A 72089-nucleotide genomic window follows, 5' to 3' on the forward strand; every position below is an offset into this window, starting at 1 on the left:
AAGTTGGTAACCAAAATAATTTAATTAAAATCGAAGTTTAAGTATCAATTCAGTTTTCAACTAAGCAAAATTTAGATAAACTGATTTAAATACAATCGGTTTTAATATTTAAAATTTGTAATATTTTGATTAATTTGTCAAAATTTATCAAGAATTTCTCAGGAAAAAAACTCTTAAGTTGACACATACAAGTTGATTTGTGTTAAACTAATTCTAATTGTTAGCTCTAAGAATGATTTTGAAACTTAATTCATACAACACCTCAAAACAAGTGTTTTATCAAATGATGTGGTTTTACTTCAGATAACAAAGGAATAAAATATAATTTCTTATCAGTATTCATTCATATACAGTACATATAAGCATATAAGAATTCAATATATCATATAATCTTTTCTCAATAGGTTAGAGTTTATTCTTATTGCTATTAGGAATAAAAATTAGGGTAAATTACACAATGATCATAATTAACAAATTATTTATAACTGTGTCAGACTCTTAAACAAATTTATTTAAATGTCATATTTGGTGGTTTTTTTAAAACTGTTTTTATTTCCTGCAACTGAATAACTGAAAATTTGACAAAAATAGAAATAAAATTATGATATTCTGATATTTTAAAATTTAAAATCATATAATGATAAAATACATAAAAGCGATTTTCATAATTGTAAATAGTTTTTAAAATATGAATTTCTGTGTAATTTTCCCTAAAAATTACTCAACAAAATTTACAACAAATTCAAGTGATCAAAGAAATATATAAAAATAAAAAATCTATGCACCTTTAATAATCCAAAAGTAGCAAGAAAAATCATGTTTAAATAATTTATTTATATTATTATTGGTTTTTTTTATAAATTATTTATTTTACACATAACATATATATAGTTGCCCCCACTAATTAAAATTTATGGATCCATCCCTAGTTGTTCTCATGAAGAGTTGACTACAAAATAATAAGAGAATTGACCTAAAATCTTAAAATAAGCTAAGATAGTAGTTGCAGTTGTTTATGCTGTGAGTTTGTGTTATCTGCATATCTTTTCATTTCATGTTTTAAGATTCTACACTGTATAAATTGCTGCAATTTTCAATATGGTTATTAGTTTTCAAAATATGTTATATACTGCAACATGTTTTTGTATAATCATAGAGTCTAATCGTTATTCTACTGGAGGTACTACCATCTTATAATTGTATACATACAATTGTTATAAATGATAAATCTTGTGTTTATGTTCAATCTTTTGTTGTAGTATCACAACATTAGTTGGTATGCTTTTCAATCATATATATATATATGTTTTATTTATTTTTACTTTTCATAGTTTTCACTGATTGTGTTTGTTGGTGAACATACCAAGTTATGACTATTGAAAAGGATTGGATAAGAATTGATAATAGGAGAGATCCATAATATATTAAAGGGGTTGAAAATTTTTTAAACTATGCCTTCAGGAATGACTCGATACAAGATATGATTCGTTGTCCTTGCATGAAAGTAGAAATATTGATAACCAAGACGAATCAAATGTTAAATATCACTTGTTAATACATGGTATTATGAAATCTTATACGATTTGGTATTTGCACGGAGAGTCTTCATATGAATAAATTAGCATCAATGATGATCTATCGGAGACTGATGATCTCTTAGATGATTATATGGTCAGACTTATCAATGACATCCATGGTGGTGATACTAAAAGAAGACAATAAAAAAGTTACATGCCAATTGCGACCTATTGAAATTGGCTACCATTGTGAAACTACTTCACATGAAGAGTTTTTATAGATGGACTAATGATCATTTAATGATTTGCTAAGTTTATTATGGGATGTTATCCTAGATGGGAAGCATAAGTTTATAGAGACATTTAGTGGTGCAAAGAAATATATTGGTGCTTTAGGCCTTCTTTATGAAAAATATGATGTTTGTGAGAATCTTTGCACACTATATCAGGGGCTATTTTCAGATGTAACATCATGTCTAGTTTGCGAAGCATCTAGGTGGAAATTTATTGACAAACCAGACAATAATAAGAAGATTTTACACAAAGTGTTGTGATATTTTCCTTTAAAACCAAGGTTACAAAGGTTGTTCATGTCCAGCAAGATGACATTAAACATACGATGGCAGGGTTGATAACAGAATTATGAGACATCCTACTGATAGTATTGCATGGAAGTCATTCGATCATCAATATGAATCATTTACAACTAATGCTCGTAATGTTAGAATGGGTCTGACAATTGACGGATTTCAACCATTTGGAAATATGAGCTCTCAACATAACATTTGGCATGTAATTCTTATACTTTATAATTTGTCTCTTTGGTTATGCATGAAACAATCCAACTTCATAATATCAATAATTATACCTAGTGAGCATAGTCTAGGAATGGGTATAGATGTTTTTTTGCAGCCACTAATAGCAGAACTAAAAGAGTTATGAGATATTGGCACAGAGACATATGATGCACACAGTAAACAAAATTTTGTATTGTGTGCATCCATCATTTGGACTATCAATAATTTCCCTGCATATGTAGACTTATCGGGTTAGTCTACAAAAGGCTATAGGCTTGCCATGTTTGCCATAAGCACACTAGTTCGCAATACCTTGTTGGTTCAAGGAAAATACGTTACATGGATCATAGTCGATTTTTGCCTCCTAATAATGAATGGCGTAAGGACACTAGGTCTTTTAATGGTTTAAGAGAGACCAGTCCAATGCCAACACCTTTATCAGGTGATAATATGTTGATGGAACTTGGAACTTTTACCCAGTTGCCTTTTAATAGAAGCATTAAAAGAAATCTGATGCTTCAAATAGTTTCAAAACATGGAGAAAGAATAGTATATTTTTTGAGTTGCCTTATTGGAAGACTTTATTTATTCGCCATAATTTGGATGTGATGCATATCGAGAAGAATGTGCATGATAATGTGTTGGAAACTTTGATGGACATTAAAGAGAAAACCAAAGATACACTAAAGAGTCGATATGATTTGGTTAATATAAGTATAAGACATGAGCTTCACCTGGTTATGATGGGAAATAAAGTACATGTCCCGATGACCCAATATGTTATTTTTGACAAGGATAAGGAAGCTCTATGTAAAATGTTGGTTGATTTAAAAACACCATATGGTTATTTATCAAAGATATCTAGGTGTGTTAATGTGAAGGATTGTAAGATATCTGGAATGAAATGTCATGACTGTCATGTTTTCCTGCAACACCTTCTACCTATTGTCATTCAAAGGTTCCTACCCAAAGATGTTGTTGAGCCTCTTATTGAAATGAGTGCATTCTTTCGTGATATATGTAATAAGTGTTTGGATATTACTGAATTAGACCGGCTTGAGAAACAAATCCCTTTGATTTATGTAAGTTGGAGACAATATTTCCACCTACTTTTTTTATTTGAATGTGCATTTAGTTGTTTACTTAGCATATAAGGCAAAAATAGCAGGATTTGTGCAGTATATGTGGATGTATTTTATTCATACAAAGAAACTGAATGTTCAGAATAAGGCAAAACCAGAGGGATCAATTGCTGAAGCATATATTGCCTGCGAGTATTTGACTTTTTGCTCAAGATATTTGGTAGGAAATTAAATAGTATTCAGTCAACGTCCTAAAAATGACGATGAGATGTATGAAAATAATTCGGATGCAACATTGGCAATATTTAGGAAAGCTGGATGATCATTGGGTAAAGGTGATGTACAATTGCTTACTAATGATCTTTGACATAAGTTACACCTTTATATCCTAAATAAATGTGAAGAAGTTTGGTCATACACTGAGCAAGTTAACTCTTTGTTCTTTGAATACATGACTATCATAATAGGTTCTATTGTGAATATATTTATTTACAACTGCTGATTTTATTAGGAAATATAAGAGTTCATTATCATATGCAAATACCAGAGAGCTAAGGAATCATTATAATTCAGAATTTCCAAATTGGTTCCATGAACATGTATGTGAGTACAAACACAATTATATTTTGCTATATAATATCAGGTGTCTGAATTAAACAAGCGTGGTGTTGTTTCTAAGGATCTATTTCACTTAGCTTGCGGTCTGTACACACGTTACAAGCATTACAATTGTCACATTGTGAATGAATTTCACTTTATACTCTAAATCGCCAAATGAATCGAACGAGTAAAATTTCTGGTATCTTATTAAGGGGTGACAATAATTCTACTGATAAAGAATACTATGGGCTTCTAAGTGATGTTTGGGAGATCTAGTACTCGGGGAGTAAATGTATATATTTAGTTAAATGAGAATGGTTTGATGTGCGTAATAAAGGGAATGGATATACAATTGACAATTACTTGATTAATAGTGTCAAAGCCAATGGTCGATTAAAGACAGACAACCCATTTATTTTAGCCAGTCAAACCGAACAAGTCTTTTATGTTCAGGATAAAAAATAAAAACCAATCTGACTTACAATGATGAGGTATCATCCACGAGATATTTATAAATTGCCTATAGAAGAGGATATTCTTGAAATTGATGGGAACGATGAGGTTTTCCAAGATGATGAGATAGTTGTTGATGGTCATGCAACAAGATCGTTTGATGATGATGATGATGCCATGGCGGATGTGAATATTCTTGGATTTGAAGAAGTGACTATAGAAATGGCTAATGGATTACAAGAGTCAAGTGTACCTAATATTGAGGATGATGATGATGTACATAACCTATGTGATGATGACGATATTAACGAAACAAATGAGTATGAAGATGATTGCGACAGCTAAAGGTAATATAAATTTGGTACTATTTGAAGTTAAGAAAAATAGATTGATCAACTATATTAATGCAATGTTGTTTTTTTAGGTCCTATATGAAGATAAATCTAGTTATACTTGTAAATGATTACAAGAAATTCTGTAATGTGCATGACCAATGTGTTATTTTTCATTTTTAAATTCGGTTCATTCATTTTGGGATATTATACATGTAATGTCCGTGTCTAAAATTCTAATCTTCAATATATTATAATTTTTATAGTATCAATTAATTACGAATTTAATTATACTATCGGGTTTAATTTATCGGGTTTAATTTAATGTTTTTATGTGTCAATTAAAAGGTAAGGATAAGTTTAAAGAAATTATAAATTAGAAGGATCTAAATTGATATTTTTGAAATCACGTGTATTTAATCCTCCACTAATTATGAATTTATGATGAAGTTTAAAATAATAATAATATTATTTTTAGTGGACATAATAATAATAATAATTAATTGGTTATATGATCATATTAGGATGGAACAAGATGTGGTTTAATTATAATAATAATAATAATAATAATAATAATAATAATATATAATTGAATTGATGTGTCATGTATCTAATAACTAGTAAAAAAACGTGTCATTATATGATGAAAATAAAATCAAACGTGTCAAGTATTATATTAAGTGTAAAAGATAATAAAATGTGATATGATTTAGTGGAGGGGAGGTATAAATATAAATCATTTAGGCTTGGGAAGGGGAGATATATGTATATATGTATATAAGATGGGCATCACGGTTTTGATAACAAACGATGAAATCCGTGTTTAAGCAAAGTGTCTCTTTCGATGCCGGTGATATCCGCCGAGACCTCTCGGTGACTAGAAGCAGCATTTCGGCGATGGTATTTCGGTAACTGTATTTTATACTCAAATTAGTTTTAAAATGTTATAGGTATGATTTTGAATAAGTTTTTGATAGTTTCGTCAAATTAGCGTCTATCAATTACTAATAAAATATAATTGTAGACTAGTTGTCCTTTAGATTTATCGAAGTGAAATTCCGTATTAAGACTTTTAGCCGTGTAACGAGTTTAAAAATATAATCGGTTCAAAATAATTTAAGTCGGTTTAAAAGTACTATCTCAACGACCGAAAATAATCCAATAAGAATATTTTGCTTATGTTATATTTTATTAATAAAATAGTTTGAGCAACCTTAATTTGTCGCAAAGGATTAATACTGATATTCCTTACATTAGAAGATTAATACTGATATTTGTCAAATTAGAAGGTCTAATGGTATTAATATTTACCAATTAGAGTCGGTATTTATATTTGCCAAGTAGAGTCGGTATAAAGTCGAATATAAAATTAGTACTAATAAGATTTATGACAGTGAAGCGAGTCCAATAGTATCAATGGTTCGAATTAACTATGTCGGTTTAGGATCTTTATTTTGGTGACGGAAAATAGTATGATAAACGTATTTAACTTTAAACGATATTAAATTTTATCGATATAATAGTTTGAGCTATTAAATTCTTGGAATTCGATTAAATTACGAATCGATGATTTTATACGATATTTTAACTATTTTAGTTATATTATTAAATGATTATTTGATTTTAAATATTGGGATTATTTTTGCAAAAATAGTTAATTGAGGTCAGATGATTTTGTTGTTATTGAATGAATTGGAAGTTTGATTGTGAAAGGAAATTTGAGCACGTTATGATTTTCTGAATTTTTATATCCATCTAGAGTAATCTGGACCGGTGGTTTTGATAGTTGAAGACCATGTTCAGTGAGGGACATGGCCTGTGTACATAATGTAAAGACCTAGTCGGGTATTGGCAGCGAAGTGTGGGGTAAGACCAATACGGGATTAGGTAAAGTTAAAGAGACGTCTCGATTATGTGATATATGTGGTTATGGATTGATACATAAGGGAGAAACTCTAGAATGGATATAAGGTTTTATGTTTTCGGATATGAGCTGATTTTGATATAAGGTTTTATGTCTTCGGTTATGAGTTGATTTTGATATAAGGTTTTACGTTTGATTAATTACGAGTTTGATTGATTACGAATTTGATTTGATAAAACGTTGTTCGATTTGATTCGTTTTGATAAACCGTTATTCGATTTGATTCGTTTTGAAAAGACATTTGATTTGATTTGTTTTGATAAAATGTTATTCGATTTGATTCGTTTTGATAAAACGTTATTCGATTTGATTCGTTTAGATAAAATGATTTATATATATAAAATTTTTTATAAAGTAATAAAGTGAAATGTTTAGTTAAATCATTAGTGTGTCAATCAACGTTGAATAAGTTAAAACGTCTCAATAAGTTAAGTGAACTACCGAAGTTGACAGAACTACCTAAGTTAAGAGAACTACCTAAAATAGGTAGAACTACGTGGCTTTGATTCCCGATTTAAATATTAAAAGATGTTCGGGATACGTAGGAAGCTTGATAGAATTATCAAGTTCAAGCCAAATAAATAAATAAAACTTTAGGTAGTCTAAATAAATTTTTATCTAATAGAAAATAGGTTCGACTTTCAGGCTATTAGGCGTTTGTTATCCTATTTTCTTTTCATGCCCGATGTAGTTTTGGGTCGGGTGTGACAATACAACTTAACAAAGTATTATATATTTGATGCAATATGTTCTAAAAAATACCAATCTTTGAACTTCATTTCTGGATTATTAATCAAATTTCATTACTTGTTCATATTATATTATGCATGTATTCTGTCAGGACCCAACCTAGGCCATGACCGGCGCATAAATTAAGTTAACTTTAATCTATGCTATCCTTAGTTCTGAACTATAAAAACTTCAAAATCAACTAATAAAATATTTTAAAGCGTCTCAATTACTTCAATAGTCCTTAAAAGGATCAATTGCGAAAGTCTAAACCTCAATAAACAAAAGTCTCCAACATATAAAACAAAACTAAGTAATTAAGTAGTCTCCTTCAACATCAATCCAAGGGTTACCTCACGAACAAGGACCTTAATCTGAAAAAGAAATATTCAACGTGGTTTGAGATTTTCGTCTATACGAGCGAAAACCTCAGTGAGCAGTAGCTATAGCACACAACAGAAAAGGAACAGGCAGGCAGGCTGATACTCTTAAATCATGACAATTATAGTTCAAAATATAGTATTTCAAAACCAGTTAAACTAAATGGTCAATATAAGATGATCAATTCAAATACTAGTAATCAATTGTCAAACATAATAGTGAAGCCTTTCAAAATATTTCAAATATTAGAATAATCAGAAAATAAGGCAAAAGCTTTAAAACACATTGTACAGTGCAACAGAGTGGTGACTGCACACCACCAGGGCCTGATAAATGGTAAGCACGCTACCAATAACAGATACAGATAACAGATAATTGCCTTCACCGATCTTATGCATGATTCTAATGTTGACACAACCAACGACAAATTGACAACTGACAACCTGACACCAAGGACATATGCAAAGTCTTAATGTTATGAAGATCGGTGAGAGGCCAGATAACAGATACAGATATACTGAGTACTTATACCAGTTTGAAAACATATAGTATACATATATAAATCAGAAAATCATAACTGATTGAACAAAAAATCAGATTTCTAAAATAAAATAATAACTACGATAAATCGTGTATCAGAAAGTACAAATCATATCAAATCAAATTTTAATAACTTCATTGTAACTGATAATAAAACAAATCAAACATAAAGTCATGTTCCCAGAATATATGCTCTAATACTAAGGACATTTAGTAAACCTAAAGTTCAAAATATATGATTTTATGAAAGAAAATGTACAGTTAAATGTCAATTTTTGATAAACAGTTTTTCACTCTGGCATTTCAAATCAATAGAGTCATGTACTATAATTACCACTCACCTTATGTTTAGGAAAATGCTAAGTCTAAGATATCTCGGCTGCTCACAACGCTCTATCACCCCGAGGAATATTATTATCTCCTAATATTTTAAGTAGAATAAAAATTAATAAATTAATCTAAGGTTAGAACCAAAATTTAGTTAATCTAGATTAACAAATGGTCATGGAAATATTAAAGCATCAACAAAAAGTAGTAAATATAAAAATTCGAAGTTCCAATTACTTAAAATACTCATTACAAAAAAAAAAAAAAAACAAAATCAAAGAAGGTTTAGATGAACAGCACCAAAATAATATGAACACAAATTTTTGAATTCCATTTGTTCCCACCTTATTCTAATAATAATGAAATCAAAATCAACTTTTGAAACTCAATGTAAAATCCATTAACATATGGGACAAAACAAGGAAAAAGAAGGAAACAACAAGATAAAATATGAATTACAGATGGCTCTCCATAAGGAGACCGATTCGGTACAGCTCAACTTAATTTTTTTTTATAACAAAAGAAAGATGTCCACTATTAATAGCATATGTGTATAAAAGAAAGGAAAAGTATGGTCACTTACATGTATATCAAAATCGAAATTATATATGAAAGATAGATGTGCCAAAAGCTTTTGTTTCCAAACATGGTTGAAGAATAAGGAGGAGGTTGCAACGGCTCCCTCTAAAACGGTTTTATTATATCTTAGGTTTTCTAAAATAATTAAGTTATTTGTAAAAAAATAATTTAAAAATAATTAAGATAGTATTTTCGTAATATTATTTATAAAAAATAATAATGTTTTCAAAAGTACCTTAAAAACAGGATATTACATATTCGAAACTTAAAAGGTTGTTTATTATTGGAAAGCATTAATCTCACACAATTCACTGGGAATTCAATATTAGAGCTCGAGGGGGTGTGTAAACTTAACAAATATGGAAGGTTACTTTAACTCTAAACCATTAGAAGTTGAAATTGCTAAAAACTTGTTGGAATCTCAGTCTTTGACTGGATTAGTAATTTTTTTTATTGGTAAGATATATAATCTTGTAAAGGCGAATAAGAAGTGTACTCCACATGTATTGATTGATCCTTTTGTTGTTATTTTTCTATTTGTTTAACTTGTGCTTCTTATAATTTCTTTCACTACATTTGCTTAATTAAAAATGATAAATATGCTATATTTTTTATTAGCATGTGGTTCTTACAATTTTATAGTTGAATTTGATTGATTTAGAATGAAATATACAATTGCTTTGCAGATGTGTTTTACTGAGACCTGTTTTTCTACCTAATTGTTGTATGGTTCTTATATCGTTCTTGTGATCAGAATCTAATTATAGAACCAACTGTTATTTGTGTCTGGTAATTGGTTAATGTTAATGAGATATTATATTTATATATTATTCTCCCCTTTGAGGATTTGTCTGTTGTTCTTTGCTTTTTAAGGTATTTAAGCATGGTTTTCACTACAAGAAATTTGGACTTTCATGACGCATAATAATTGTCATGAAAATATCATTTTTCGTCACAATACATAAAAGGTGACGAAAATTTGTCGTCACAACGATCGTCATGGTAGGAGAGTGGTATTATGTATATATGACAAAAATTTCTTTTGTCGTCAATGATTTACTCTTATGTGACAAAAAAAAAACATGTGTGACTATACTGTTTTGTTTTCGGGATGCTTATTTTGTGACTATTATTGTAAATATTTTGTCATTTAAGACTTCATTTCGTCATGAAAAGTAAACATTTAGGTGACGATAATCAAATTTTGTCATCTACAATCATAGCTATAGTGACAAATATTAATATAAGATTGAAATGATAGGATTTTAGTGACGTTGTAACTGACACACGTTTTGTGACATAAGATTAATATTCGTCATGAAATGTAAAGTTAAAGTGACAAAAGTCATATTTTGTTATCAAAAAATTATAGTTAAGGTAACGAATCTATAACTCAAACCGAGATTTTAAATTTTTTATTGCACTATATAATTATCATATTTATTGGCACTTTAACATTTAATTTGTCATTAAAGCATATTAATTAGTGGCCGCTATCTTGTCATTAAGGTGCACCTTTATTAAAGATAGAAATAGTCATAAAAAATTATTGTATAGTAACATAAATTTTATTGTCATTTATTCAATATATTTTCATTACAATGCATCATTAAACAAATAATTTCTTCACAAGCACAAAAAGTTTGTAAATGTAATTTCCATACATAATATTCACTTGTGAGGTAAATCATAACTAATGAAAATTAGTAAATTGGTATTCGTAGCAATAAAAAAGAAAAGTAAAAGCATGATCTTCTGCATTTTGCGCTTGGGTTGAGCCGCTTGCCTAGATAACATATCCTTCAAGGCATGGAGTTGTGAATCGCTCATGCTTTGCTTTGCCTCACTTGGGAGCCCCGGTGACAAATGCTATAAAAACAAATGCAAAATATAATTTAGAACAATAATGAAAGCTAGAAAACATAATCAGAAAAAAACTAAGCATTTAAACCATGAACACTATGAAGCATCCCTCAAATCTTCATGTCCATTTTTAAATGTAAGCATTCCTGGTACACTCTGAAATCAAATAACAGCAAAAATTAGCAATCTCTCAACCTCATATGGCAATGACAAAAATTGCAATTTCTCAACCTAATAAGATAATAAAAGGCGGTTGCAACAGAAAACTTGGGTAGGACTATGAATGCTTCATTTCCAGTCCACATCAATCTAGAATATCACTTTGCATCTTCAATTGTAAAAAAATCAAATATAAATGTAAAATTTTACTACAGCATCTTGTATGTAAATATCAACAAGAAATGTACAAATTTCACCTGAAGCTCATATAATTCTTGGAGATACTTGGGAAGGAAGATATTAAGCCTAGTATAGACAAGCCCCGTCCTATTTTGAACAAAGTTGTCCCTCACTGGGCAAAAATCCTCTTGAGCTCAATAGGTGAATTTTGCTTGTGTTGATCGGACATCCATTTCCAATTGTCGAACACTAGTTTCAAACAAAATGAACCTAGTCCAATCAGAATATCAAAAGTCCTTTCAACACCTAAATAGCAAATTTTCAAATTTAGTTTTGATGAGATTCATATGAATAAGCAGACAGAGAGCAACCTTGATAGGCCTGGACCCATAATTACCGGCAAGAAGCTCGTAGCTGTTCGCGGAGGAATTGGCAGCATAAGCCATGGTCCTCCATTCAATCCCCTCATACCTATCACTTGTGCTCTTGTACACCGGCGACTTTAAACGCGGCCCTAAAGCAAACACTGGCGACCGAAAAAATCAAAATAGAGAGGAGGAGTGTAATGCGATTGAAAACTTAGAAAAGAGAATGGAGTGGTTATCGATGGATCATTCTCTGAAGATGGTGGCAGCATCGTTGAAATCGTTGCCATCGTGAGAGAGGTGGGCAATAGATGATAGATCAGAGAAACGTGATAACCCTAACAAAAGAAGAACAAAAAGGAGTTTATTATTAAATATAAAAAGTAAAATCAGTTTTTATAAATAAAGAATTGAATATATATGTATATAGATATATTAAAAATAAAATATGAATCTGAAAAATAAAAACAAGTAATTAAATTTAAGGGATAACGATTAAAAATACCTCTAATGTTTACGGTCATGAGAAATTTTATCCTTAAAGTCTAAAATGTATGATGCGATTTTGCCTTTAAAATTTGACAACTAAGAGCAATTTTATCCTTAACGTTGGTAGCCAAAAACAATTTTACCCCTGACGTTGGCAAGTTGGGTCAATTTCAGACATACTATAGAACACAAATATTTTGTTCTTTATTTAGTAACAATGGCATATCAGTTGTTTCTAAAAAAATAAAAAAAAGATTTCATATTTTTTGCAATTTAATAATAGAAATGGAGATTAATATTTATAAATTCAATGGATTTTTTTTTATTTTGTCCAGCTCATAAAAATATAGTATATTTTTTAATTTCTTTCACGTCTAATCACAAGTTTATGAATTATTACTAATGAATGATAAAATGACGCACATGTGAAGTGTAGATGGCAAGATTCATGACCGAAAAGAGAGTTTGGTGAATTATTTCTCAAATTGACTCAATCTGTCAACTTTAGGGGTAAAATTGCTCTTAGTTGCCAATTTTAGGGGTAAAATAGCACCATTTTAGACTATAAAAATAAAATTGGTCTTGACTAAAAACGTTAAGGTATTTTTACGCTTTATCCCTAAATTCAAATATTAATTATTATTAATATAACAAAAATAAAATTTATTAAATATTTTTATTGGATAAAATTATATAAAACTTATTTCATAAATTTCTCTATAATTAAAAAAAAATAAAAATAAACGAATTAAATCAAAGTAGTATGATTTTTTTATTTAAAATTGTAAAAATGTACTACTATTAGGTATAAACGAAATGTTTAACGAAAATTTATTTCGTTGAGTTTGCAAAAATTAGTGAAAGAATTCAATTATGTTATACATTGCATTATAGATTTTGTGACATAAAAAATTTCTACAAAAATTCTGTCACATGAACTATCCCATTATTGTTTTTTGAAGGAATATTTTTTTTTCAATGATCATTGTTTTATAGCAGTGTTATTTTTATATATAATTTTATGACAAAGATAATTAATCATAAAAAAATAGTATACATGACATTACATTTTTTTTTATAATTAAACATAATTATCACATACCCAAATATTATATATGAAAAATATAAATAACGTGTATGACACAATTCAATTAGTATTTCGTCAAAAAAAAAAAAATATTGTTTTAAGTGATTAATTTATGATGAGTAAGAATTATCGTACAAATATTATATTTTATGACGATATAAAACATCAATTAACATTATTTTATGACTATTTACTTTATTATCATACAAATATTATAATAGATCAATGTATAAATATGGTTACACTAATATAATAATCATGACAATATATATTTAATCACATTTTTCCAATTTATTTATGACATATTAACAATCGTCATTAATATATTATCTCGATAATAAAAAATAAATTAGCATATATTTAAATTCTTTTTTCAAAAAAATATATTGTTTTTTCCAATTTTAAATTATTAAAAAAAAATACTATAATATTACAATGATGATAAACATAAACGTCACAATAATATCAAAATATAGGATGATATTTAAATAATATCACAAAAAAATTACAATATATGATGAAATTTAATTTGTCACCATTTGTTCAAATTATGTAATCATAAATGTAAAGTGTCATAAAAAGAATATTTCTTATTATGACAATAATTTTGTCACTGATTATCATTATTTGGTCAAGAAAAAAGTTTCCCTCCAAATTTATTCTAATAAATTTTTCTCTGAAAGTACAAGTTACGATTTTTCACTTATCGTCACCAAATGTATCAAATAGTGACAAATTTATAAATCAATAGAGACGTCTTTTAAAATTGTCATGAAAAATTTATAAATAATGACAAAAGTTAAAATTCGTCATGGTTAAGTGGTTATCGGTGACAAAATTATATTCGTAGAAAAAATAATCATCATAAAAGACCAAATTTCTTGTAGTGTTTTACCCCAGAAAAATTGCATTTTTGCATGAAATTAATAACCATAGACAAAAAAACACATCAAGTTAGTGTAGCATATTTTGATCCATGTACTTCTGAATCAGCATGTAAATATGTTAGCTAATGCCTCTGTATGATTGAGTTTAACTGGCTGTTGAGCACTATTAGTTTTCTACTTGTAATTTTTCAATTATTGATTCATTCATAGTCAGATAATGGTACTTTGTTTTTTTTTTTGCATAAGTGTTCTGCATAAGTGGTTAATTGCCAGCTCAAAAGGAGGGTAGGCTTAAATTCTTAAGAGATGTAGCTATAGTTGTCTTATCTCCTATCAGGTTCTACTTATAGATGGTTGAGTCTCACTTAAATATAGGGTGAAGAGGTGGATTATAGAGGAGCCCTGCACCGTGATGGCTCATTTCTTATGTCAGTTTTCTTATACCAGTTAAAGGTAGGATCAACCTTCTTCTTATACAGTTGTTTTAAATAAAAAAAATTTGGGGCTTGCACTATGAAGTTGGATTTAGCATTCTTTTCTCTTTTTTCAGGCACTCGAACCTCTATATAGGTATCTTGTAGCGAAGCTTGCTACTGGAATGCCTTTTAAGGTATGCTATTCATTTTATTATAGGCAAAGTCAGATTTACATTGCAATTGATTCTTACTATCATATTATTGACTTAAATATCTTTGGTAGGATCTGGCAACTGTTGACTCAATCTTATTGAGAGAGCTCCCATCAGTGGATAATGTTGATGTTGTAAGAAACCAACTTTTTTGATTGATTTTCTTAGAGAAAAATTCTCTCTTATTTGGTTATGCCTTGTTCTTGTCATAAACAAAATTAATATATTTATATTAATAAGTGCAATGACTTGTTCTTTATATTGTGACCATCATCTAACTCTTAAAAGGCTGATAGACATAAGTATGGGAATCATTGCCCCTCTGTCAGAGTAGCTAACAAAGCCATTACCCCATGTCATGGTTCTTGTAAATCTTAAAGAGTTGACAAGTGGTGCTCACAAGCTTTTACTAGAAGGTGCCACTTTTTGACTTTGCTTCATTTTGGCTTATTGTTTAATGTTTCCTTTTATTGTTCCATTCAAGTAGACTATATTGATAGAACTTCATCTTGAAATTAACTATTAGGTACATGTTTGGCTGTATATTTGCATGGTGATGAGTCCTATGAAGAACTGGCAAAAACTTGTTGAGGAATTTTTGCAAGTGTATGGTTTCCTTGTAGTAATAAAAGATATCGATCCCACGAGGAAAAGTTATTACTCACTATTATTTTTATCTGTTTCTTTTGTTTGCAGTAAATCTAAATGTTGTTGGTTTAAGTTATCTAATTCTAAAAATCTAAACTAATCTAAAGTAAACTAGGAACAACTTTTGTGAATAAATAAATTTGATGGAAATGAAATGGAATGACTGTACTTAAAGTATGTTTATATAAATATTTATTTTGATATTACAGGCTAAGTTAATTATAGTTTCCAACTTACTCTATCGACATAAATCAGAGTCCTTTATAAGTTCATATGAAGCATTAATTCATAGTTCTCATTTAAAGAATTAATTTTACCGTCATATGAAATTACAAGTATATAAGTTAACATACGACAATCATTCAATAAACCCGATATCTCTAACAAATACCGAATGATCAATTACTTATAATCTTAGTTAGGATCAATCTCTAATCTGTTTCCTAACTTAAGAATATAAATACATGAAAAGATTGAAAACATTCCTATAAGGAAACTCTGTAATAGAATTTACTGTAGTAAATGAAGAACATTTGAATATTGATTTGATTGTAAAAATATAATTCATAAACATAAACATAACATTAAAACATAAGTGTATGTAGAGATTCAAGTAAGAAAGAATGAAGTTTAAAGGGAATGATGATCTCTCCATCCTTTATAGGTAGTCTTCTTCTTCTTTCTTGATCTCTATGTCCAAAATTCACTTGTAATTGATTAGTTGCTCTTAATTCTTCTATATCAATTCTCAGATATCAATCTGTCTCTGATTCTATATTTGACTTTTGTAAATAAGGAAATGAAAAGAATTCCTCCGTTAGGTTATGTCTTTTCAAGACACCTTTCTAGAAGGACATGTCTTTTGGGATGATAAGATAAGATGCAATTTTTGGGAGAAGATAAGTTTTCTTGAATGTTTCTAGAATAATATGATATGTAAATCTGGGAAGGAAAATGTTTGTTGCAGTATCTATAAAAAATCTGGAAATTACGCGCTCACGCATTTTGGAATTTCAACTTTCTTCATAAGTCTGGCTCCTTTACAATTTTAGGGGCAATTTATCCTAAATCATCTTTAAGTATCTGAAAGTTAAAATAAAACACGTAATGAAGATTTAATATTTGAATTTATCAATGAACACTTGGATTATTTAATAAAATACGATATTAAGGTACTTAAAATATGAACTTTTTAGATTCAAGAAGGTAATCAGTGACTCTGGATTTTAACATACCAAGTGATATAAAATTAATCATAATATTTTCAATCAATGTCAGTGTTAGTCATGCGTTAGCGAAACTTTAAAAAAACTAGTCTCATAATTATTTAATTGTGATATCAGACATTTCACTATTATGTTTAAATTATTTATTGTGTTACTATAGCACAAATAATAATTAAAACTGACTTGAGTGGTTAAAGACTTCAAGTTGCTTAAGGTAGATCTCGAGTTTGAATAATAACGTAGATTTAATTGGGAGAAGATCCACCTAAAAAATGTCTAACGAGTCTCAAACCGAAAAATCGGACAAACTATAAAAAACGGTTAAAATGCTAACAACTCAAACCTTAGAGTCAAATTTAAACTTTATACTTTCATTTATATTTCATCAATAATTTCTGAAAGAAATATTTGTTTTCTACAAGAAGAAGAAATAAGAAATAGGTCTCTGAAATTGGGGAAAAAAACTTATAGACCCCATACTATTTATAAATATTATATGAATGATGTTATTTAGTTAAAATTAGGTTAGATAATGCACAGATGATGTTTTTAATTTACTTTTAAATGTAAAAATATTCAATTATTTATTCGAACCAATGAATATTTGTACTAGATTATACTGAATCTCTGAATTTGATTTAACTAAAATTTTGAGATAAGTTAACTTTAAAATATAGTTTTTCCAATCACCACTTTTATTTAATACAATGCTTGAAATATTTAAAGTTGGATTTTGACCTCATTTTCTAGCAGGTTCGGACCAGGTGTGGCCAGCATTTCCCTCCCGGTACCGGCGGCGAATATAAATTTTACATTTGCTGTCTTATTAAGAAGTGGAGTTGGAAACTCAAAACCCATCAAAAACCCCAGCCTCTCTTTCTCTTCCCCAAGCCGCACATGGCTTCACTGTCAGTGGATCTAGCAAGAGCCACCTCCTTCATTTCCTTCTCTTCTCGCCAACAAACCCCTCTTTCCACTATTCGCACCTCACTCCTCCCTCTTTTCTTCAAACCTCAACCTACCTTATCCATTCAAGCTACCCGCTCCTTTCATTCTACAATCCTCGCTCTCGGTTTCTCCAAACCATCTTTCAAAAACCCCCGTAGATTTTCTTTTGCCGCCGCATCCCCCCAGACCGAGGATTGTGATGTCACCACCAAGATTCCTCCCGATGATCGAATTCCTGCTACCATTATTACCGGCTTTTTGGGTTCTGGAAAGGTATTGTAATCTTTCTATTTTAGGTGTTACCTTTTCCCTTTGTATTAATTCGTACTAAAATTAAGAAGATATGCTACTTGAAATGTAATTGCTGACTAAAGCTTTCTAAATGGTCAATGCAAATGCTAGTTGTTAAAAATTTCCATTTTCTTGAATTTCTTCTCAACTTGACTTAATTGGGCTGACATTTTTCCTTGCGTTGATGAACAGACAACATTACTGAACCATATATTGACTGCAGACCATGGGAAGCGCATAGCAGTTATTGAGAATGAGGTATTAGTTTGCATTGTTTTTGGCTGTTCGCTTATTAGTTAAACCACCATTTTTGTTATAATCACGGGAGTCTATGTATATTGTTGTATCATTATGACCATGGTACAAAATCTCAAAGTTTTTTAAGTTTATTATTATAGCCTGCTTGTGAGAATAGTTTATAGTGCGCTGATGAATAATTTCCTCTCCTAATGTTGAATTGCAGTACGGTGAAGTTGACATTGATGGTTCTCTAGTTGCTGCAAAAACTACTGGAGCTGAAGACATTATTATGTTGAACAATGGTTGTTTGTGCTGTACAGTGAGGGGTGATCTTGTGAGAATGATAGCTGAACTAGTGGCTAAAAAGAGAGGAAATTTTGACCATATTGTAATTGAAACTACAGGTTAGATATTACTGTATTAGTCACAATGTACTGTTCTGAAATCACTATACAGTAGTGACTTGTTATCTAAATGATTTCTTGTTGTGTGTACATCAAATGATGTACTTGTTACACATTTACTAAAATATTCCATACTGAAACCTTACAGGGCTTGCTAATCCAGCACCAATAATTCAGACTTTTTATGCTGAGGATGCGGTCTTTAATGATGTCAAGTTGGACGGTGTTGTAACTTTGGTTGATGCTAAACATGCTGCTTTTCATCTGGATGAGGTCAAACCGAAAGGAGTGGTTAATGAGGCTGTTCAGCAGATTGCTTATGCGGATCGACTTATAGTTAATAAGGTAATCATGATTATTGTGTGTCTAATCCTGGTGGACGTAGTTACTCATATAGGCAGCACAAAACACAATTTATTGCATCGATAAACTTTGCATGGATAATCAGTAGGCCTTTATAAAAATATGACCCTCCTTATTGTCTGCACTGTGCATGAGAATATTCCATGCTCACTGCATGGATTATAAGCTGCATTTTGGTAAATCCACCTTTTCATCGTCCTTGAGAATGAATTAAAGCAATGCTATAAAATTGAATTGCTTTGTTGCCTCTTATAACCAGTGCTATTAGTAGCAATGCTATAAAATTGAATTGCTTTGTTGCCTCTTATAACCAGTGCTATTAGTAAATACTGCTTGTAAATTTTTCTTTTTCCTTGGTTATTAAATAAACTAGTCTGTTTCTGACTGATCCATATATACATGTGTTTGTTACCAGACCGACCTTGTTGGCGAGAAAGATATTGCTTCTTTGGTGAAGCGAATAAGGGTAGGTGCCTTCTCTCTTCTTTTCTTTTTCTTCATTTTTTTTATAAACTTCACTATTTTATTTCAAGCACTGTTTGACATTTATCCCTAAATGTAGAACATCAATGGCATGGCTGATATGAAAAGAACACAATTTGGAAAGGTTGACCTGGATTATGTCCTTGGTGTTGGAGGCTTTGATTTGGAGAGGTTTTTCTCAATATCAATTCCTTGTTTCTTCAATTAGATATTGCTCTTATTTTTTTCCCCAATAGTTATCCGTTACAAATATTTTTTAAATTAAGTTGTATTTTTTCTTGCTCTTTTCTTTGCTACTATAATCCTTAAACATATGCCCGTCCAGCTTCTTCCTGGTGGCAAGTGCATATGTCTCTCTTTGTGGGAGATTGAGAGTTCAAGTCTTCTGAAGAGTAATATTTGAATCTTATAAGAGGCACACATAATGAGAAAAAAGAATCCTTATGCATGTAAAGTTTTTCTTGGGGCTTCATTTATCTTCTTTGAAACATAGCATTGTCAGTGAATGAACATTGACTGTCATTTTATTGTTCCTTTTCCTAATCTTTACTCATTCAATGAAGCTTATATTGCTGTCATAGATGCTCTTAGCAGTTGTCTGTTATGGCACAATTCATGGAGTTGGTTAAAAAAAGAAATTTGGTTTCTTCTCAGGATTGAGAGTGCTGTTGATGTAGAAGGAAAGGATGATCACGCCAGTCATGACCATCACGATCACCACGAGCACCATCATGATGAACATGATCACCACCATCACGATGAACATGACCATCATCATGGTAACTCTAGCAATGCATAATGTTTAGTAATTTATTTGCTAGCTGTGTTACGTAGAGCCATTTTTAGGTTCTTGATAAGGAGAACATAGGCACATCCATAAGTTCTTTTATTTATTTTTTTTTTCTAACAGCTGGAGAGTGCATAACTGCATACTGTCATGTCAATTTACATGATGTTTTATAATAGGGGAATCTTCAACTTTTAGTTGCTGTGTTTTGCCTTGTTTAAGGCCCATGGGTGCTAGCAATAGATCAACATCTTTTGATCTAGACAATTTAAAGTGGATGTGCATGCATCCAGATGCATATATATTTTATTATTTGGACGCCTCTTCCATTCTTATATTCAATTTTATGAATGTAGCATGTTATTTATATACTGGATTTGTGAGTATATGCACAAGAGACATGATTATGTTAATTAAAAAACTTAGCTTCGCCACTTTCTTAATTTGATAGTTTTGTGAACTAATTTAGCATTGTGGGTGCTATGATGCAGAACATCATGATGGTCATCATCATACCCATGATCATACTCACGATCCTGGTGTTTCATCTGTCAGCATAGTATGTGAAGGGATGTTAGATTTAGAGAAGGTTGGCTTTTATGCGCCCAGTTGAATTCAATTTACATGAATTTTACTTTCAGGACTTGCTCTTTTCAAGTTTGATTTTTCTGTTGGAAATGTAATTAATTGACAATATCACTTCTTGTTTCAGGCTAACATCTGGCTTGGTACTTTGTTGCTGGAACGTAGTGAGGACATATACCGGATGAAAGGTCTTTTATCTGTTCAAGGCATGGATGAGAGATTTGTTTTTCAGGTATATTTGGAGTTCTATAAGGGCCTAAATTTGATTCATTGTTGATCAATCCTAGTTAAATCATACTTGCTTAGATTGATTAATTTTAATTAAAAAGAATTTGTCCCATTTTTTTTTTTTTTTTGTTGTCTTGAAAGGAAAGAAGTAGTGACCTTTAAATGCATGCATCGACTTGTTTTATAGCTTTTATATCTTATGTTGCAAGCTACGTTTTTAATTTATATACTGCTTAGAACATTGTTAGCTCTTGTGCGTTTAAGTTATTGAGAGACATCCAGAAGTAACTTTGATAACATCTTATGACTAGATTACCTTTTCCTTCTTTGAACTTCATAAATTCGAATCATAATTAGTAACATCTGCAAAATGTTGTGGTAGGCTTGCATCCAATAGATGCTAAGCAAGAGCATTTAGGCCCATGCATGTGATATTGTTGACATGATACCGAATCCACTCTTGGAGTGCATATACAATGTGAAGTAACTTTCTGTACCACGTTTTCATTTACGATACAATGATCTCATGTTCTTAGTATCTTTATTTGTAAATAAAATTAGCGCTTTTCATTGGAAGATCGACGTTGGTTAGTGGTGTGATAGATGATAGTTGAATTGCTTACTGAAGTTAAACTTAAGAAAATCACCAACTCTTCGACATTATTGTGATGTACCATTGCTGTGCTCTTGCATATAAACTTGGTGAACAGTCGCCTGAGAAATGAAACAGATGACGGACCAAAAGATATCCTAAAAGCTTAAAATCTTCTATTACTGAAAATAGTAAACATTCCTTGCATTATTGAGTTCATTACAATACAAGTAATTCTTTTGTATAATTTTCTTTCAAGTTGTAAAAGAATCATTATATAGAGTTTGGTGTGGTGTTGGTTGTGCACCTATTTGTCTGAGGTTTCACTTTCCTTTCGTTTACCATGTTATGTTGTTGCGTGGCAGGGTGTACATGACATATTTCAAGGTTCACCAGATCGGTTTTGGGGCGCAGATGAACCTAGAATAAACAAGATTGTTTTCATAGGGAAGAATTTGGATGCACAAGAAATAGAAAAGGGCTTCAAATCCTGTTTGATCTGATTGCTGATACAAAAGATAATATTTTGTTCCAGACAAACATGGCTAATGTCTGATTAATATGTAAATGGTCCTGTTACAAGACAATGTACTTTCATAGAAATTAAAGATAATATACTCTGCTTGACTTGGAAAAATTGTTTGCCTTTTTATCTGTGGGATTCCTTTTAGGGAAATGCCAGTCTAGAAGAACAGTGTCTTCTCTCTTCTTTACTAATTTCCGATGGCCGATGACCGTCATTTTCGATTAACTGCAACATTGAACAAGAATAGTCTGTAGTTTCTTCATTTTTTTTATATCAACTAGTGCATCAACAATCACTGTCGGCTTACCATAACATTATTATATTAACAGTTCATGTTTAGGGGCTATATCCAATCTTCAGGGTCTTCTTCCTGGTCTTCCTCTCTCTTCTCAAACAAGTATTCATACCCACTCAAATTATCCCAATCATATCTCCCTGATCCTTGATGTGTTTGAAACTTGTGATGGCTCAGAAAATATGCATTTGTTCCCAACTCATATGCTGACATATCTATATCGCCCATTTTTTGATATAAACTAGAGCTGCTATCTGGTTCTACTGCCTCTATAGCCTTGGCTGCTCCATAATCCTGGTCCTGCTCGTATATGAGTCGGATCCCACACTCTTTTACTTGTAAACCGGATGCCATTTCAACTACAATATCGATTTCATCTCCAGCTTCCAGTTCATCTCCAAATGTCCAGTGACTTAACCATAACATAGCCTTGAATGGTTTTGGCATCCCATAGAAATTTGGGCTATATGTCCATTTTACACCTGCTGTTTTGTTGTTGATTTTAGCACAATTCTCATCTATATACCCTCCACCTTCAAGTTTGTCATATGCGTAAACTGTGCATAAACTCAGACCCTTGATTTTGTGTCCAGGGACTGCTTCAACTTCAAAAGATATTGAACAACTATCACTTCTCTGGCTAAACCAGTCTGGAACTGCACTTCCAGGAAGAAATATGCTGAAAATTCCACACTCGTACAATACCTAAGGCATTATTGGAATGTGATTAGCCAATTGATATTGTCTGGAGAAAATGGTTTCAAGTATGTGAAATAGTGAAAGAGTACCTGAACGGCAGTCTTCTTTTCTGTGCATGACAAAGCATTGGACATTTCCACTTCAATTCCTTCCACGGATTCTAAATCGGTCAATCCGACGTAACTGAGGATTTCTTTGTTGGAGTTTCCTACTGGTTCTAATTTCAATAAGCCTTGAATCTCAACCAGCTTCTCACAACCAAAAATTTCCAACTCTAATGAGGACAACAAGTTTGGCAGATTCGAAATTCTTTCCAACGATGTGCAGTCTTCTGCCTTTAAGGAGCCTAAGTTTGTTGGAAGCTCAGGAAGTGTTTGGAGGCTCATGCATCGTTCTAACACAAGGGAGTTGAGCATAACAAGACTGTTGATACTCTCTGGTAGGGAGCAAAATGGATTTCCACTTAGATTCAAGTGCTCTAAGCAAGATAGGCAGCTAATATCTGCAGGAATTGCATTATCTGATAGTCTGCAGTCTGCAAGGCTTAAGCTCACTAAAAAGCGAGGTAGAGAGGCTAACGAAAAATGGGTTGCTTTTGCCCATCTTCTTTGTAATAGCCAGGACCATGAAGTTGAATGCCATAAAGGCAAACTAAGTTCCTTCAAATGTTCACTACTGCTTGAATTTCCTTGCTGTAGGGTAGTTCCATCTGCATGCAGCAACCTTAATGACTCCAATTTTTCTAGCTCCCTGGGTAGTTCAGCAAGATTCGAGCAGCCAGATAGAATAAGTTCTTCAAGAGATTTCAACATAGTAATTTCCACTGGAAGCTTCTTGAGTCTTTTGCAATCTTTTAAATTAAATATTATAAGCTTCTCTAGGACACCAATGGATTCATCAAGATCAATCAAGTTGACACAATCCCTAAGCACCAGTTTTTCAAGGCTTGGAAGTCCTCTGAAGTCGGGGGTTCTTACGAGGCTGTGCGAATGACTAAGGTTGAGTACCCTCAACTCTACAAGAAACTATTGCAAAAATGTTGTTAGCCATCTTTAGTATATGCTTTTCACACACAAACACAAACACAAACACAAACACAGAGAAATAGAGAGATCAGATTCATACCCTCATTCCCTTCCAGAGATATTTTAGTTTGCTATTGCGCATATCAAGGGCGACCAGCTTATCCAGGCATAGATCAGTTGGCAGAGAGGTCAAAGAGAATCCACGCCAGCACAACCATACTAAACTTCTCGGAAATTTCTTGAAACCATCGCTAAGCTCCACATGGTTGAGGTTGAGTAATTTTAATCTCACCATCTTCTCAAATGCCTTTGTGGAAAATGAACGTACTGCTTCAGTATTCGTAGGTTGCCAGGAGAAGATGTTCAGACGACGCCTTTTCAAATAACTGTCTCGATCAAGTGACATTGATTTGTCATTTGTATCTTTTTCACTATATTCTGTGTCATCTGCAGCAGCTTTTGCTCTTTTGCTCTTGTCTTTTGTTCGCATTGGCAAGTTGAGGCAGAGACCATTGATTGATTCCGAGCCCTATATTGACAGAAAATAAGGGGAACTTTATATCAATGATTTTATGATAGCAAACTTGCATAAGTGCATACACATATTTATTTGCATTCACAACAAGTGTATTGCTTACGCTATTTTCGATCAATACATTGGTTGCATCCTTGGGATCCCACAGTCTAGTACGTTTTCCAGGATCATCAGGTGCTTCTTGGCGAACGATTTCCCTCCCCATGTCTCTGAGTAACTGATGAATCATCAGTTTGTGTTCTTCGTTTACAGTTATAAGACATCTGCTAACAAGATTTTGAATCCCATCTATGGTATAATACCCACAACCATTTAGTATTCTAAAAGCATAACCGATGTCCATTTTGGCGAAAAAGCAAGCGATGTCGAGGAATAGCCTTTTGTCATGATCATCTTGAAGAGAATCAAAGCTTATCCTAAGGATCTGCTGAATTTTACTATCAGCGATTCTTTCCAACTTTTCTAATGCACTTTCCCATACAGATATACTTCTGCCAGATAGAGAAGAACCCAAAACTTGAAGAGCTAAGGGGAGTCCGCCGCAATGTTGTACCACATTCTTGGAATGTTTGTCATAGGCATCTGCAGGATGATTTTGGGCAAAGGCATGCCAACTGAAGAGCTGAAGTGATTCCTTATCATTCAGTTCCTCAACTTCAAACCTCCTGCTGAATTCATGAAACCTTAGCAAATGCTCATGCCTTGTTGTTATAATGATTTTGCTTCCTGGATGAAACCATTTACGCATTCCAACTATTGCATCAAACTGGTCTAATTCATCCACATCATCCAAAACTAGAAGAACTCTTTTTCCCCACAAAGCGTCTCGGATCCGAATAATCCCTTCGTCAACATTGTATATTTTGCTTGTCTTCCCCTTTACAAGATGAGAAAGAAGTTGCCTCTGCAAACGAACTAAACCTTGTGGTTGTTCTGAAGTTTCTTTAACACCTGCAAGAAAGCTATTTGCGTCAAATCTGTTGAAGTTCATGTTGTAAACTGTCTTGGCAATGGTTGTCTTTCCAATTCCACCAATGCCATATATTGTAGCAATCTCAGCTTCATCTGACTCTTCGTGCAACCAACGGTTAATTCTTGTTATACGAGAATCTATTCCGATCAAATGAGGAGCTACATTGAGTACTGTTCTGCTCAATTTATTCTCAACCTCTCTCACAAGGTTCTTTATAAATTGAGACTCGTACCTAAAATAATGTACACCCAAAATAAGAGGAGAAAATTTCCATACCAGATATTTCAATGCAAATTCCCAATGTCTAGTGGTAAAATCTAGCAAGTCTAATTCTAATCATCTTCAAAAACCTAGAGAATTTGGAAGGATTCAAGAATTGCATACCTATTTTGCAAAACAAATCGTCCAAGATGTGAAGCTTCCCTTAAAGCTGCTCTCCATTCCTCAACTCTGCCCATGTCGTGGTTGAAATGAATCTGATGTCGAGCAAAAGCTTCAGCGTAGCTGCCTGTCTGATCTCTGACTTGAAAACGATCCACATCGTAGAAAACTGGAACTACCTGATGACCAACAAGTCTTCTGCGTTGCATGATGAGGAGGAGCTCGTCTAGACACCATCTAGAAGAAGCGTAGTCTTTTGAGAAAACAACTATGGATAATTTGGAGTGTATTATTGCCTTTTGGATTTCTGAATCGATGTTTTCACCTCTCTGGATTTCATCGTCGTCGCGGAATGTATGGATTCCTTGTTGAAGTAGAGCATTGTAGAGGTGATCAGTGAAGTTGTTGCGGGTGTCTGCACCTCTAAAACTCAAGAATACATGGTAAGAGGAAGAGGATTGTTCTTGGCTCTCTTCACCTGCCATTGAATTGATTACTGTGTGGAAAGCAGAAGCAGCATAGCAAGGTAAAAATATGTGAAGAAAACAAACGCTAATAGAAGATGTGATGCAAAACAATGGTGACAACAAGGACGACGACTTTTTTGGCCAGTATAAAGTCGTTTCTTTCTAGTCCAGCTGTCTAGGGATTCATGTTTGACTTTTCACCGTTCTAAAAAATGTTCGCTTTCTTGTCTCTTGAAATGAGAATGAGTCAGCACCGGCAGTAACCCAGTACAAATTAAAAAAAGGATAAAATATAAGGGGTAAAATTGCAACTTACCCAAAATGTTAGGATATTTTTGCACCTTAATCCATAAAAAAGGGGAAAGTTCAAATAAAACCCTTGTGGTTTCATTAATTTTCAGATAAAGGACTGTGGTTTACTTTTTGTCAAAACGAGGATTGAGGTTTCGCACTTTTAATAATGCTATTAAAACTATCTTTAACGACCTGAAAATGAAAATTTTCAAGAATTAAAGTTGTCCAATGTCATATTTTCTATGGAACTACATTTTCGATTTTAGAAAATCATCTGTTTTGGAACTTTCTCTCTCTAAACATTAACTTTCTCTCTCTTTACCAAACATCATCTAAATAATCTCGAAATAAAAAAGTTGAAGAATTAAAGTTGCTTAGAATATTAGTAATTCTTAAAATATGTCATTTTTGAAGTGGTTAAGAGTGATTTTAATAGTATCAATCGAAAAAGTCCTTATTTTGTTAAAGTTGAAAATCTCAGTCCTCGTTTTGATAAAAAGTAAACCACAGTCCTTTATCTGAAAATTAGTGAAACCACAGGAGTTTTATTTGAACTTTACCCTAAAAAAAAATAAGGTTCACAGAATTTTATCCTTTTAACAGTTAAATTCCTACAATTTTACTCTTAAGGTTGATATTAAAGAACAAGTCTATCATTGACATCGACAAGTTGAGTAAATTTGAAAGTAATTCATGGTACGATCTTATCAATCATGAATTTTTTTTCATCTATAGTTCACGTTTGCGTTTAGTTTACCACTCTTCAATAACGTATCACAGACATATGAATATACGTAGAAATAAATTATACTATATTTTGTACGAGTTGAAAAAAATCCAAATATAAATACTTTTTTAGAACAACTCATATGTAATTGGTGACAAAACCTTTGTATTAATGTTTTACCAAACTGACTATTAAAGTGAATAAGGTAAGAAATTAAAAACCCTTTTAATTCTCATTAAAATGAAATAGAAAGATGCTTACATATTTATATTATTCCTAGGTTTGCTCATCAAGAAAACTATATCCTAAGGAATAAAAGGACAACAAGGACAAAAGACACATGGAGGTAGTACAGCCCTTGATATTAGGGTTTTGGATCAATGGTTGAGATGAAAGGAGAAAGATCTGGATGAGGTGAGGTATAGGTTAAGTGTGGTGTGCTTTATTCTAGAATGTGCTATTAGTGAGGAAAGACTAAATTGTCCCTGGTGTTGGTGAAAATACTGAAATGCCCCTGGAAGTCCAAGGGACTAGATATTGGGGATAAAAGAAAGTTAAGAGTCAAAACTCTTTAACTCAAACACTTCAAAGGCGGCTCTTCTTCTTCTTCTCCCGACTTCTCCATTCCGCCATTTTCTTTCTGTTCTGAAGGAAAACCTTATGTATTTGAAACTTTGATCTTGTTACCCGTCCTCAAACTAGGCGTGATAAGGATTTGTCAAGCCAAGTTTGCTCAACAGAAAACGGAGATGGGGTGCATGTTGCGCTTTTGTGAAGAGATCGGCCACTTGCAACGCCGATGAGATGGGCATAAGGCGGATGAGACCATTTTGAACCCGTTCACGGATCACGTGACAGTCAATATCGATGTGTTTGGTCCGCTCGTGGAAGACGGGGTTTTGTGCGATGTGCATGGCGGATGTGTTGTCACAAAAGAGGAGAGAAGCCGTCTATGGGGAGAAATCGAAATCGTGGAGTAAATTTGTGAGCCAGTGAAGCTCGCAGGATGTAGACTCCATGGCTCGGTACTCCGCTTCCGAAGAAGAACGAGATACAGTGTTCTGCTTTTTGGAACGCCAAGAGACCAGAGCGGAGCTTAGGAAGACGGTGTAGCCGGTGATGGATCTACGTGTTTCTGGGCAAGTTGCCCAATCTGAGTCAGTAAAGGCCTGGAGTTGGAGGTCATTGCATGCCGGAAAGAACAGACCGAGGCCAATAGAGCCTTTGAGGTAATGAAGTATTCTTTGTGCTCTAAGTTGATTATCGGTAGTTGGGGCGTTTAAATGTTGGGAAAGATGGTTAACGATGTAAGAAATGTCTGGTCTGGTATATGTGAGGTAAAGTAGTTTACCCACGAGTTGTCTGTAAGGAGTGATATCTGGTAATAGGGATGGGTTGGTGGAGGGTTTGTAATTTGGTAAAGCCGGGGAGGAGGCTTGCTTACAGTCGATGAATCCCATGTCGTGTATGAGCTCTAATGAATATTTTCTTTGTGACATGTGGAGCCCCTGCGGTGTGCGAGTGAATTCAAAGCCAAGGAAGTAGTGGAGTGGACTAAGATCCTTGATACTGAACCTATTGTTGAGGTGATCCTTTGCGGAAATAATCATCTGCATGTTGTTTCCGGCGAGGATAATGTCATCGATGTAAATGAGGAGAATGGTGATATGATCTTTTGCCCTGGCTGTGAATAACGAAGGATCAACTGATGATTGTGTAAATCCCATGCCTTTGACGGTGCTTGTGAGCTTGGCATTCCACTGTGTTGGAAATTAGGCTAAGGTATAGCAGCGGAAATATAAAATTTTTAGCCTACTTCCTTTTAACCATAGGATCCGTTAATCGTTATTTCATATAAAGAGGGATAAGAAGGAATACCTTTTGAAGAACAATCTACCGTTGTTAAAGAAGCGCCCACAATTCTTCTCCGAGATCCCAAGCACGAAGTATAACACGGTGAGGTTAAGATAGAATCAACCCTTATGAGATGCAACCAAAATAGATTGCCTCTAATTAACCAACACAAGATCAAAGAGAAAAGGAGATGAATGTAATTAATCAATCGACGGAAGCCGTATGAATTCTTGTCCACGAAAACGGGAAGTCGAATTCTCTTTCTCTCACTAGCTAGGGATTTCGAAAATCACAAAGGGGGAGGGGATAGGCTTAGTCGAAATTCAGGGGGTATATATAATAACTTGTATCTAAACCCTAGTGAGATAGGAATAGGTTACTTAATAGGAATTCAATTCGGAATAGGATTCCTAATTATTATCTTATAATATATCTAATATATTTAGGATAATAATAAATAACCTAATTGGATAATAATAGGAGTATATTAATCTAATTAAAACTCCTAATTTAATTATCTCTCTTAATTAATTTAATTCACAAACCTAATCAAATTAGGATTAAGGGAATTAAAATAATTCCTAACTTATTATATACAAATTTCGGCCTCCCCTAATTAAATGGGCCTTACTGGGCTCATTTGGGCTTCCATCTATTAATGACATCCATCTCTCTTTTGGTTCCAAGTCTTATGTGTGATCCATTAGGTTCTTACTACTTCTGGCCGTATGCAACTATTAAATTAATTTCTTCAAGAATTATATTTAATCCTTGCATAACGGAATGATGTACTGAGTATGTTATTGGCAAGTCTGTAATCATTCCCCCAGAGTCTGTTAAGAAGACAGGTTGATTCTGTCGTTAACCCTTCCGTATTAGTTACAGTATAATTCGATCCTTTATCAACTATATCCTTGAACTGAATCTTATGACTATGGATGATGTCAAGTCACATATAGCGAGACGTTCGTTTTACTTGTTCAGGCCGAGTCAACTCAAATAGATAGGTTAAGTGAAATCTGTATTTCAAGACTTAAGCTATCACCTTGCAAGGATTTAGAGTCGAGTCTTCCACAAGCGATCCTTGGATATATCTCCCATTAATCGGGAGTGATAAATGCTCAATCCAATGTATAACTACCCTGACATTACTTCCTGTGACACCCAACCTTTGCAGTTCACACCCCAGAGTCATCTCTGTTAAGGATCGTGGGACCGAAGGATCAAAGTCTCACATTCAGTAATTCAGGATGACCAATTAACATTCCTTTGACTCTGAGGATTACTTATACCTATTAATACCAATGAGATGAACAGGTGACAAGGATGAATCTATCCATCCTGTTATCTCAAATCGGATCCCCAATCCTAATGAACGACGTTTCATCGGATCTATGTAACTGTCCAGATATCTATATATATGAAGCTTGTGAGATCAGCTTTCTATCGGACAGAAGACATTGTTACATATAAGTCTCAACAGTGATATATCAATCCTAAACATATCACTTGACTTGGGGTGGTTTTAAGTTTATTAGTTTATTATAAAGTTTTGTCTCACTTCATGCTTGTATGAACACTTTATAATCACTTTAAACAAACTTACGGATTTCCTTTTATTAGACTTTATTTTAGTGCTTAAAAGGGATTGCCTTTATATAGTTATAAAACATATATCTCATTAAAACAAATGATATAAAGAACAATTCATTTACATTAAGTTTGTATCCTGCAACAATTGTCTATAGGACACTAAACCCCAACACACTGCCTGCCTACCTGACGGAGGCCATAAAGGGATTTCCGAAGTTTACAAACTTGTTGAGGTGTGGTTGAGGACAGGCCCAGAGGTAGTTTCATAAAAATATCCTCGTCGAGCTCCCCATGCAGGTAAGCATTATCGATATCTACTTGGTGAATATACCATTTTTGTGCAACGGCAATAGCTAACAGTGCCCGTATTGTGGTGAATTTGGCTACAGGGGCAAAGGTAGCGAAGAAATCCACTCCTTCTTGCTGTGTGTATCCTTTAGCGACAAGCCTGGCCTTAAAACGGGCTACGCTACCATCCGCATTGTGCTTAACCTTGTACACCCAACGGCAGCCGATGGGTTTCTTTCCGGCTGGTAATAGTACCAAATCCCATGTGTGATTTTCTTCAAGTGCATTGAGCTCATCTTGCATGGCCTTAATCCATTTAGGATCTGACTTGGCTTCATTATATGTTGCAGGTTCACGATGGCATGTTAGGTTGATGAAAAAGGCTCTTTTGTGGGAAGGCAACTTATCATATGTGAGGTGTTTGGAAAGCACATATGGAGAGGTTGTATGATTTGGTAGAATAGAACCTCGAGCTAGAGCCAAATGATAGTCTCGAAGATAAGTTGGTAACCTCTTTGTCCTTGTGGGTCTCTGTAACTGTTGCTCTGTTGTTGCCTGCGTGATGTCTTGATCTTCTTCATTTGTGGTTTGTATGGCATCTATATGTTGAGTAATGTCAGGTATTGGTGGATCAACATATGTGTCTAATTCTGTCTCCACATCTTCAGTCATAGATGCCATGTGTAATGTGTCCAATTCTTCTTCGCTACAGAATGATGTGCTTTGTGTTTGATTATTCTCTGAGAACGGAAAGTGATGTTCAAAGAACTTGACATGCCTGGAAAAGAAAATAACGTTAGTGGTTAAATTCAATAATCTGTAGCCCTTTGTTCCATGTCTGTAGCCAAGAAAAACACATTTGATTGCCCGATCCGTGAATTTATTTTTGTGTTGATAAAGGGTAGAGGCATACGCCAAACATCCAAAAATCTTGAGATCCTCTAGGTTGCTCTGCTGTCCATAAATGCGTTCATATGGAGTTTGTCCCTGTATAGGCACAGATGGTAATCTGTTGATGAGGTAGACGGCGTGTCCGACTGCCTCGGACCAAAAATGCTTGGGTAGAGAGCTTTGAAACATGATCACCCTTATAGTATTCATGATGTCTAGATGCTTTCTATCTACTCTGCCATTCTGTTGTGGGGTCTCAGGATAGGACGTCTGATGTATGATGTCGTTTGTTATGTAAAAATCCTTCATGATGAACTCGGGGCCATTATCGGTCCTTACAGTTTTGATGCCTTTGTTTAACTGTCTGCTGATGTATTTGCAAAAATGTTAAAGTGTTGTGCTTGCCTCTCCTTTTGTCTGCATTAGTGTGACCCATGTATACCTGCTATGATCGTCGAGTATGGTCAAAAAATAATGATGGTTAGAGTAAGACTCTTTAACTGGTCCCCATATGTCGACGTGAATTAGATCGAAACATGCTTTGGCTATATTCTGGCTTAATGAAAATGGGATTTTTTTTTCTGCTTGGCCTTTTGACAAATATCACATGGCATTGATTTGTAGGAATTGAAATCATTATTGTTGGTCCCTTATAACGTTACAAGTATAGTTCCAAGGGGGGGTTAGGAACTATTTAAAAATTTTCTAATTTAGGGCAGACTTCTTTTCTTAAGAGAAAAGGTTTTAACAGCGGCGCTGAGTAAACAGCAAGATACTGGCTTAGTCAACTGGTGACTAGGTCAGTTTCTTAACTTGAGTCAGGAGATAGCACTTAGAGTCTATTCCTGAGCTCAGATGTTCGATGCGCACAACTCAGCTTGACCTCTTTACTTGGTCAGTTTTTGGTTATTTAAGCAAGCAATATATATAAGGAGTTTAAGGTAAGAAATGCGTTACTCAGCAGATTTATCCAGGTTCGGCTTCTAAGCCTACGTCCTGTCCCCGAAACACGTTCCGAGCTTTCGAATCCTCTACTGAGCTCTTTAAAGGTAGAGCCTCAAACCTTTTACAATCTTAGAAACTGAGTATAACAAGAGTACCTTCCTCTATACCTCTACTCAATCCTAATCTCTTGCTGAGTACTATAACCGAGTACTCAGCCTCTCCTTTCTAATCTCGAGAAATGATAAGTGTTTGTCCTAAACAATGATTGCTAAGACACCTTAGATGATTGAATAATCACTCTAGACTTTTACACAAAAGATATGAAATTTAGTGTAAGATTGCTTTGCTTTTTGCTTGCAGAACTTGCATAGAAATTTGGTCAGCGTAATGGCTTGATCAAGTTCTGTGTTGAATGAAGCTTCTGATGGCACTATTTATAGAGACGTCTGGACATCGGTCATTTCGAATTTCGAAATAACCGTTGGAGGGAAACGGCTTCCTGTCGTTGTCATCCTGACTTGCTCAGAGCTCTCGGCCAATCAGGTTTGAGTATCTTCTGTCCTCGGTCAGCTTTTGGTCAGCTCGGCAGAGTGTCTCTCCATTTATGGTAATGTCAACTAGACAGCATACTGTGTCGTCTGAACTTTACCCAAAGTGGAAACACTTTGTCTGGAAGTTTTCCTTAGCCAGTTGATGTCTTGTACGCTTTGTCGAATCGACTCAACAGCTTCGTTCCGAAGTTGTTCCCTGAAGGTCTTCTAGATCCTTCTTCTGCTGAGTTGCGTTTTGTCCATAACGACAACGTTTTGACATTCGCGGGCCGAGTTGTCTTGAATCGTTTGACTTGGGCTTTGACTCTTGTATTGGGCTTGGACCTTTTAATCCTTATGTCTTATAAGCAATTTTTAACTCAATATTGAACAAACACATTAGTAGAATAAATCAAAGCATTTAAACTTAGTGTGTTTAGAATATGTTTTTAATTATACTTAAACAATTTTGTCAAATCAAAATTATGTGGAAAGGTGTTTCAACAAACTCCCCCATTTTGATGTTGGCAAAACTATTCAGCGAAGAACTCAGTATTGATCTCCTCCATGATAGTTGACCTAATATAACTTAGCAAACTCCCCCGTAAGGGTTGAGCTACTGACTTAGTTTTACTCTAAAAAATTGAAGGTTTAATCGAGTAAGTCTAAGGTCAGTTTTCAGATATAGGTCAGCTCATGGAACATATTCTATTTTACTCAGTGTTAAGCGGAAGGTTTTATCATTCAGAGGGCGCTGAGTAATTTGTTGTTCAATGAGTTTTATAAGACAATGTTACAAGTCAATGTCAAACATGTTATCAGCATTGGGTTCAATCAATAAATTTTATAAGCATTAAACATAGCTGATTCAATTGAAGATACATAATGACTTAATACACAGCATCGTATAAAAAGAACAATTCATAACTCATGGTTTGAACAGAAGATGCAAGTATTGATATTTAATATAAGTAGTCAGCGTTTACAAACAAAAGTTGAAGACAGGCATAGAGACTACATACTTAGCCTATACTGAGCTAGCCTATATCTATTTGTTTCTCTTCTGTTTGGACTGACTAGACTCATGCTGTGTTCTCGCTTGTTCTTTCTCCCCCATTTTGTCAGCATCGGGAGGAGGAATCCTAAAGGCGTCGGTTAAGACGACTCTGGTCAGTTCTGTGGTCAACGCTTTAAGTCTATCGGCGCTTTCATTGACACCATCAAAGATAGCCACTCCATTATCTGAGACCTCGGAGGGTATATTAAGCTCAGCAGCGCTGATCATGCTGACTATGAAAGCTTGAGATTTACCTACCCAAGTAAGTGCATCAGTCAGACCAGCAACGACTTGATGGAATGTTTTGAGTAATGAGTGAAGGAAATTAAGGCTAAGGTATAGCAGCAGAAATATAAAAATTTTAGCCTACTTCCTTTTAACCATAGGATCCGTTAATCGTTATTTCATATAAAGAGGGATAAGAAGGAATACCTTTTGAAGAACAATCTATCGTTGTTAAAGAAGCGCCCACAATTCTTCTCCGAGTTCCCAAGCACGAAGTATAACACGGTGAGGTTAAGTTAGAATCAACCCTTATGAGATGCAACCAAAATAGATTGCCTCTAATTAACCAACACAAGATCAAAGAGAAAAGGAGATGAATGAAATTAATCAATCGACGGAAGCCGTATGAATTCTTGTCCACGAACTAGGGGATGCGAATTCACTTTCTCTCTCTAATTGTATGTTTCGAAAATCACAATAAAGGGGAGGGATTAGGCTTAGTCGAAATTCATGTATTAGGGGGGTATATATAATAACTTGTATCTAAACCCTAGTTAGATAGGAATAGGTTACTTAATAGGAATTCAATTCGGAATAGGATTCCCAATTATTATCTTATAATATATCTAATATATCTAGGATAATAATAAATAACCTAATTGGATAATAATAGGAGTATATTAATCTAATTAAAACTCCTAACTTAATTATCTCTTAATTAATTTAATTCACAAACCTAATCAAATTAGGATTAATGGAATTAAAATAATTCCCTAATTTATTATATATAAATTTCGGCCTCCCCTAATTAAATGGGCCTTACTGGGCTCATTTGGGCTTCCATCTATTAATGACATCCATCTCTCTTTTGGTTCCAAGTCTTATGTGTGATCCATTAGGTTCTTACTACTTCTGGCCGTATGCAACTATTAAATTAATTTCTTCAAGAATTATATTTAATCCTTGCATAACGGAATGATGTACTGAGTATGTTATTGGCAAGTCTGTAATCATTCCCCCAGAGTCCGTTAAGAAGACAGGTTGATTCTGTCATTAACCCTTCCGTATTAGTTACAGTATAATTCGATCCTTTATCAACTACATCCTTGAACTGAATCTTATGACTATGGGTGATGTCAAGTCACATATAGCGAGACGTTCATTTTACTTGTATAGGCCGAGTCAACTCAAATAGATAGGTTAAGTGAAATCTGTATTTCTTACTCTTAAGCTATCACCTTGCAAGGATTTAGAGTCGAGTCTTCCACAAGCGATCCTTGGATGTATCTCCCATTAATCGGGAGTGATAAATGCTCAATCCAATGTATAACTACCCTGACATTACCTCCTGTGACACCCAACCTTTGCAGTTCACACCCCAGAGTCATCTCTGTTAAGGATCTTGGGACCGCAGGATCAAAGTCTCACATTCAGTAATTCAGGATGACCAATTAACATTCCTTTGAGTCTGAGGATTAGTTATACCTATTAATACCAATGAGATGAACAGGTGACAAAGGATGAATCTACCCATCCTGTTATCTCAAATCGGATCCCCAATCCTAATGAACGACGTTTCATCGAATCTATGTAACTGTCCAGATATCTATATATATATGAAGCTTGTGAGATCAGCTTTCTGTCGGACAGAAGACATTGTTACATACAAGTCTCAACAGTGATATATCAATCCTAAACATATCACTTGACTTGGGGTGGTTTTAAGTTTATTAGTTTATTATAAAGTTTTGTCTCACTTCATGCTTGTATGAACACTTTATAATCACTTTAAACAAACTTACGGATTTCCTTTTATTAGACTTTATTTAGTGCTTAAAAGGGATTGCCTTTATATAGTTATAAAACATATATCTTATTAAAATAAATGATATAAAGAACAATTCATTTACATTAAGTTTGTATCCTAGAACAATTGTCTATAGGACACCAAACCCCAACATACTCCCACTTGGACTAAACCCAATTGTTTCTAAAACTTATCCCAGTAGAAGTTAAATGACGATCATGTACTTTCTGGGTTAAAGGCTTTGTCAACGGATCTGGAACGTTGTCCTCTGTAGGTACTCTTTCTATTCTCACATCTCCTCTAGCCACAATCTCTCTTATGATGTGGCATCGCTTTAGGTAGTGCTTGGATGCATTATGAGACCGTGGTTCCTTTGCTTGCGCAATGGATCCATTGTTATCACAGTACAGAGTAATGGGATTGACAATGTCAGGCACCACACCTAGTTCTGTAATGAACTTTCTAATCCAAAATGCTTCCTTTGCTGCTTCCGCAGCAGCGATGTACTCTGACTCGGTCGTAGAGAAAGCTACGCTTCCCTGCTTGGAACTTTTCCAACTGACCGCGCCCCCATTCAAGATAAACAGGTATCCTGATTGGGATTTAAAATCATTCTCATCTGTGAGATGACTAGCGTCTGAAAATCCTTCAATTTTCAGATCTCCTTCTCCGTACACTAGGAACATATCTTTAGTCCTTCTCAAGTACTTAAGAATGTTCTTGACGGCAGTCCAATGCTTGTCTCCCGGATTCCCTTGGTAATGACTCGTTACAGATAACGCGAACGCTACGTCAGGTCTAGTGCATAGCATAGCATACATAATCGAACCGATCGCGCTGGCGTACGGGACTACAGCCACATGCGTCGTTTGTCATCATCAGTTTTAGGACATTGATGATTGTTTAACTTTACTCCATGTAGCATGGGTAAGTTACCTCATTTCGATTCAAGCATGCTAAACCGATTGAGCACCTTTTCAATGTATGTAGCCTGTGAAAGACCAAGCAGTCTTCTCGATCTATCTCTATAGATCTTTATACCAAGTATATAAGCTGCTTCACCAAGGGCTTTCATTGAGAAGTTACCGGATAACCATACTTTTACCGACTGTAATAGAGCAATGTCATTTCCCATTAACAGTATATCGTCCACATATAGTATGAGAAATGCTATAGAGCTTCCACTTGCTTTCTTGTAAATGCAAGCTTCTTCGCAATTTTGTTCGAAACCAAATTGTTTTATGGTTTCGTCAAAATGCTTGTTCCAGCTTCTAGATGCTTGCTTGAGTCCATAAATGGATCTCTGAAGTTTGCAAACTTTATTTGCATCCTTTGATATGAAACCTTCAGGCTGCATCATGTATACATCCTCAAGCAGGTTTCCATTTAGGAAAGCTGTTTTCACATCCATTTGCCAAATCTTATAATCGTAGTGAGCGGCAATAGCAAGCATGATTCTGATTGATTTGGACATAGCAACAGGAGAGAAGGTTTCGTCATAATCAACACCTTGTTTTTGACGATATCCTTTCGCTACCAGCCTAGCCTTGTAGGTGCTAACCTTTCCATCCATGTCAGTCTTCTTTTTGAAGATCCACCTGCACCCAATGGGAATTATCCCTTCATGTGGATCAACCAAAGTCCACACTTGGTTAGTATACATGGAATCCATTTCAGAATCCATGGCCTCAAGCCATGCTTTAGAATCTGGACTAGTAAGAGCCTTTTCATAGTTTTCGGGTTCGTCGTCTAACACGGGAACCTCGTTATCATCTCCCACTAGAAAACCATAGCTAACTGGGAGTTCACGAACTCTTCGTGATCTACAATAGGTGCCACTGGAGTCTCATCTAATGGGACTTCTTCGGGTACCTCAACCGCTTCTGTTGTTTCAGTCGGTGTTTCTTCCTCTTGAACTTCGTCGAGTTCAATCATGCTTCCCTTTTGTGTTTCTTCGAGAAACTCTTTCTCTAAGAAGGTTGTGTGCTTGGATACGATTACTTTCTGATCATCTGGATGATAGAAGTAATATCCCATAGTTTCCTTAGGGTATCCAATGAAGAAACATTTATCAGATTTCGAATCTAGTTTGTCGGACGCAATGCGTTTGACAAACGCTGAACAACCCCATATTCTCATGAATGAGAACACGGGTTTCCTACCAACGAACAATTCATATGGTGTGGAACTAGCGGATTTAGTTGGCACTCGATTTAGGGTGAAGAGGGCAGTTTCTGAGGCATAGCCCCAGAACGACTTTGGAAGTAAGGCCATGCTCATCATGGATCGTACCATATCTAGTAGGGTACGGTTTCTCCTCTCGGATACGCCATTGTGTTGTGTTGTATAGGGAGGTGTCCATTGTGAGCATATCCCACATTCAGTTAGATAATTCAGGAAATCATCTGAAAGATATTCGCCACCTCGATCAGATCGAAGCGTCTTTATTTTCCTTTCTAATTGATTTTCCACTTCATTCTTGAAGCATTTGAATTTCTCAAAAGCTTCTGATTTGTGCTTCATCAAATAGACGTAACCATATCGGGTATGGTCATCTATGAAGCTTATGAAGTATCTGAATCCTCCTCTTGATTGGACTGACATAGGACCGCATACATCTGAATGAATAAGTCCTAGAGTGTCTGATACACGCTCACCTTTATTGCTAAAGGGTGTCTTTGTCATTTTACCTTTTAAACATGATTCGCATGTTTCCAATGATTCATGATCGATTGGATCTATAAGCCCATCTGAATGTAGCTTTAGCATGCGTCTCTTGTTTATATGGCCTAAACGACAATGCCACAAGTAAGTTGAATTATCTATCTTATGTCTTTTGGTATCAATTGCAAAAACAGGAGTTTTATCATCTAACACATAAATCCCATTTTGTGATATTCCTAAAAAATAAAAGATCGAATCTTTATAAAAATTGCAACTATTGTTCTTTATTGAAATATGAAAACCGTCGTCAACAAGACGGCTAAAAGAAATAATGTTACGAGACATCTCAGGAACGTATAAACAATTCCTTAATTCTATTACAAGGCCAGAGGGCAAAGGTAAAACATAATCTCCAATTGCGAGGGCGGCAACTCTTGCTCCATTTCCAACTCGCAAGTTTATGCTTCCTTTCTTTAGTTCCTTAGTCTGATTTAGTTCCTGCATATTTGTACAAATATGAGATCCACATCCGGTATCAAGTACCCAAGATTCAGACAGTGAAACTGTGTTTATTTCAATATAGAACATACCAGATGTAGAAGCACCGCCTTTTCCCTTCTTGAGGGTGGCTAGATACTCCTTGCAGTTTCTCTTCCAATGCCCGTCTTTACCACAGAAGTGGCACTCTCCTTTGGGCTTCTTCACTTCCTTTCCCTTGGACACAGCTTTCTTACCTTTCTTGGGATGTTTAGGATTGGGAAAATTCCCTTTCCTTTTCTTCGATCCCTCAATTACAAGAGCCGATATGGTCTTGTCTTTCTTCATATTGGGCTCAACTGACTTGAGCATGTTTGCAAGCTCTTCAAGAGAGGTTTGCAAGTCATTCATCTGATAGTTCATAATGAACTGTGAATAACTTTCTGGGAGGGATTGAAGAATTAAGTCAACACTTAATTCGTTATCCATCGCAAATCCAATACTAGAAAGTTTGGTAATGTAGCCAATCATCTTGACACAATGTGTCATGACTGATGTGCCCTCTTGCATCCTGCAACGATATAACAGCTTGGATATCTCGTAGCGTTCGCACCTGGTTTGTTTCCCAAACAATTCCTTTAGGTGCATGATGATGGAATAGGCATTCATCTCCTCATGTTGCCTTTGTAATTCCGATGTCATCGATGCAAGTATGATGCATCCGGCATGATCGTCATCAGCCTTGTGCTTCTGATAAGCATCAATTTCCTCGATGGGAGCATCATCTTCAGGGACAGGGGGTATCGATGTATCAAGTACATACCCAATTTTCTCAAACTTCAAAACAATTTTGAGGTTGCGAAACCAGTCGGTGAAGTTTGAACCATTCAGTTTGTTATCGGTAAGAATGTTTTGCAGATTGGTTTTAGTCATGATTTTAAGAGTGTGTGTTTAAACAAAACCTGAGAGTGAGAAAGAGTAAACGCATGTCATTCATTTGCTTTAAAGTATAACAATCTAAAATTATAGGCCTTTTAATTTATTTCAGATTGCTCCCACTATTTTGCCAAATTAATAGCCCTCCATATTAATTCGAAGAATTTCACAAATCCTTTAGTGAGCTAGGATCCTAACTCCTGAGATTTCGCCTTGAGTTTACTCAACAAGCTAGTCTCATTCATTAGGTAGATTCATATGATCAATCACATCTCTAATGTGATTCCTAGGTTATTGGGTTACTAACCACATTAGTAACTAATATGCTATTCATATTAATCCCAACCATCTTGCCCATTAGTTTATGACAACATGAGTTTACTCATCCAATTATCATAATCTAATTTAAGTATTACCCCATATTCATGAAAGAACGATTTTCGATAATTTAGATGTTACCATAAGACCCCGAGCTTGAGTTTACTCAACAACCCAAAGGCCCCCAGTACTGCCGGCTGAATTATAATATTAGGGAGGGGCAACCGATTTTAATAACCTGCTTATTTACTTAACTTTTTAATGAGGGATTTTATTTTAGGTCTCATAATCTAACTTAGTCTTGATTTGCTTTAGCATACATCAGACACATACATTCACATACATTGGCGTTATGGACATATCATCTAAATTATTCCGTCGAGCCAGAGACGGAATAAAAGGGCAAACCTAAGGAAATACTAACTATTACATATTTCTCTTTAGGTCCTCCGTCTTCTCCATGACGCCTTGAAATTACATATTAATTTCTATACTACTATAAGAAAACTTCAATTGAATTGAAGGGAATCGGATGAGAGGAGAAATTACAATAGATAGTAGAAAGGCAGGACGCGCAGGCCCTATTTCAAAAATACCAAAAGACTAAAAGAGGGTCCAAATATGTCCATAACTCCAAACATGCATAGACTCAATTAAATAAATTTAATTGGTTGATTACATAACCGTCTTATGTAATATTTAGGTTAATCACATTAACTCGTCAAATTAACTTTCATCCAATTTTACTTCTAATCGTTTTGTATCTTTATATTAATTCTTAGATTAATATAACCATATAAAACGTTGATTATGCATGTCCCAATTATTTTGATTTCAATTCATTTAACACTTTGATTTACAACTTGGTAAAAACAAACTTTTAAACGAATTTTCATTCGATAATCAAAACAGAAAACTATTAATTTCTGAAACATATATATATATATATATATAAAATGTTTTCAAGCCGATTTTAACAATTCAAATCAAGTGGGATTCGGGCTGGGGCCCGAAACTGGGCTGCTGCCGTTTGGCAGCAACCCTGCGGCTGCGCACGCGGCTGCTGCCGCGAGGCAGCAGCCGCGCGACAGCGGCTGGTCGCGCCGTGAGGCGCGATCCGAGCCGCTGTCGTATTTATTTATTTTTATAAAACATATATATATATATATATATATATATATATATATATATATATCAGATTTTAAAACGGTTTTAAAAACGATTTTCAGAAATAGGAAAAACTACAATAGGTTTCCGTTTTGTCTTTTAGAATTAATAAAACTAATTTTATTAACCTAACTATAAAACTAATAGATTTTGTTATAATGATTATCAACCGAAATACTTAGGAACATACGCATAATCTATTTTAATTAACAATTAACTAAAATTTATTTATCTTTAGAATTAATTAATCAAACTATTTGTTAATTAATCCTAACCATAAATATTTATTCAATCCTATTGAAAAACTTCTAAATTTTCATATATGAAATAACGGATTTAACGATGGCTCTGATACCACTGAAGGAAATTAAGGCTAAGGTATAGCAGCGGAAATATAAAAATTTTAGCCTACTTCCTTTTAACCATAGGATCCGTTAATCGTTATTTCATATAAAGAGGGATAAGAAGGAATACCTTTTGAAGAACAATCTACCGTTGTTAAAGAAGCGCCCACAATTCTTCTCCGAGTTCCCAAGCACGAAGTATAACACGGTGAGGTTAAGTTAGAATCAACCCTTATGAGATGCAACCAAAATAGATTGCCTCTAATTAACCAACACAAGATCAAAGAGAAAAGGAGATGAATGAAATTAATCAATCGACGGAAGTCGTATGAATTCTTGTCCACGAACTAGGGGATGTGAATTCACTTTCTCTCTCTAATTATATGTTTCGAAAATCACAATAAAGGGGAGGGATTAGGCTTAGTCGAAATTCATGTATTAAGGGGGTATATATAATAACTTGTATCTAAACCCTAGTTAGATAGGAATAGGTTACTTAATAGGAATTCAATTCGGAATAGGATTCCCAATTATTATCTTATAATATATCTAATATATCTAGGATAATAATAAATAACCTAATTGGATAATAATAGGAGTATATTAATCTAATTAAAACTCCTAACTTAATTATCTCTTAATTAATTTAATTCACAAACCTAATCAAATTAGGATTAATGGAATTAAAATAATTCCCTAATTTATTATATATAAATTTCGGCCTCCCCTAATTAAATGGGCCTTACTGGGCTCATTTGGGCTTCCATCTATTAATGACATCCATCTCTCTTTTGGTTCCAAGTCTTATGTGTGATCCATTAGGTTCTTACTACTTCTGGCCGTATGCAACTATTAAATTAATTTCTTCAAGAATTATATTTAATCCTTGCATAACGGAATGATGTACTGGGTATGTTATTGGCAAGTCTGTAATCATTCCCCCAGAGTCCGTTAATAAGACAGGTTGATTTTGTCGTTAACCCTTCCGTATTAGTTACAGTATAATTCGATCCTTTATCAACTACATCCTTGAACTGAATCTTATGACTATGGGTGATGTCAAGTCACATATAGCGAGACGTTCGTTTTACTTGTATAGGCCGAGTCAACTCAAATAGATAGGTTAAGTGAAATCTGTATTTCTTACTCTTAAGCTATCACCTTGCAAGGATTTAGAGTCGAGTCTTCCACAAGCGATCCTTGGATGTATCTCCCATTAATCGGGAGTGATAAATGCTCAATCCAATGTATAACTACCCTGACATTACCTCCTGTGACACCCAACCTTTGCAGTTCACACCCCAGAGTCATCTCTGTTAAGGATCTTGGGACCGCAGGATCAAAGTCTCACATTCAGTAATTCAGGATGACCAATTAACATTCCTTTGAGTCTGAGGATTAATTATACCTATTAATACCAATGAGATGAACAGGTGACAAGGATGAATCTACCCATCCTGTTATCTCAAATCGGATCCCCAATCCTAATGAACGACGTTTCATCGGATCTATGTAACTGTCCAGATATCTATATATATGAAGCTTGTGAGATCAGCTTTCTGTCGGACAGAAGACATTGTTACATACAAGTCTCAACAGTGATATATCAATCCTAAACATATCACTTGACTTGGGGTGGTTTTAAGTTTATTAGTTTATTATAAAGTTTTGTCTCACTTCATGCTTGTATGAACACTTTATAATCACTTTAAACAAACTTACGGATTTCCTTTTATTAGACTTTATTTTAGTGCTTAAAAGGGATTGCCTTTATATAGTTATAAAACATATATCTTATTAAAATAAATGATATAAGTGGGATGACCTGGTCAGTGACTGGAGTTGTGTTTTCAATCTGCATTTGGTTAGATTGGGAAAGAGTTTGATCGGCAGAGATGATGAGTGGAGAGGAAGTAATCCGGATGCTGTCGGTGCTAACTGAGACAGGAATGTTCTGAGTCAGCACAATGCTTAGATTGACAGCATCAACGGGAATGGATTCCACTTGACTCGTAGAATTTGTGGAAGCATTCAAGTCGGCATGTTCCTTTAGTGAAGAAACAGAGGCTTGCTTTTCTAGAGAGGCCGGTGGAGTAGAGGATGGTTGCTTTCTGAAAAATTTCAGCTTTAGTGCAGAAGGGTCCTTGGTTGGCTTCTGAATAACAAAGTCAGGAAGGATTGGTTGTTGAACAGGAATGTCACTGACTGTCTTCTGACTTGCCTTAACCAATCTTCTTCTGCGAGGAGGAGGGTCAGCTTGAATAGACTCTCCTGAGTGAGATGGAGAAGTTTCTTCTTGATCAGCTTCTTGATCAGCATTAAGCTGGTCAGCTTGTTTTTGTACTTGATCAACATTGTGTTGGTCATGTTCTTGTTCTTCTCCAGCAGCCAACTCAGTATTGGCTTGCTCAGCTTCAATCTCACTAGCTGTCTCCTCGGAGTGAGCTTCATCACTGTTTTCTTCTCCTTGTTCCTCATCTTCTTCATCCTCCCCATCCAATTCTTCCTCAACTTGTGCAATGAACTGATCATCCAGATGCACCTCATCTTATTGATGCTCAGCTACAGTTCCTAGACACTGTGTGTAGTGAGAATCACCAGGCACAACAACGTCAGTAGGTATAGCATCAATGGGAGTCAGTGTAGAAGACTTTTGCTTCTTTTGAGGCTGCACATCAGCATCTGTTCTTTCCTCAGTTTCATGCTCATCTTGCCTGCTCCTTTTCTCAGCTGACTTAGGTTTCTCCTGACCTGGTTCAGCAGCTGACTTAGGCTTCTTGGCCTGAGGCTCAGCCTTCTTTGAAGGAGTTCCAGCAGCTTTTCTCTTACGGGTAGCTGGAGCTTTTGTCCTTCTTCTTTGCTGGGGAGCTGTTCCCTCAGCTTATTGTTCACCAACAGCAGCGGCTTTTGCTTTCTTTAGGGGCTGATTGAATTTTAACACCCTCAGCGAAGCAGCTGTGATCTCAGATCCTCTAGCTTTAACTTCATCAGTCAGGTCTATTTGATGATCAATAAGGATCCTGGTGATGAGCGAGCCCAGCCTGAGAGTTCCAGTGCTCCTCAGGAACCCAGCAATTAGGAATACTGGCATGTTGATCGGCTTGTATGTCAGCATATGCCATATGAAGCATTACTCAAAGTTCGTTGTTGAGGTGGTGCAGTTGATCTTAGGATAAATGAAGTAGGTCAGCAGATAGTGAGCCATCTTTTGGTGCTGACCCATAGAGGAACTGGAGACTTCTCCTGAGTGGCCTTCAGGTTTACAGAAGGTGACTTCGTACCCAGTACCGTCATGATCTCCAGATCTTCTCAGCTTTGCTCCTTCATTTTTCAACTTCAGCAAATTCGCCAAATAGGTGGGATTGATGAAAATCGTTTTCCCCCTTACTACTGTTGCCAGATAGTCCTGGTTATCATCAGCGACTTGGAGGTTCTTGTAGAATTCCCTTACTAGGTCAGAATAGGTGTGATCCCTAATAGAGAACAGCTCGGTCCATCCATTTTGCGATATCCATTCGCAGAAGGGTTGCTCGGAAGTCACGAAGGACTCAGAGACCCATCATGAGAAGTCCACTTTCCATTCGCTAATGTTATAAAAAACCTTGGTATAGGTTCTGATTTTGGTCGGTTTTCCTTTGGAGGAGGTAGCTTGCCCAGTTTTTCCTTTACTCGGCATAGTGACCTTGGTAGTTTCAGGCACAGAAGTTTGCCTGGAGGGTTCATCGGAGCTGGTCTTAGGGTGACCGACACCGGAGATGTTGACGGAAACTTTAGTCATAGTTTCAGAACAAGTTTGGGAAGCTTTGAGAGTTTTTAGAGAGAAAGCTTTGCCTTAGAATTCGGTAGGTGTAAAGAAAATAAAGAATGGGGATTTACCCATTATTTATAGCGGTGAAGAGTGGATCTTATCGAATCCATGTGTCAGTTTTGCTTTGGGATTGTCAACCGACAAAGATCCTGGCATTTATGACACATTCGGCGCGTACGTCATCCTAGGTGGCTATTCGCGTGCTTAAGCATTAAGTGCAACGGATCTAACACTCAGCATTTAGAATACTAAGCGTTTTGAATTCTGAGTGGTCAGTAGTATATGAAAGGATGATTTCTCAATTTAAGATTACTACTCGGTGTGCATATTGACTCAGTATTGATGTGTATTTTGTGTTAAGTACTCAGCATAACAATCACTCAGCATGCATTTGCATAAATCATTCAGCATAGTAATTCACTCAGCATAAATTTATATTTTAGAACAGGAATTTACTGAAGAGGATTAAACATACCAATGGCTTCTCTCAGTATGCTGAACTGTTCACGAGCCAGTGGCTTTGTGAAGATATCCGCAAGCTGCTCATCCGTTGGGACGTAGGTCAGCTTTATCTCCCTTTTGAGTACATGGTCTCTAATGAAGTGATGCCTTATGCTGACATGCTTCATTCTGCTGTGTTGAATTGGGTTCTTTGATAGATCAATTGCACTTTTGTTGTCACATTTGACCTCAATTGTCTTTGTTTGAACACCATAGTCTTCAAGTTGTTGCTTAATCTATAGGACTTGAGCCACACAGTGACCAGCAGCAATGTACTCAGCTTCAGTGGTAGACAAGGCTACTGACGCCTGCTTCTTGCTGAACCAAGATACAAGACAGCTTCCTAAGAAATGACATCCTCCAGAGGTGCTTTTTCGTTCTAGCTTGTCTCGACCATAGTCAGCGTTAGTGTATCCAACGAGTGTAAAGCCATGAGTGTTGGGATACCATAAACCTGCGTTCACTGAGCTTTGCAAGTATCTAAGGATTCTTTTTACAGCTATGTAATGAGATTCCTTAGGATTAGATTGATATCTAGCACAGTAGCATACTGAGAACTGAATGTCCGGTCTACTGGCTGTTAAGTAAAGTAGAGAGCCTATCATACCTCGATACAATTTGCTGTCTACTGACTTACCATTCTCGTCAGCGCAGAGGACAGTGTCAGTGCCCATAGGAGTGGATATTGGCTTGCAATTTTCCAAGTCATATTTCTTTAATATCTCATTGGCATATTTAGCTTGACTGATGAAGATGCCATTCTTTCCTTGTTTTATTTGAAGTCCGAGGAAGAAGTTGAGTTCTCCCATCATCGACATTTCAAACTCAGTCTGCATTTGTTTGCTAAATTCCTTGCACATTGATTCGTTAGTCGCACCAAATATTATATCATCAACATAAATTTGAGCCAGCAGGGTATCTTTACCCTTTCTCTTAATGAATAAGGTTGTATCAGCTTTGCCTCTGACATAATTTCTAGTCAGCAGGAAACTGGTCAGCCTCTCATGCCAAGCACGTGGTGCTTGCTTGAGGCCGTACAGAGCCTTTTTGAGTTTATAAACGTGGTTTGGGAATTTTGGATCCTCAAACCCTGGAGGTTGATTAACATAAACTTCCTCGTTTATAACTCCATTAAGAAATGCACTCTTAATATCCATTTGGAATAATTTAAGGTTCATGTAAGATGCATATGCACATAAGATCCTAATAGCTTCTAGCCTTGCCACTGGGGCAAAGGTCTCACCGTAGTCAATACCTTCTTGCTGACTGTAGCCCTGAGCTACAGGCCTTGCTTTGTTCCTGACTACATTTCCTTGCTCATCCAGTTTGTTGCGGAAGACCCATCTTGTTCCAATGGTCTTCTGACTCCTTAGATGTGGCACTAGCTCCTATACATCGTTTTTTCTGAATTGGTCGAGTTCCTCTTGCATTGCGCTCATCCAGAATTCATCTTCCTCAGCATCAGTGAAGTTCTTAGGTTCCTGAACTGAGATGAAGGCTACATTGCTGAGGTACCTCCTGAGTTGATTCCTCGTCATCAGGGTATTCCCAGCAGAATCAAGGATTGCACTCTCTGAGTGCCCTCTTGGAATCCTTATCTCTTTAGGTAGATTGATGTCTTGTGCTGTCTGTGTTTCAACAATCTCTGCAGAAGTAGACTGGTCAGTGAAAACAATCTTAGGTTCACTCTTACTCTTGGTCAACCTTTTAGTGAATGACTCAGCAGCTGGTTCTTGGTCAGCGGTTGCTGAGTGTGGATCATCCTCGGTCAGTGGCTGGTATCTACCTGCAGGGTTAGTCTCATCGAATTCAACATGTACTGACTCTTCTAAAGTTTGAGTTCGTTTATTGAAAACTCTGTATGCTTTGCTGTTTGTTGAGTAGCCTAAAAAGATAGCCTCATCAGCTTTTGAGTCAAACTTTGCTAAGCTATCTTTGGTATTCAAAATAAAACATTTACAGCCAAAGGCACGAAAGTATCCAATGTTGGGCTTTCTTCCTTTCCAAAGTTCATAGGGGTTTTTCTTTAATATAGGTCTAACTAGAGCCCTATTAAGAATATAGCACGCTGTGTTAACAGCCTCTCCCCAAAAATACTTAGGAAGCCTATGCTCATCCAGCATTGTCCTGGCTATTTCAACCTAAGTTCTGTTCTTCCTTTGAACAACCCCATTTTGTTGAGGTGTTCTAGGAGCAGAGAAATTATGGTCAATGCCGCTGGCTTCACAGAATTCAACAAACTTTTGGTTTTTGAATTCTCCACCATTATCACTTCGGATGTGAGCCAATTTTAGGTCTTTATCATTTTCAATTTTTCTAACCAAATTTGAAAATGTCTCAAAGGTCTCATCCTTGCTACTCAGCAAGATGACCCAAGTGTACCGAGAGAAGTCATCTACAATGACCAAGGAAAATCTTCTTCCACCCAGACTCAGCGGCTGGACTGGACCGAAGAGATCCAAGTGTAGTAACTCTAACGGACGCTTAGTTGAGACAATGTTTTTGCTGTGAAAAGATTGTTTGGTTTGTTTTCTAGCTTGGCAAGCGTGGCATAATTGATCTTTTTCAAATTTAAGTTCAGGCAATCCCTCAACCAATTGTTTTCTTGCTAATTTGGCCAGGAGGTCCATGCTTACATGACCAAGTCTCCTGTGCCATAGCCAGGAATTTTCTTCCTTTGATACTAAGCATACAGTTTTTGAAAACTTTTTCTCTAAGTCTAGCATAAAGACATTATCTATGCGAGGGGCAGTTAAAATTAACTCATTTGATTTACCCTCGTATATTTTACATCCAGTAGCATCAAATATAACTTTTCTCCCATTGTCATATAGCTGAGCTACGCTGAGTAAGTTATATTTGAGTCCGCTGACTAGGGAGACAGATTCAATAGTAGGATTACCTCCAATGGTTCCTGACCCTACTATCTTACCCTTCTTATTGTCTCCAAAACTTACGCTTCCTCCTCGTTTACGCTCAAACGTGATGAATTGAGTTTCATCACCAGTCATATGCCTCGAGCATGCGCTGTCAATATACCACATCTTTGACTTCTCAGCACACCTCAGCCTTACCTCATTTGATTGCTCCTCATCGTCAGATGCAACGGAGGAGACAGCATGCTCAGAGACGCACGGCTCAGCAAGTTCGTCAGCCATGAAGCATATCTTCGCTGACTCGGTGGCCTCAGTTTCTGTTGATGAAGACTCATCACTGTCGCTCCATGTAGCCACCATTGCCTTTTTGCCGTTCTTCTTATCTTTCCTCAGCGTGGGGCAGCTTGACTTTATATGGACAGTTTGATGACATTCAAAGCATGTAATGGGCTTTGAGTTGTCTTTCTTGTATTTGCTGTCGCTGGACTCAGCTTTATACTTATCAAACTTTCTGTAAGGCTTCTTAGAGTATTTGTCATTTTTCCTGAACAGCCTTTTCATCTTCCTTGTGAACATAGCCATCTCTTCATCATCTGTTGAGCTCCCATCAGTGGAGTCAGCTTTCATGACAAGAGATTTCTGCTTCTTGTCTTCAGACTTTTCCTTCACCTCGAAGTTTTTCATTGATATCTCATGGGTCAGCAACGAGCCAATGAGTTCGTCCTATTTGTAGGTGGTTAAGTCATGAGCTTCCTCAACAGCGGTCTTCTTTGCTTGCCAGTATTTAGGAAGACTCCTCAGTATCTTTTTGACTTGTTCTTCCTCAGTGAAGATCTTCGCAAGTCTCTTGAGCTCATTTATGATGTTGGTAAACCTTGCATTCATGTCAGATATGCCCTCATCATTGTTCATCTCGAACAGCTTGTACAGTCTCATCTGCTGGTTCACCTTGGACTCCTTTACTTTATTGGTTCCTTCGTAGGTGACCTCCAGCTTCTTCCAGATCTCTTGCGCCGACTCACAACCTGAAATTTTATTATATTCAGCACCATCGAGCGCATAGTGAAGCATATTAATAGCCGAAGCGTGATTTTGAAGCTTCTTGAGATCATCCTCTGTCCATTTGGCCTCAGCTTTTACAACTGTTTGGCCAGCCACAGCTTCGATAGGTACAAATGGGCCTTGCACTATAGATAGCCAAGCACTCATATTTGTAGCCTGAATGAAATTTTTCATCCTATTCTTCCAGAAGGTATAGTTAGACCCGAAGAATAGGGGAGGCCGAGTGATGGACAGCCCCTCAGGCAATATCTGAGTTGTTTGGTTTCCTGGGAGAAACCGAGTACTGTTTTCGCCCATAGTGGGGATCAGCTCAAGGTTGTTAAACCTTTTACAGTGAGCTTTTAGGCTCTGATACCACTTGTTGGTCCCTTATAACGTTACAAGTATAGTTCCAAGGGGGGGTTAGGAACTATTTAAACTTTTTCTAATTTAGGGCAGACTTCTTTTCTTAAGAGAAAAGGTTTTAACAGCGGCGCTAAGTAAACAGCAAGATACTGGCTTAGTCAACTGGTGACTAGGTCAGTTTCTTAACTTGAGTCAGGAGATAGCACTTAGAGTCTATTCCTGAGCTCAGATGTTCGATGCGCACAACTTAGCTTGACCTCTTTACTTGGTCAGTTTTTGGTTATTTAAGCAAGCAATATATATAAGGAGTTTAAGGTAAGAAATGCGTTACTCAGCAGATTTATCCAGGTTCGGCTTCTAAGCCTATGTCCTGTCCCCGGAACACGTTCCGAGCTTTCGAATCCTCTACTGAGCTCTTTAAAGGTAGAGCCTTAAACCTTTTACAATCTTAGAAACTGAGTATAACAAGAGTACCTTCCTCTATACCTCTACTCAATCCTAATCTCTTGCTGAGTACTATAACCGAGTACTCAGCCTCTCCTTTCTAATCTCGAGAAATGATAAGTGTTTGTCCTAAACAATGATTGCTAAGACACCTTAGATGATTGAATAATCACTCTAGACTTTTACACAAAAGATATGAAAATTAGTGTAAGATTGCTTTGCTTTTTGCTTGCAGAACTTGCGTAGAAATTTGGTCAGCGTAATGGCTTGATCAAGTTCTGTGTTGAATGAAGCTTCTGATGGCACTATTTATAGAGACGTCTGGACATCGGTCATTTCGAATTTTGAAATAACCGTTGGAGGGAAACGGCTTCCTGTCATTGTCATCCTGACTTGCTCAGAGCTCTCGGCCAATCAAATTTGAGTATCTTCTGTCCTCTGTCAGCTTTTGGTCAGCTCGGCAGAGTGTCTCTCCATTTATGGTAATGTCAACTAGACATCATACTGTGTCGTCTGAACTTTACCCAAAGTGGAAACACTTTGTCTGGAAGTTTTCCTTAGCCAGCTGCTATCTTGTACGCTTTGTCGAATCGACTCAGCAGCTTCGTTCCGAAGTTGTTCCCTGAAGGTCTTCTAGATCCTTCTTCCGCTGAGTTGCGTTTTGTCCATAACGACAACGTTTTCACATTCGCGGGCCGAGTTGTCTTGAATCGTTTGACTTGGGCTTTGACTCTTGTATTGGGCTTGGACCTTTTAATCCTTATGTCTTATAAGCAATTTTTAACTCAACATTGAACAAACACATTAGTAGAATAAATCAAAGCATTTAAACTTAGTGTGTTTAGAATATGTTTTTAATTATACTTAAACAATTTTGTCAAATCAAAATTATGTGGAAAGGTGTTTCAACAATTACAGGGTAAGCTAAGGCCTTTAAGTCTCTCATAAGAGGGATGGCCAAAGCGCATATGCCAAACATTGGCTTTAATTGAAAAAACAGAACAATTAACAGGATGAACTTCTTTTGGCAATGGGTATTCCAGATAGTATAGGCCCTCATGTTCCCTAGCCAAGCCAATCCTCTTCCAACTTGTTGTGTCCTGTATAGCACAGATTGAGCCCGTTATCACAATGCATAATTTTCCATTATCCATCAACTTGCTAGTTGAAATAAGATTGTAGTCAAAGTCAGGTATACATAGGGCATGATGCAAAACTAGTTGTGGACTGAGGATGTAACACCCTGATCCAATACCATGTAGATATTGTCCGCTCTGGCCCAAATCCAACACATTGGGCCAGAGCGGACAATATCTACATGGTATTGGATCAGGGTGTTACAATTGGTATCAGAGCCGACTCTCCACGTATGATGTGTGGTTCGGGGACGAACCAGGCGAAAGCTGGTGGGCCTGTAACGACCCGGTCCGGAGTGGGTGGCACCGGGGTAAGAAGGCCTAAGCAAGGAGCGACCCTAAGGGATGGCGATGGGGCAGGAATGAACTAAATCCCACATCAGAAATGGAGAGGGAGTGATTGGGACTTATTAATGAGATCAGAATCCAATACAGGCAGACGCGTTTTAAAGCCGTGAGGCCCAATGTGTTGGATTTGGGCCAGAGCGGACAATATCTACATGGTATTGGATCAGGGTGTTACAGAGGATAACTGTACCCATGTATTCAGTTTAACTCTTTCCCCATTTGGCAAATTTACCCAGCACTTGTCTATTTTAGTGAATGAACTATACAGTTTAATATCACAAATGATGTGGTCAGTGGCCCCTGTGTCTATTATCCAGCATGGTGAAGTAGAGATAAGATTTAAAGTTTTACCTGAGCAATCCCCTTTCACAAAGGTATTGACACTACTGCCTGAGGCTGGGGCCTTTCCTTGATGGCTCAGTGGCAATAGGGCGACTAGTGTCTGGTATTGTTCTTTGGTTAGGGCGAATGGCTCTGTGTTGAATTGTTTGTTGTCTTCTTCCCCTGAATCTCCATTATCTCTGCTTTGGTTCACATCTGTGTTTGCCTTGGATTGGTTGGTTCTGAAAGGATTATTGCCCTTGTTTCTGTTTCCGTAGCTTGGCGGGTACCCGTGCTTTTTGAAACAGATGTCCTCAGTATGTCCTGATATTCCACAAAATGTGCATAAAGATGAGCTTTTGTTGTTTGGTTTGCGATTGTTATACCTCGAGTTTCCTTGTTTGTTCTGTTTGTTCTGCGTATTGGTAGTAAAACCTGCGAACATGTTACTTTCACCTCCGTCGTTGTTTGTGGCAGGTGCAAGTCCTATCTGCCGCTCATGTTGTATGGCCAAGGCATAGGTCTTGTTCAGTGAAGGTAAGGGCTCTATCAGCAGGATCTGGGAAAGGATAGTTGAATACGAGTCGTTCAAGCCCTGTAGAAATTTCATGACTTGATCTGCGTCCTGTTGATCTCGCAGAACCTTGAAGGCGTCGCAGCTACATGGTTGTCGGCAGGTGCATTTAGGCATTGGCCTGAGATTTGTTAACTCATCGTCGAGTATCTTTAGGCAAGTGTAGTAGTCCGTTACACTGCCGTTTCCCTGCTTGAGGTTGTGTATCTCTCTTCGCAGCTGAAGTATGCGCAAGGTGTCTACCTGAGCGAAGCGCTCCTTGAGGTCTGCCCAGACCTGGTCACCTTTGTCAAGCCACATGATGCTCCGGGCGATTGAAGGTGATAACGCATGATGTATCCATGACATTACCATGTTGTTACATCTTTCCCACTGATTATACATATTGTCTTCCAATGCAGGGGCTTTGATGGTGCCGTCTACAAAGGAGTACTTGTTTTGGACGTGAGTGCAACTTTGACAGCTCGTGACCATTGATGGTAATTTGGTCCGGTGAGGACTTGTGAAACCAGAGTTAGGGCTGGTGTTTCATTTTGGGGAAGGTGATAGGGGCTGCTAGAAGTTATCAATGGTGGGTTAGCCATTGTTGATGAGTGCTAAGCTTGGAAGCTATTGCTCTGATACCATATTAAAGTGAATGAGGTAAGAAATTAAAAACCCTTTTAATTCTCATTAAAATGAAATAGAAAGATGCTTACATATTTATATTATTCCTAGGTTTGCTCATCAAGAAAACTATATCCTAAGGAATAAAAGGACAACAAGGACAAGAGACACATGGAGGTATTACAACCCTTGATATTAGGGTTTTGGATCAATGGTTGAGATGAAAGGAGAAGGATCCGGATGAGGTGAGGTGTAGGTTAAGTGTGGTGTGGTTTATTCTAGAATGTGCTATTAGTGAGGAAAGTCTAAATTGTCCCTGGTGTTGGTGAAAATACTGAAATGCCCCTGGAAGTCCAAGGGACTAGATATTGCGGATAAAAGAAAGTTAAGAGTCAAAACTCTTTAACTCAAACACTTCAAAGGCGGCTCTTCTTCTTCTTCTCCTGACTTCTCCATTCCACCATTTTCTTTCTGTTCTAAAGGAAAACCTTCTGTATTTGAAACTTTGATCTTGTTACTGATAACTTTTATAGTTTGCTTTTGTCTACCAATATTAAAAATAAAATTGTTTCTAGCTTTGGGAATATTTTTGCACCATATCCTAATGAAAAACTATGTGGTCTGAACACCCTTGATCAACCCCCAGAAAGTTCAAGATATTCTTCATCAGGACTACATGGGAGTTTCTTCCCTTAGAAATATAGCTACTTAGTGTAGTCGTTTTTATTTATGTTTTGACTTTTGTTTTTGTGTTGTTGTTCTTTTCTTTTCCCTCTGTTCTTCTTTAGTTTTTGTTGTTGTTCTACCAAAAAAAACTACGTGGTTTATCTAAAACAAAATGGTAAAAGCACTATACCCTTGTTTATTATTTATTTTGGCTCTCTCAAAGCTAAAAAAGTGTCATTTATTTAGTCTCAATAGGATAAAAATAAATAAAATGTCAACCCATTAAGCCTGAACTTTTCTCTTCTCTATTGGGTGTTTTTCCAACTACAAAGTGCCTTCCATCTATGGTAAAAAAACAAAAGCTTCAACCATATTTGAGAAGGGTGACTCTTAGAAGCCAATACTGTTATGTCATTTTATGCCCTGTTCCACTCCTTTGATGAGTCACCCAACAATAACCATTTTCTTGAGAATTTTTTAACAATTCACTTATTTTTATGGGAAAGTTACAAAAATGGGTGTAATGGGAGGCCCATTTACATTTTAAGACCCATTATTGTTCAACTTACATATATAGACTGATTTAATTTGAAATACCCATAATACCCTTCATATTATATAAGACACTTAATAAGATCATCCCCTCTTCTCTCTTTTTACGCGATAAATCTCACTCTCACTCTCATAGTTCGCGATTTTCTCTCTCTTTTTTTTCTTAAGATCCTTCATTAATCAAAGCCCAAGACTTGTCATGTAAGTATGATGTTAGTTTCATATGGTTAAATCGCTTTGAACTCGTTGATGTTAGTTTCAGCAGCAGTTTACTTTTGAGGTTAGAAATTTGTAAATCTGAACTTCATGCGGAAGATTGCGTGCTTCGCATATTATGATTTCGTTTCGCGAAATCTTAATATGCGAAGTCTATTGAAGGCTGTGTATGCGTTTGTTATTCGCATACTTCGCGGAATTCGCATATGGAATATACGCGAAGTATGCGAAGATATGGTGTTCCAGCATTGGGTTCGCACACTTCGCATATTTTACGTATTTGCAAAGTATGCAAAGTCTGCGAATGTATTTGCGAAATATGCGAATATGCATATTCGAATAACTGCGAATTATGCGTAGTGTATGTTATTTCATGATGTTATTTCATTATGTTATCTCATTCCTTTTTTTTGTTTATTATTGATAGAAGCATGTCAGACCAGTTTGTGTTGTGTGTGATCATGTGGAATGGCCGGTGGAAAACAGTTGGTAAGACCATGACATACGAGGGGGGCGAGAAGAAATTGCTGAAGCTGTCTCCGGGATTGAGCTTGGAAAGGCTGCAAGAGATAGTATACACTACTGCTCATGTTGATCCAATGTCATTTGATCTGCGTATGACTATGCAGTTAACTATCGGACGAAAGCAACTACCTGGGGCAGTAGTTCCGATTGTTGATTCAAGTGATGTTGAGTGTTTTTTAGATTATTGTCGGATGAAAACTGACGCTGTTACCCCACTATATGCTACTTTTGAGTCACGAACAATCCAACCGCGTGTCACGAAGGTAGAGAATGTTATTCATTCAAGTTGTGATGCCAATGCCACAGTTGTATTTGAAACAAATCCTGAAGTAGACAACACAACTGTTGAACGCCCCCCTCATAGGCCAGGAAAAGAACCAATCACTGAGTGCAATATTGCATCCCACACTCCTGGTTTAGATGATATTAGCTCGAATCCGATTTATCATCGGGAGGACCATATGTATGACGATGACATTTGGGGTCATGATGACACAGAGGAAACGGTAAATGATGGACAACCTACCCCTCCGAGACAATCGCATTGCGAAGCTGTTCCCCAAAGCAGGGTATTGGTAGAGAATGTAGAAACAATAAGGAAGAGGAGTGATCCATTTCGATGGCTACCTGAGATCCATGATGCACCCAAATTTACTATTGAAGATAGTTCATCGAAAGGGGTCGTCGGTTTAAAGGTACACGACATGTTCTCCAACAAACGAGAATTGCAGGATGCACTAGGTAAATACGCAATGAATAACAGGTTCGAATGGAAAGTGTACAAGTCTAACAAGTCCATGTTTGAGGTTAGATGTAGACATTCAGATGTATGTAAATGGCGTGTTAGAGGAATTGCGATATCCAATTCAAGTATGTTTAGGCTCCGAAGAATGGATACAATGGACAACCACACATGTTCTAGGGATCAAATGTTACCACATCACAGGCAAGCAGGGAAACGAGTGGCTGGCATACTACTTTTAGATAAGTTTGATATCCAGGTGTAGACACCGAGTCGGAGGACCTGTGATGAAAACCCATAACGAGACGGTTGAAGCGGTCGGTTCCGATAATTTAAAGCAATAATAATAATAAGAATCACGAGAGGGTCTGTAGGGGTTGCGGTCGTCGAGTGGACGGCTCGTGGGTGCTCAGCGGTGCTGGGTGAGCGCCTAGCGGCAGTCGGCGCGCGCCCGACAGCAGTTGGACAAGCGCCCGGCAGCGCGGGGCGCACGCCCAGCGGCAGCAGGGCGCGCGCGCCCAACCTACGTTGGGCGTGCGCCCAACATCCGTCGGGTGAACGCCCGACGTCCGTTGGGCGAACGCCCAACCAGCGTTGGGCGAACGCCCAACGTCTGTTGGGCAAACGCCCAACTTGGTTGGGCGTACGCCCAACAGTGAACGCCCGACGTCCGTTGGGCGAACGCCCAACGTCTGTTGGGAGCACGCCCAACCTTGGTTGGGCGCGCGCCCAATAGAGGTTGGGCGTGCGTCCAACAGACGTTGGGCGTTCGCCCAACGCTGGTTGGGCGTCCGCCCAACCATTTTGGGCGTAGGCCCAAATTTTTGGGCGTAGCCCGACGCCCTTCGGGCTACACCCAAATTTTTTTTGGGATCCGTGCCTATAAAAGGCACGGATCCCCATGCATTTGAAGAGGAGGGAATTTTGAGAGCTTCTCACTCTAAAACATTTTTTAGAGAGAGAAAGTGATTTTTTTGGGAAAAAACATTTTTTTCCTAAAAATTTGGAAATTCCTAAAAGTTAAATATTTTACCGAAAACACAAAAAACACCGGAAAATCACGATTCGTGAATCAACCGACTTCAACTGTCAATACCGATCTTGAGGTATTATCCGAGGACTAGACTCGTTTTATTTTATTTAATTTATTTTCTTTATTTATTTATTTTTACGTTATAATTTTATTTGTTTAGTTAATTATTTATTTATCACGTTTTATTTAATCTTCCGTATTTATTTAATTTTTGTCTCGTATTAAATAAACGTTCGGTTTTGTTTTGAAATAAAAAACCTCGTTTTAACATCCTAATATGAACCGTGATCCGATTCAAATGTAGTTCGGGATTAAGAAACGTTGTAATTATAAGTTTTGAAGATATTTCTAGATAACGTTTTAAAAGTAAATCATCGTTTTAGGAGTCTCCGTTATAGACTATGATCCTATTTGGGTAGTTCGGAGATCCAAAACGATAGAATAGATCTAATTTAAAGTGTTTGAACAAATCTGGAATGTTAGGTAATGTTTCTGTTATTTTCCATTTTCTGTCACAAAAGGCAGTTTACCGACGGAATTTCCGTCGGAAAAGCTGCTGAAATGTAAAAAATGCTGTTTTGGTCCTTCTTTCTCAATTTTTAGACTTTTGGTCCTTGATATATATATATGTATAATTATGTAATATATGTATTCAAATTATTTTTAATTTTTTTGGGATATATTTATTTAACATGTTTAGATATTATTTTTTATTAATTTGATTTGATAAGATTATATGTACATTTATTGATTTTCCATTTAATTCATTTAAACTATATATATTTGTTATTTTGTGGTTATTAGGGGTTATTTTCTATATATACTTATCATAAACCATTTTGGGGGGTTAAATACTATTTTCTTATTTATGAATCTTATTCATTTTTTTACATGTTTTTAATTAGAATAAAAACATATTATACCTAGTAGTATTTTCATCACTATTTTTACTTATTAATGTGTATTATTTTCTCTATTTTGTTTTAGGGAGCATTATTACTCATTTTTTGTACATACGTATATCTATGTATATTTACTCTATTTTCATACTTATATATATACTCTTTCAAATGTATTTGAGTTGGGTGAATTTGAGATTTAATTCATTAATTGTTGTAATTATGTTCAAGTGAAGGTTAATTGAGTGAAAAGGGGAAAATAAAAGACAAAAAGAGATTTTAAGTTGTTTGTGTAAATTAAGAGTTTTTCTAGATATTCCTAAAGTGTAAATAACTTTTTTTTGTCATTTTTAAACCGTTTCCAAAACATCACGTGTTGAAACCTTAATCCGTTCCAACGACGGATTAAGCGAACATTGTAAATTGTTTCGTTGTAAATAATGAAGTTTTGAATTGCTTTCCTAACTAAATGGTTTTGTACAAAATAAATTGACTTGTATGCTTAATCACGTTTTTAGATTAAAACTGTTTGCTCAACGTTTTCAAACGCTCAAGTCGTTCCAACGGCGATTCGAGTGATCATCATTAACAGGGCTTTGAAACGTACCTAAATCGTTCCAACGGCGATTAAGGTACGAACCATGTAAATAAACTCGTTTTTTGGGAGTGAGATTAGCATAGATGTAATATACGATATAAAGCATAAAATCACACTGTGAATAAATCAATTCTTTTTTCTCCCCCTCTCTCTCCTATGTATTTTAAATTTATAAAAAATGGGTGATTCTTTACCAAAGTGGCTTTTAAAGACATGCTCCAAACGGTTTTCAAAGCGAGAAAGAAAAGGTTTCAAATGAATTTTAAACTTAAAGTAATATGCGATTAGTCCGTTATCGCCTAACACGCTGAGTAGGAGGCCGGTGGTTCATAACCGGGCGATGTCGGGGTGCCTAGTAGCCTTTCTCCGGAAAGGAGCTAGCCTTCTCGACTCGTACCTAAGTTTCCCGAACCCTCACCGGTCTCCCGCAAGGGATCGGTGTTCATTTTCCCATTCGTGGGTGGCGACTCTTCCATACTCCGAGCTCCGGCCCTGCCGAGCAGCTTGATTCCACGATTGGTTGCTTTCGGCGCCAATCACCGCTTATGTGGCCATGAGGTGTCCACCCCCCGGTCCGCCCGGGCGAGGCCGTTCGGCACCTTGTCTAACAAGTGGCGACTCTGCTGGGGAAGCGAGAAATTTGATTCCGGAAGGCGTGTATTAAGCCCTTAACGGGGACGGATCGTATTATTTCTTTTCGTATGCATTCATAAGCATTATTGCAAACCTTTTGGGTAATTTTCACGAAACCTCTAGCGAGAGTCCATTCGTCGCTCGAAAGAGGCTAGTGTAAGTTCTCCCTTACAGTAAGGCGCCAAAGGGTCCCCATCCATTCGTTAGGGGCGAATTTGTGCGGTCCTGTGAGGTCCCGCGATCAGCCGTGTCAGCATATAGTAGCCTTAGAAGTTGCCATAGGATTACCCGTTACTATTTTTGATGTGATAAATGAATCAGTTCGTGTTTTCAAATTGCCATGATACGTGTCTAAATCCTAAAATATGTAAAGAAATGAACCGATACGTTAATATATGCTCTTAAATCGATATACAAACTACCCCAAAACATCGAAACAATTCGAACTAAAGACGACTTAGTCATCTCGTATGAATGAACTTGTGCGGCCCGCCTGGTCCCTTTCTGTGTCCCGAAGAAGGCACATGTTCAGGAAATATGTTGTGACATAAGCACGTATTAGTACAAATCGGTTCGATATTAAGGATATATATATCTCGATTCAAAAGATTATATTAACGGTAGACGTTATTCACATTCTTTAAATACGTTGGGATAAAGCGAGATTATGACAAAACAAAAACGAAGAACATTTCTGTTTTGAATGACCCCGTTGTAACGTAAAGAGTTTCATAAACGTGGCCTGTCCCTTCTGAATGAAAAATAAACTCTTACGTTACGCCTTGCGTTGTTCTTAAAAGAAATGAACGTATTCGCGAAAGTGACTAAGAAAATAAAAAGAAAAAGCAAAAATAAACAAACGACCAAAATCATTCTGTATCTACGATATATGTCAATCCCGAGAGTAGTTAAAGAAAATGAACCAATGACGTTAAATACGTGCCCCGAACTGGTATATACGCCGTTTAAAATCACGAAGCCGACTTAAGCTAAAAAACCGCATTATCGCACCATATGGACGAGACTGTGGGTTTGACTAATGGCTCGATTATTTCGACCGTTACCAAAACTATAAGAAATATGGCCCGACATGTGTGTTTGCTTAACTCGTGCCTAAATGAAAAAGAACGGTAATATCCTTGCCTCGAATAAGCATGCGATTCAACGAAACGTTGATTTTCTATAACCACGCTAGGATGGTGTATCCCGTGAATTGGAAGAAATAAAGAGTTGTTGCTAGCCGAAAGATTACCGTGCGCTCAAATAAGACTCGCCGTCTTCTCACGTAGCCAAAACGAGCAAACAGATTCTTAACGCTAAAAACAAACACGTTACGCGATGAGTCTGTTCCCTAAAACAAAATCCAAAAGTGATTTCATTGCTAAATAAACACGTGGTTACGTCTCTCGATAGATCCAAAAGATCCCGTCGTAATAAAAAAATCGAGACACACGAACCCACGTGAATAAAAGGGAACGAGTCATTGTCAATAACGAATGATTGAACTGAAAGATAACTCGTACCACATCTAAAATCCGAGATGCGCTCAAAGAGTGTCAAAACCCGAACTAATGCGTCTCGCGAAATAACGAAAGACGAGTTATTCGAAAGGACAATCCATTTGGTCGATATCTTAGTCACTGAACGTTGATATGTCAAAATGAACTGTATTGTCTGATGGATGATTTACTTTTCCGCAATAATCGACGGCGTCATGCATCCCCTGGACCGCAATATGAGCCCCAAACCAAAATCCTAAGAAAGAGGCTTGGACCATCGAGTGTGTGGAGGAATAAGGGTGGAAGAGAGATGTTGTGATACGTGTATTTAGACTAACGTTTGCTCGTCTTAACTTATATATCCAAAAATAATAAACGCACACACCACGACTCATGCATATAAATCATGCATACATACTGAAATGAGTGTTGCTTACGCAAACGTCACCATTAAGAAATCTTGGTACCGCAAGAGTAGCCGGCTAGCCAGGTAGTTTGATCGGTTACAGATCGTCAGTTCCGAATCACCAGTTGTGGCATCCGAACCATCATTGTCTGAATCAGCTCAGTCTTCGGTCAGTATGTCTACGCCAGATGAGAGAATATCAGGGTTAGAAAGAGTGGTAAACAACATCAACGATCAGTTAACCGCAATTTTAGTCCAGCTGGATGGGCTTGCAATTAAGAGTGACAAGAGTAGCAGTAAACCAGCTGAGAACATTGTGAGCACGGGTCCCCGTTTTGGAGATAACTATCAGGATTGCGTAACAAGCAGTTTGGGGAAGAGAAAGCAAAGGGAAGAGGAATGGAAACAGCACATCACTCAGGAAGTGCATGATCTACATGGGGTAAGCTCTGGAGGTCAAGACTTTTATAATCTAAAGAACTATTCATCGGCAACTGCTTTGCCTTTGAAGTTCCGGCTTCCTGACATGAAGAAGTTTGATGGAAGTGGGGATCCTACCGCCCATGTGAACCAATATGTGGCAGCAATGAAGCACACAATTCTGACTGAGGAACAGATCTTAGGGCTGTTCAGTGCTTATCTGGAGAGGGGTGCCCTCGTGTGGTTTCATGCGTTGCCGCTGGTGACAAAGAGGGATTGGAAGGAGTTAGCGAAGTCATTCATCGCCCAATATAGCTTCAACACTATGTTTGAGGTTACTTTGAGGGAGCTAGAGAGCACCAAGCAGCAGGCTGGGGAGTCTTTGTCCGACTTTGTGAGTAGGTGGAGAGCTAAGGCGACAATTATAAAACAGAAGCCGTCGGAGCAGGATCAGATCCGGGTGGTAATCGGTAATACTTTGCCGTATGTTAGGAATGAGCTGCGGTGTATGCCTTTCACCGATTTTAATCAGATGTATGGCTACGCTTTGACAGTTGAGGGGGATGGAGAGCCGAAAAAAGCTTATACTAAATGGACGAAGTCGGGGTATAGTGCTGAAGGGCCAAGTACTAATATAGAACCTACCGCAGTGAAAGTGCTTGAACTTAACGCTATCGGGAAAAGGCAGTTCGCCCAATTTGATCTGACCTATGCAAAAGTTTTCGAACGATTGCAGAAAAAGGACTTACTGAAAGCCCTTACTCCCAAGAACAAGACAGGACCCACACCACGGATGATAACCAGGGGGTATTGCGAGTTCCATAGTAACTACGGGCACACCATTGAAAATTGTGAGAGGCTAAAGCATGAGATCCAGGATCTGATTGATAAAAAGAAAATAGTCGACCCATCGTTAGCAAGCCCTCCCCCTAAGCGCAATCCATCGCCTAGTCATGGGGTGAGCTCAATCGGATCTGGGATGGAGGAGAGCTTTATGGTGGAATCATTCTGTGAATTTAAGGAAGAGCTTTTGAGTTCCGAAGACAAGTTAAATGTGGGAAATGGATTGCATGTATCCGTCTTAGGAGAGGGAATAACAGAGGAAGTGATAAATGACGAAGGAAAATCCGAAGAGGTGTCTTCTCAGAGGGCCAGGCCCGTGTTGAGTTTGTTCAGTAGGGTAGAAGATCCCGAAGCCCATTTGTTCGGGTATGTGTGTGCTATGTTTAGAGAGCCATATGAGGTGGAAGATGTCGCTCTGTGGTTCTATCTATCGCTAGTGGGTGAACCTTTGAGGTGGTTTCAGTTGCTACCTGAATCGACTAAGCATGATTGCTCGCTGATGGCAAGCTTGTTTTTGATGAAGTATAGAAAGACCAAAGCACAGGTGGTGAAACATAGCGCGATGCAAATTGGGCCTATCAAACGCCTGTTTCCAGCTGTCAGCAAGTATAGTGAAGATAAGGACCCAATGGAGCACCTACGTTTTTATCTGTCCGCTATGGGTCCCCTCGGCTTCAAAGAGGAAGAAATTACGAGTTTGTTTTCCAACTCATTGGCAGGAGGGTCACTGGTGTGGTATATGTCTCTTCCGATGAATGTTAAGGTGAATTGGGCTGAAATGACTAAGAGGTTCATCAAGAAATACACCGCATGGGGACATCCAGAGGAAGTGCCTGAGTCACCCGAGGAGGAGACACCTGAGGCGGTATTAACTATGGCTAAGTACAAGGGAAATAAGAACCCGATTAATCACATAAACCGTTTCCGTGCTCATATGTATGATGCAGGACTCTATCGAAGTAAGTTGATTCAGCATTTCCCAAAGACACTCACGGGGGAAGCTTTGATGTGGCATCGAATGCTCTCGGGGAAGATAAAAGGGGATTGGGGATCCCTCATGGAAGCCTTTGTGCGGAAATATGAGACATACATTCCGTGGATGGGGTCGTTGGAAGATTTAGAAAGGATCAAGCAGTTTCCCGAGGAAGCATTCGTGGATTACGCAAGAAGGTGGAGGTTCAAGTATGCTTCATGTTAGGTCACTCTGAGTGATCAAGAGCAACTTATGTGCATTCGAAAGGGTGCTATCCCGCTTGTGGCAAAGAGGTTGAGCAGGGTGTTCTTGAAGGATTATGACGAGCTTGTAGGCTGGGCTCGATATGGATCATCGAACCCTTCCTACGTAAATCCGAACGTCCCTCACGTGATGGATCTGATGGTCGTAGATATTTGGGAAAGTTCCCCAGACGAGGAAGGTATCAATCAAAGAGCTCCAATCAATATCTGGGAAAATTCCGATGATGAGCTGGAAATTGCTGTAATGACGAGGTCGGGCCGAGTCGCTGAGGGAAAGATTCTGCCAGGCTTCGAGATCTTCAATGATGTTACCGACTGGGGCAAAGGAAAGGCAAGCTGCTTCATAGAGGAGATCATGATGCTTGACCTAAATACTGAGGAGCAAGCCATTACTACTGAGGCAACCGTGGGAGCCGTGGATGAACCAAGCACCTCCAAGGCCCATAAGAATCCAAAGAACTGTTGAAACACCTTTCCACATAATTTTGATTTGACAAAATTATTTAAGTATAATTAAAAACATATTCTAAACACACTAAGTTTAAATGCTTTGATTTATTCTACTAATGTGTTTGTTCAATGTTGAGTTAAATTGATTATAAGACATAAGGATTAAAAGGCCCAAGCCCAATATAACAGTCAAAGCCCAAGTCAAACAATTCAATGCAACTCGGCCCGCATTTATCAAAACAATGTCGCTGTGTACCAAAACGCAACTCAGCAAGAGAAGGATCTAGAAGACCTTTAGGGAACAACTTCGGAACGAAGCTGCTGAGTTGGTTCGACAAAGCGTACAAGACAACAGCTGGCTAAGGAAAACTTCCAGACAAAGTATTTCTACTTTGGGTAAAGTTCAGACGACACATTATGCTATCTAGTTGACTTTACCATAAAAGGAGAGACATTCTGCAGAGCTGACCAAAAGCTGACCGAAGACAGAAGATACACAAATCTGATTGGCCGAGAGCTCTGAGCAAGTCAGGATGACAACGACAGGAAGCCGTTTCCCTCCAACGGTTATTTCGAAATTCGAAATGATCGATGCCTCAAGACGTCTCTATAAATAGTACCATCAGAAGCTTCATTCAACACAAAACTTGATCAAGCCATTACGCTGACCAAATTTCTACGCAAGTTCTGCAACCAAAAAGCAAAGCAAATCTTACACTACAGTTCATATATTTTTGTAAAAGTCTAGAGTGATTATTCAATCATCTAAGGTGTCTTAGCAATCATTGTTTAGGATAAACACTTACCATTTCTAGAGATTAGAAAGGAGAGGCTGAGTACTTGGTTATAGTACTCAGCGAGAGATTAGGATTGAGTAGAGGTATAGAGGAAGGTACTCTTGTTATACTCAGTTGCTAAGATTGTAAAAGGTTTGAGGCTCTACCTTTAAAGAGCTCAGTAGAGGATTCGAAATCTCGAAACGTGTTCCGGGGACAGGACGTAGGCTTAGAAGAAGCCGAACCTGGATAAATCTGCTGAGTAACGTATTTCTTACCTTAAACTCCTTATATATATTGCTTACTTAAATAACCAAAAACTAACCAAGTAAAGAGGTCAAGCTGAGTTGTGCGCATCGAACATCTGAGCTCAGGAATAGACTTTAAGTGCTATCTCCTGACTCAAGTTAAGAAACTGACCTAGTCACCAGTTGACTAAGCCAATATCTTACCGATTACTCAGCGCCGCTGTTAAAACCTTTTCTCTTGAGAAAAGAAGTCTGCCCTAAATCTTTAAAAAGTTTAAATAGTTCCTAACCCCCCCTTGGAACTATACTTGTAACGTTATAAGGGACCAACAAGTGGTATCAGAGCCTCAAAGCTCACTGTAAAAGGTTTAACAACCTTGAGCTGATCCACACTATGGGCGAAAACAGTACTCGGTTTCTCCCAGGAAACCAAACAACTCAGATATTGCCTGAGGGACTGTCCATCACTCGGCCTCCCCTATTCTTCGGGTCTAACTATACCTTCTGGAAGAATAGGATGAAAAATTTCATTCAGGCTACAAATATGAGTGCCTGGCTATCTATAGTGCAAGGCCTATTTGTACCTATCGAAGTTGTGGCTAGCCAAACAGTTGTAAAAGCTGAGGCCAAATGGACAGAGGATGATCTCAAGAAGCTTCAAAATCACGCTTCGGCTATTAATATGCTTCACTGTGCGCTCGATGCTGCAGAATATAATAAAATCTCAAGTTGTGAGTCGGCGCAAGAGATCTGGAAGAAGCTGGAAGTCACCTACGAAGGAACAAATAAAGTAAAGGAGTCCAAGGTGAACCAGCAGATGAGACTGTACGAGCTGTTCGAGATGAACAATGATGAGGGCATATCTGACATGAATGCAAGGTTTACCAACATCATTAATGAGCTCAAGAGACTTGGGAAAATCTTCACTGAGGAAGAACAAGTCAAAAAGATACTCAGGAGTCTTCCTAAAGACTGGCAAGCAAAGAAGACCGCTGTTGAGGAAGCTCAGGATTTAACCACCTACAAATATGATGAACTCATCGGCTCGTTGCTGACCCATGAGATATCTATGAAAAACTTCGAGGTGAAGGAAAAATCTGAAGACAAGAAGCAGAAGTCTCTTATCATGAAAGCTGACTCCACTGACGGGAGCTCAACAGATGATGAGGAGATGGCTATGTTCACAAGGAAGATGAAAAGGCTCTTCAGGAAGAATGACAAATATTCTAAGAAGCCATACAGAAAGTTTGATAAGTATAAAGCTGACTCCAGCGACAGCAAATACAAGAAAGACAACTCAAAGCCCATTACATGCTTTGAATGTCATCAAACTGGCCATATAAAGTCAAGCTGCCCCACGCTGAGGAAAGATAAGAAGAATGGAAAAAAAGCAATGGTGGCTACATGGAGCGACAGTGAGTCTTCATCAACAGAAGCTGAGGCCACCGAGTCAGCGAAGATATGCTTCATGGCTGACGAACTTGCTGAGCCATGCGTCTCTGAGCATGCTGACCCCTCCGTTGAATCTGACGGTGAGGAGCAATCAAATGAGGTAATATCACTTTCTCTGCTCAGAAACGAAATGGGTAATGCCCTGAGTGATCTTTATACACTTATTAAAAAATGTAATAAGAAAATTAGAGCACTCAGCAGGCGCTGTGATGAGGTTGAAGAGGTTAAGCTGAGTGACCTCAGATTCCTTCTTCAGGACAACTCGACTTTGCATGATAACATAAAGATCATACATGAGTCTGTCTCTGAAGTCCAATCAGTTTCAAAGAAACTGAGAAAGGACGTCACAACTATCCAGAACCAATTAAAGGTTCCAAATAAAAGAAACAGTCCTCTGAGAACTCAGCAGAGATGGAATCCCCAGCGGAATGTCCAATGTGACTTCTGTGGGAAGAAAGGTCACACCACCAAGGTGTGCTGGCATGCTCAGCACTGGGGTGCTAACCAGTCAGTGAGACAACCTAAACAGAAGGTCAGTTGTGACTTCTGTGGAAAGAATGGCCATACTGTCCGTGTATGTCGCCATAAAATAAAATATGATGCTTTACTTGTTGCACCTAACAAGCAAGGACCCAAAAAGAATTGGGTACCTAAAAGTAACTAGTTACAATGCAGGTAAGCCTGAGATGTGCCGAGAAGTCAAAGATGTGGTATATTGATAGCGCATGCTCGAGGCATATGACTGGTGATGAAACTCAGTTCATCACGTTTGAGCGTAAACGAGGAGGAAGTGTGATGCGTCCCCACCTAAGGTTAGAGATGAGGACTCACTAAGGGATAAGTGTACCCCGTCGTTATCAAGTAATAAATTTCTGGTTTAAGTCCAAGTTATCGTCCACAGGATTTATTTCTGCAAGTATCAAGCTACTCGGTCTCGGATGTTATCTAGGCTTAGGGGGTTTTGAGTTTGGGTTGTTTAAATAATCTACTCCTAGGTTGAATTACACTAATCCTAGCTAAGTTATCTAATTCTAACTAAGTTATCTGGTTCTAGCTAAGTTATTCTAAGCCTAACTAAATTATTCTACCCCTAATTGATCTTTCATTAATGAAACTATTCGAAGGAATATGGTATGAACGATAATAATAAGATAGATTATCAAGTCTATTGATTAAAGACCTAATCCAAGTCACTTGTATTCAAGGTGATTAACCCTACTTACCCTCCTGAGGTTCCTAGCGCGTGATTCCCTAAGGCCGAAACTAGGTCTAAGGCTCAGTAAATTGGCGCTTAATCAACTAAGAGGTTGTCAATCTCCTAGGCTCTGACTAGGTCAGATTCAGCTCGCAATATGTGCCTACTAGATTTCTGGGCTTTTGAATGAGTTAAACCAATTGAATAAAGCGTAAGACAAGAATTAGACAATAAACATAGAACAAAACAAGAGCTAAATTATTATTAAAGGTGAAGGTAATTGTCACAAGATACAATAAGACAAGTTCGGCAACTGTATCAAAGAGTACAAACATAGAAAGATGAAAGAAGATACAAAAATCCCTTTCAGGGAACCTGTTTACTCTGCAGCCGGCGACTTGATCTTAAGGACGAACCTTAGTAATTCCTCGGTAGAAAGTTTTGAAGGAGCTTCAATGGAGTTTGAGGAAGATGGAGAATATGGAGAGAAATTACTAGGGGAAAGCTAAAACAATTTACAAAAACGAAAGATGTTTAATTTACAATTGAAAATTCCTATTTATAGACGCGTCTCGGGCCTCGTTTTGACCTATTTTCGTGTCCTAGTTGGTGTAGGAAGACGTGGGGCCGAACGTGGCTTCGTGGGGGCAGAATTGGTCTTTTTGACCAATTCCCGCAGGGCTGCTCGCCGAGCAGGAAAGGCTGCTCGGCGAGCAGGGCTGCTCGCGCCGAGCAGCCCCCTGCTCGCCGAGCAGGCCTCTGGCGGCCTGCTCGACGAGCAGAAATGGCCCGTAGGGCCCTGCTCGCCGAGCGTTTTCGCCCGAAGAGCGCTCGATCCAAGCTCGATGAATTCCGCGACCTTTTTCATCCGACTTCACACCTGCACACGCATAAAAACTCCGAAAAACATTAGTCCAAAAGCCAAATTGATCCGTCAATCGCTTATTTTGAGCAAACGCTTCGTTTGGTGCGACTTTTGACGGACCAATTAGCTTTAAAAGATAACGGAATTCTAATACGCATGCTATTTCGGCCGTATTTGCCTAAATTGATTACAAAACAAGCCTAAACGACGAAAAGTAAATAGAATGTTCTCAATTCCTAACTTACTCACACAAAAGCATTTAAATGCGAGAATTGTTCGCTTATTAGCCAAATAACCCTAAAAACTGTCCTAAAACCGTACCCAAAGATAGGGGTTTTTGACCCCTATCAAACCTCCTCGCACTTAAAACTTTACTTGTCCCCAAGTAAACTAAAAAAACTAAACCCGCCATCACAAGCAAGCTAGAAAACTTCCCAGTTTGACTAGGTGCTTGACATAATTTCGAGCATCTGTAATTACATGCATTCGGAAGTACAAAGTAGAGACACGATATCCAAAAGCCGCATTTCAATTACAATAGGTCATAGTTTTAAGCAAAAAGGACACATGTTCAATTAAACGAGCTTGAGGGGATCGCTAAGTAAAACACCTCACCATAGGTAGTTCACTCATTCACACAATTTTTGGTGGCTAAGGTGTTTACTCTCGGCTTATGTTCTTGCTTAGGATTACGTTGATTTTGCACGTTCATCTGAGTTCCTCTACTATGCTATATGACTCCGATGATATCAAAAACAGCCTCTAATTGGGGTTGTAATGTGGTTAGAGGTTTAAAGGTACAACAAAGGTTAAATATTCTAGCGCTACAAAAACAGAGTTAAAGTGGCTTTAGCAAATATGAAGTGACTGAGCTTTTTATTCATCCCTTATTATTTTTGTTTTCTTTTGGGATGCTTTCTTGAGACGTTTTTTATTTTTAGGAACTAGGGAATGAAGTTTTGTTTCCCTTTTGTTCGTCTCTTTTTTTTTCTCTTTTTTTTCTGTTTTTCTTCCCCCCTTTTTTTTTCTTTTTTTTTTGGATAGTGATGCTCATTCACTTCTTAGCCTTTTGGCTTGCTACTGTAATGCCATAAACAAAGATAAAGCGCTAGAAGAAAACAAAGGCTCAGTTCGAGCTTTGCAAAAACAAGGGTCAAGTGGCGAACCAAGTTGTGGTTCGCAAAAACGGGTTAGAACGAAAGAAAATCTACAAACTATAAAAATATCGGCTCAAAGGGGCTTCCTAGAGTGGATGAAAAAGAAAAACAAGGTAAAGAAAAGGGTTAATTCTAATGAGGCTGATTCATCGTTTATCATCTCAAATCATTGCATGTAGGTTCAACACAGTATTAGGTGCAAAATCTGTAATCTTCCACAAGTCAAAGCATTCACACAAAAATGTCAAGAAAAAGAGCTTTTTGATGTTCGCTCTTAGGCTCAAATTCAGCTCACAATTCTTTGGGTTTCAATTTTGTGTTTACTAGTTTTCCCCAAACTCAAGTTTAATATCACATGCCTTCAATTCTTAAGTTATCTACCTAAGTAATGATTTTAGCATTTCTTCAAAAGTAGGGTCTAAATGCAAACTGTAGCTCATGCTTTTACAGATACAAGAGTTGTGTCCTACGCCTAAACTAGTTGTCATGCAATTTTAGATTCGGTTTTCAGCCCTCAAAGACAAATAACGAAGTTTAGATTCGAAGGAGGTTCACGGTTTTAGGTCCTAAACATGCAAAACCTAAATAAAGCAAAAATAAAACACCAAAACACAAACCTAAACTAGACACGACGCAACAAAAATTTAAAAATTTATACAATTTTTGTTAAGTTTGTCTACCCCTCCTCCTCACACTAAAAATATGCAATAAGTTCCAACATTGCATCATAAACTCCGGAAGTACGAGTGTAAAAAGTTACGGTGGAGAAGACAACTTACTGATCGGCCGCCCATTCTGTGCTTGTCTGTAGGCGCAGAACTTGCACGTTCGAATCGTTCTTGCCAAGATAAAGCTTTAGGCGGTGCCCATTTAACTTTTGGGTGGCTCCATCCCTCCCTTTGATTTCAACCATTCCGGAGGGGTG

At 36.9% G+C, this 72089-nt stretch overlaps 2 protein-coding genes across 2 annotated transcripts; one reads left to right on the forward strand and one right to left on the reverse strand.

Annotated features, from left to right (window-relative positions):
- Positions 1 to 14680: 14680 nt before the first annotated feature.
- Positions 14681 to 22366, forward strand: LOC136222173 (uncharacterized). The gene is made up of 13 exons (XM_066009684.1): positions 14681 to 14744; positions 14842 to 14901; positions 14991 to 15053; positions 17547 to 18014; positions 18225 to 18290; positions 18496 to 18676; positions 18825 to 19021; positions 19455 to 19505; positions 19602 to 19693; positions 20177 to 20301; positions 20801 to 20898; positions 21022 to 21126; positions 22080 to 22366. Exons 1-13 carry the CDS (start codon positions 14718 to 14720, stop codon positions 22215 to 22217), a joined length of 1671 nt encoding a protein of 556 aa, XP_065865756.1. The 5' UTR covers positions 14681 to 14717; the 3' UTR covers positions 22218 to 22366.
- On the reverse strand, positions 22077 to 26776 carry LOC136222172 (disease resistance protein RPV1-like). Its single transcript, XM_066009683.1, has 5 exons — positions 26152 to 26776; positions 24898 to 25999; positions 24360 to 24788; positions 23324 to 24259; positions 22077 to 23240 (listed from the first exon to the last, which is right to left on the reverse strand). The coding sequence occupies exons 1-5, from the start codon at positions 26631 to 26633 to the stop codon at positions 22584 to 22586; spliced, it is 3606 nt and encodes a 1201-aa protein (XP_065865755.1). The 5' UTR covers positions 26634 to 26776; the 3' UTR covers positions 22077 to 22583.
- Positions 26777 to 72089: the final 45313 nt, after the last annotated feature.

Source organism: Euphorbia lathyris, chromosome 3 (assembly GCF_963576675.1).
Source record: "Euphorbia lathyris chromosome 3, ddEupLath1.1, whole genome shotgun sequence".
NCBI lineage: Eukaryota > Viridiplantae > Streptophyta > Magnoliopsida > Malpighiales > Euphorbiaceae > Euphorbia > Euphorbia lathyris.

Excerpts from the sequence above, each read along its gene's own strand:
- LOC136222172 (XM_066009683.1), bottom strand. The coding sequence starts at position 26,633 with ATGGCAGGTGAAGAGAGCCAAGAACAATCCTCTTCCTCTTACCATGTA. Across the intron at positions 26,000-26,151 it reads CGATTTGTTTTGCAAAATAG|GTACGAGTCTCAATTTATAA; the intron begins GTATGCAATTCT and ends ACATTATTTTAG. Across the intron at positions 23,241-23,323 it reads AAAAGAAGACTGCCGTTCAG|GTATTGTACGAGTGTGGAAT; the intron begins GTACTCTTTCAC and ends ATAATGCCTTAG.
- LOC136222173 (XM_066009684.1), top strand. The coding sequence starts at position 14,718 with ATGTCAGTTTTCTTATACCAGTTAAAG. Across the intron at positions 18,015-18,224 it reads GCTTTTTGGGTTCTGGAAAG|ACAACATTACTGAACCATAT; the intron begins GTATTGTAATCT and ends GTTGATGAACAG. Across the intron at positions 20,302-20,800 it reads TGAACATGACCATCATCATG|AACATCATGATGGTCATCAT; the intron begins GTAACTCTAGCA and ends GCTATGATGCAG.